The sequence below is a fragment of the Nelumbo lutea genome, chromosome 1 (assembly GCF_056320005.1).
Source record: "Nelumbo lutea isolate HS-2025 chromosome 1, American lotus-T2T, whole genome shotgun sequence".
NCBI lineage: Eukaryota > Viridiplantae > Streptophyta > Magnoliopsida > Proteales > Nelumbonaceae > Nelumbo > Nelumbo lutea.
Window position 1 is genome coordinate 61,920,783 of NC_142684.1, and position 72,089 is coordinate 61,992,871.

The window sequence follows — 72,089 nt, forward strand, 5'->3', positions numbered from 1 at the left end:
GTAACTCACTACAGAGGTTCAAGATAAGTAGAAGACCGAGTGATGGAGAAGTGACACTCTACTTGGGAACTTCTACAACTGTTGCAGCTACAGCCATAGTAACTGTAGAATTAGTTTTCAGAGAACGAATCATTGTACTAAAAGATTGTCTTTTCATACCAAATTTAAGAAGAAATTTGATTTCTGCCTCAAAATTGTGCATGAATGGTTATTCTATCTTATTCAGTAATGTCATTACTATTAAACGTAATAACAAATTCCTCTCATATAGAGAACTTAAGAATGGTCTCTATGTTCTCCATCCTTCTCTAGAAATGAACCTTACCGAAACTACATCAGAAATAATCCCCAAGAAGAGGACCCATGATACAGTGATTCCCACATACCTATGGCATTATCGACTTGGCCACATTAATATAGATCGTATTACAAGGTTGGTAAATGATGGTCCTTTGGGTTTTCTAACTGTAGAAGATCTTCCAACTTGTGAACCTTGCCTTCAGGGTAAGATGACAAAACGGTCATTTAACGGTAAGCCTGAAAGATATACAAACACACTTGACCTTATACATACTGATGTATGTGGTCCCCCAAATGTTAGGACACGTAACTAGCATGTTTATTTCATAAACTTTACCAATGATTACTCACGGTATGGTTATGTGTACCTAATGAGACATAAGCCTGAATCTTTCGAAAAGTTCAAAGAATCCAGATAAGAGGTCGAGAAATAGTTAGGGAATGAAATTAAGACCCTTCGATCAAATCAATGTGGCAAGTATCTCTCTAACGAATTCAGGGACTACTTAAAGGACAATGGGATAGTATCACAACTAGCTCTTCCTGCTACACCACAACTAAACGGTGTGTCAGAGAGGAGGAACCGAACTTTATTGGATATGGTCTGATACTTCTCGTACACTCAGAATTACCCACATCCTTTTCGGGTTACACATTAGAGATTGCGATATATGTGCTAAACCGGGTTCCAACCAAATCCATTCCGAAGACTCCCTATGAGATTTGGACCGATAAGAAACCAAGTGTGAGACACTTAAAGATTTGGGGTTATCCGACACATGTTAAAAGAACCGGTGCTGACAAATTGGAATCCAAGACCAGTCGTTGCCTATTCATATACTACCCCAAAGGCTTTGTGGGTTACTTATCCTATGATCAAAAAGAATAGAATGTGTTTTGTAGTCGAAATGCCCACTTCTTAGAAGAGTAAATCCTGGATAATCATCATTAGAAAGTTGTTCTTGGTGAGGAGAGCCCAGGAGTATTGGGAGATGTCCCGCCATCTCTAGAAAATAACCAACTTAGGAGATCTACCCGGGTTTCCAAGCCTCCAGTCCGTTTTGGTTATGACCAAGAAAGTTACTTGGTGGAAGCCACGACCAGTGAGGAGAATCCCATGACTTATACGGAAGCTATGTTGGACATAGATTCATTGAAGTCTAGACCAATGGGTAGATGCCATGAGAGATGAGATGGACTCAACGAAGACCAATAGAGTCTAGACTCTGGTAGATCCGCCCCTTGGAGTAAAAGCAATTGGTTGCAATTGGATCTATCAGAGGAAGAAGAACTCTGATCGTAAGGTTGAGACCTACAAGTCTCGTCTTATGGCGAAATGGTACACTTTGAAAAAAGGAATCGATTATGAGGAAACCTTTTCACCTGTGATCATGCTTAAATCCATTATAATCCTGCTAGCTGTAGCAGCGTACCATGATTATGAGATTTGGCAAATGGATGTCAAAACCATGTTCCTGAATGGAGATCTTACTGAAGATATCTATATGCAACAACCGCAAGGTTTCATAGATGCGGATCAGGAACACATGGTATATAAACTAAACCGATCCATATATGGACTTAAGCAAGCTTCTACCGTCAAATAGTTTGACTTTGAGCAAAATCCGGATGAGTCTTGTGTCTACAAGAAAACTAGTGGTGATAAGGTTACGTTCTTGGTTCTATATGTAGATGACATTCTACTCATTGAGAATGATATAAGAATGTTAATTTTGGTGAAAGTATGACTTTCACAGTAGTTGTCCATGAAAGATCTTGCAGAAGCCTTCTATATACTGGGTCTACGACTCTTTAGAGATAGATCGAATAGGATAATAGGATTATCCTAATCTACTTACATTGACAAAATAGTCAAGAGATATAGAATGGAGAACTCCAAGAAAGGAAATGTTCTTTTCAAGCACGGGATCACTCTCTCAAGGGGCATGTCTCCCAAGACTCCCGAAGAGATTGAAGGCATGAAAGATGTTCCCTATGCCTTAGTCGTAGGGAGCATCATGTATGCCATGTTGTGCATTCGTCCTAACATCTCTCAAGCAATGAGTGTGGTAAGTAGATACCAATCTACTCAGGGCAGGAGCATTTGACCACTGTGAAAAACATACTAAAGTACCTTCAAAGGATAAAAGAGTTTTGTCTGGTATTTGATGGTAGTTCATTATAGATCCAAGGGTATACTGATGCCGATTTGCAGTCAGATCCAGATGATAGAAAGACTACATCCGGTTATATCTTCCCGATAGGATCATGTGCTTTTTGCTAGAAAAACAATAAACAGGGGTCCACGGCGGATTCCACAACCAAAGCCGAATAATTTACTGCAAGTGAAGTTGCCAAAGAAGTCGTGTGGATGAAGAAGTTCATTTTGGAATTGGGAGTATTTCCATCCAGCACATCACCCATTACATTGTTGTGTGATGACACTAAAGGCATTGCTCAAGCTAAGGAGCCACGAACCCACTCGAAGTTGAAGCACATCGAGAGGAAGTACCATGTACTGCGGGAGATAGTTAGAATAGGGGACGTCCTAATTCAGAAAGTAGCATAAGTGGAAAATGTAGCAAACCCATTAACTAAACCAATGACATAGAAAGTGTTTGAGAAACACGTAGAAAGAATGGGACTCCGGCTTATACCAGATTGGACCTAAGTGCAAGTGAGAGCTGTTAGGCAGTGTATGCCCTTAGCTTCAATCAGAATGATGTGCATTATGGCATTTAATATAAATGAATAAAGTACATATTTGATTCATGTTATTATGGTGTGTTTCTGTGTAATACCCTTAAACTGGACACATATGAGACTCGTGCTAGTTTAGAATTTTCACAACTATTGGATAGATTTGGGGAGATTTATCTTGCCAAGGTTGACACTGATGTGCCGCCAAGTTGGTTGGGTGGCTTGTCTCAGCTGCCAGGGTGAGACCTGAGGTACATGCAGTGTGGGTTTTCTTGAAACCCTGAACTAGACCAGAATTCCAGTATTGCCTTGGACCTTGGAGATAGATGGGCAAAACTGAAATGTTACACCTGACCCATAGACTCGATTATGATACTACACTAGGTGTCGGATTAGGCTATCTTTGATATGCCAATCAGTGAAATCCTTAGAGGGGGTCAAAACCTATGTATGTTGGGACAGTCCAAGAATTCATCTGAGTGGGTGATCACAGTGACAGGATCAGCCCCTTTGTCGGACAAAGTGAATGATTGAGGATGCACTCTCTCTAATGGAAACCTAAACTAGCGGCAGTTGATTTCAACCATTGAAATTTGTTTTACAAAATATATTTATATAGAGATATACATATATTTATTATGATTTGAAATGTTTGCAAAATGTTTTAATTCCAGGGATCCATGTGAGTAGAGAATACAACACTGTACCTTGCAACCGAGGGAGAGGTCATCTCTTGTTGGGCAGGGTTTGATAATTATGGGCTGAAAGGTTAAGTGTGAGACCATTAAGGGTAATACCTGATGGGCTAATATTGCATTTGCCCATAGTCCTTGGGTTTTTATAATGGCTTGACCTAAGGACCATTTAGTGCAAATGTTGGGCCCATTAAGAGCCCATGGTGATGGACTTAGGGGTTCACTGTTTCCTACAGTGAATTCAGCCATGCCTTGTAACAGAGGCTGGGTTGAACCCATGTGACTGATTTGTAGATCAATGTTTGGGTCCCACGCCATACAAGGATAGCCAATTGGGCAACAATTTGGAGGTTAAGTGAACACATAGACTTAATGGGCCTAAAGCCCAATTCAAACTGACTTAATGAGATTAATTAAAAGGGGGCAGTTCTAGGATTTACATCAGTAGATAGGATAAGGGATTATCCCTATCCACTCAGAGAGTTTAGATCTAAATAAAGAGTTGGGTCAGGAAACTCCTAATTTGATTAGGAAGGTTGATCTTTATCTGCAGATAAGATAAGAGATTATCTTTATCTCTTAAAGAGAGTCTAGATCCAAATACAAGATTTGGATTAGGAAACTCTTAATGGGATTAGAAGATGCTCTCTTTAAATGTTATAAATAGAGGAACAGGGAGAACCTCCAATACACAATTCTCAGTTCACAAATTACAAAGAGAGAAGAATTTACAGTTCGATTGCTCCTGTCTTCTGCTTTTTCCTGCTCTTGCCCCCCTGTCAGTTCGATCTCCACCTGTGGGAGTGATCAAGAAAGGTTATTGATATTACCTTTTGTTAGAAAAGATAATCTGAAGTCGTGCTCACTAGCCCTCCATCACATTCTTGCTGAAGAATTTGGTTCTTGCTGAAGAGCCATCCTACTGATTCTGCTCCACCTCACAATGTGTCATTTTCAGTGGGAACAGTCTTTGGTTTTTCTCCTTGGGCGTGAACACCTTCGTTGGGAGTTATTGTTACTCCCTATTTGGTATATTTCTCTCCTATCTATTGGTTTTAGATCAGATCCGGTTTGGTTTCAAGATTGATCATTGAAAATGCAGTTTTCTAAAATAGGGAATGTGATACCCACATGGGAGAGAGAGAAATTTTTGAATTTTCACCCATCCTTCCTATAGGGTTCGGCCATGCATATGATGGAATTCTCATCCCTTCAATAGTTAATCTACCATAAAGTCTTATCACAGAGAGAATAAGAAAATAACTCTGTGGCCATACGGTAGAATAGGAGTGAGGATCAAAACAGCCTTGCTGGCATGAGATAGAAAGCTATCCTTCCAACCCTAAAGTCTTGAATTTATTTTGTAAATAATTCTTGAACCATCTTCCTTAGTACTTTCAATAGCATGGTAGCTGCAACCAAATATTTTTCATGGCTATTCATACCTTTCACCCCTAGAAAAGAAGTCATCATTGCTAAAAAGAATAGAAGGCTTGTCATAGCTCACTTCCTACCCTAACTAACTACAAAAAAACTGGTCGAGCATGGCCGCAGTTCAATGACAAAAATGTTTGCATTTAAAATAACTAGAAGAGACATGTGTGATGCATGGACTGGTGTTAAAAGGATGTCCATGTTATATTCAGTTTCTTAGCTGAAGTGGTTTTGGGTGAGCTTAAATAATTTCATATTTAATTTTTTATTTTAAAAAATTCAGAAAAAACCACAAAATTCTAAAGGGTGGGAGTCAATACAAGGAATCTCATGACGTGGACAACTGCATTTTAGAATATGGAAATATATAGATTGGGTCAGAATCAACTTTGGTTGTTGTGAATTATTCATATATATGTTTTTTTATTGGTACATGAAACAAGAGCAACACACGCACAAAAAAAAAAAAACCATCATTACAAGTTAAAAGTATAATTGTGAATTATAATCGAGTCTTATCAAGTTAGACCCAATAGTCCCGATTGATAATTGTGTTGGTTCTAGATCTATCATTATAGACGCTATGGGGTCTGGCTCAAAACTGGTTCTACACATTTAGGCTGTATTTGTTTTGAAAAAAAAGTTAGGAAAAGGAAGGTCAAACCAAGTGCGGCTTTATTCATTGGATTTATCCTTATTCAAATTAGACCTCCATGCATCATTCCGAATCCGAGCTAAGTTTGATGAGTTTTTGAAAGATCGGGTCCTAAACCCCTGATACATCTAAATAATTAGTAATCAATAAACCACTCAACTATGACCCCAACCCTGACCCCCAAATCATCCCCCATCCTCGTCCCCGATCCCCATCGGAGAAAGAAATTCCTCTCCATCCCCGACACCGATGGGGAATTCATCCCCGTCAGAAACCCGAATCCCCGACTTGAGACTTGCGACTTGGGAATAGATTCAAATCTGTACTGAAGTAGATTCAGATCTGTAATCTATTTGAGATTTTAAAAATAAAAAATCAAAAGCATTGAGAGAGAGAGGACCATTACGGGCTTTGATTTGCGGCATTGCCTCACCTAAGAGAGAGGCCTTTACACCTTTTCAAGTAGGCTAAAATCCTTTCAACAGAAAGGAGGTGAGTAGTTTTGGGAGAGTGCATGTATTGGATAACAACATTGACAGCATAAGACTGTCAAGGTGAATTAGACATAGGTAGAGAAGTCTTCCTACAAGCCATTGATATAAACCTTTATCATTAAGAGGCTTATCATCTTCTGCATTTATCTTATGATTTTGCTCAATGGGTGTACTTGTAAGTCTAACCCCCAATTTTTCTTGTTTCTTCCAAGAGATCAAGAACATGCTTCATTTGAGAAATAAAAAATGTCATGCTTGAACCTTGCCACTTCAATCCCAATGAAATACCTCAATTCATCCAGGTCCTTTACTTCAAACTCTTGATTAAGCAATCACTTAAGAGAATTAATTTCATCAATATCACTTTCTATCACAACAATGCCATCAATATAGACAACTAGGAGAGTCAAAGCAAATTCTTCTTTCTTAATGAAAAGAGTGTGATCAAATTCTTCTTTCTAAAGAAAGTCTAAATCTATCAAACCATGATCTTGGAGATTGTTTTAGACCATAAAAAGCTTTCTTTAACTTACCAACTTTCTTACAACTCTTTGCATCATAAAAACTAGGAGGCAACTCCATATACACCTCCTCCTGCAAGTCACTATTTAGAAATGCATTCTTAACATCCATTTGAAACAATAGCCATGAGAAGTTAGTAGCAAGAGACAACAAAACCCTGATGGTGTTCATTTGGAAACTGGGTAAGGGGAGGCAATACCTGAATTTGGTGCCCTAAAAGAGACTGGAACTGGCCTAGATTGATCATTACTGGAACCAACTTGCCTCCACCATCATCTGCAAAAGCACCCTCAATTCTTTAAACTTTTGACAACTCCCCTCCATTCATAGGAATAGGCAAAGGGGCATCTTGAGCAAAAGAGTCCTACTCACGACTCTCCCCCTGATATAGAACTCTAGGATAATAGGGGATATCTTCAAAGAAGGTGGCATCCATGAATATAAATTGGGTTTTTGAGACATTGGGTCCTAGAAAACACAATGGTTAGGGAAAAAGTCATGAACAATTATGATGTTTAGTGATACTACTGACTGAAAGTAGACTAGTACTTAGTTTATGAACATATAGAATTGAAGATAAGGAAATAGCATTAGAGACCTTGATGTCTCCCTTTCCTGAAATAGGGACAAGAGATCCATAAGCAATAGACACTTTGTCTCTATTGGAGGACAAGCTATAAGTGTGAAATAGGGAAGGGAAACTGGTTATATGATCAAATGCTCCTAAATCTCAATCCAAAAATGGATAGTGTTACCTAGGTTGAGGTATGATAGACAATGGCCCGTATACCTGATTGAGCAAAAGCTAAAGTGGGAGGAGTAGAGTGAGACTATCCAGAGATGCCTACTTCACTCTCTTGCCAAGATAAAGTAGCTCTAACCATAACCTATGCATTAAGAGAACTGGATCTAGTGTTGGGTGTGGATGAAGCTCTTGTGGTTATAGTTGCACTGGAATTCCCTTTCTTATTCCCGAGTCTTTCTAGAGTCAGTTGAGGATGGAGCTTCCAACAAGTGTCCTTCGTATGTTTTGGCTTCTAATAATAGTCATAAAACACATCCCTCTTTCTTTACTTCTTTACTTCTCCTTATCACTTCCAATCTTTAGCTTTATGACTACTAAAGCTTATTCAACATATGAACTTTGTAGCATAACTTTCCTCACTATGTACCATGGAGTAGGCTTGAGATAAGGAGACACTATCTCTATGGAGTAGTTGTCATCTTACAATGTCAAAATCAAAGTTTAACCTAACTAGGAATTCAAACACTCTATTTTTCTCAACTAATTTCTTCTATGCGGCAGCATCATCTCGGCTCTCCCACTCAATAGTTTCAAGATGATCAATCTCATGCCACAATGATTTCAAGGTGGAGAAATAAACTAACACAGGTTTCTCCCCCTATTTAAGATTTTTCACCTTATTTTTTAGTCCATAGGCTCTAGCAACATTAAGGGGGTGAAAATAAGTTTTTTTTTTCATATTGTCCCAAATCTCCTTAGCCTTCTTTGCCCATAGATAGTTTATATTGATACGAGGTTGCATGGAATTGCATAATCAAGTCATAACCAAATAATTTTTTTGGACCCATTTAGCAAGAGAAGGATCAACCTCCTGAGTTGGTTTCTTTGTGTCTCCCATCAAATACCTCAGCTCTCCCCTTCCTCCAATGGCCATCATGGCTAATTGGGCCCATTCTAAATAGTTTGTTCCATCAAACTTGACTGTAGTAATTTGAAATGAATGGCTTCTAGTAGCATTTCCAGCTCCTAAAAGTCCTCCATAAGATTTAGATGCATTTCTAGTAATTTCCATGTTAGAATGATCAATGGATAGTCATAGAATGGAAGGCACAACACAGTTTAACCTCCTTTTCAAAAAAAAAAGTTATTTCAAGTGTTGTCCAACAACACTCAAAATAAAAAAAAAAGGTGTTCTGAGACCTCTCTACTAACCCAAGATGAGAGGCTGAAGTGAAAAACTATCAACAACTCAGCCCATAAAACACAGTCCGTAGAAAAACCCTAAACTTAGTCCAAGAGAAGTGAGAAATATGATAGTCAATCCTCCTAGAGGATTCCAAAAGACTTTAAACATCTGTTAATCCGAAAATAAGTATGAAACTACCCAGAAAGAACTGGGCACCACTCCTAATGTCTGATTTAAGCCCTAAATCGTAATCTGACATGTTTTCTCTGATTCTTCCTGGTCATTGGGCAGCTCTCCAAAATTTCTGAACTTGGGGCACCTCCTACAATCTACAATGGCCTCCAAGTACTAGGCGATTTAAGCTTAAACTTCTAGCCCTAGAAAGCTCTCATGTAGTCGGGTAGACTACACCTACATGAGAGCCCTAATGAGTCTTAGACTTGCTCTGATACCAAATTGTATAAAACTAATGAGGTTCAAACCTATTTAGCAAGAATAAATCAGAAAAGAAAGAAATAACAAAGATGAAGAGAAGAGAAGAGAATAAGAGAGGAGAAAAGTAAGAATAAAGAGAAAAGGGGTGTAGAAAAAATTATCTAGTCTGCTGCCCCAGGTGCTATTTATATTAGTCTTATAACAAAATAGGTACAATGATAGGAATACCTCTGTCACTAGAAACAATAGTAAAATATATTCTAATTGCAATATAATCATTAAGAAAACATCAAGAAATAATGAAGAAGTGGGACTACAAGCTGGTCCACCATTTTCTCTACACATTTTAATACAGGATATGAGGAATTGCATCTTCCAAATTTTTTTTCAAGTGAGGTTAGAGCAAACAAATGAAGCTTAAGAGGATTTAAATCGCATAAGAGCTTGTAATCAGACTTACAAGTGTACTTGCCATGTGGCATAAATAGCCATATTAACTTGTCATTGGAAGTTTGCACCATCAATGGAAGCTTGGTCAACATAATAGCCTTAATATGTTCTTTGATAGTGATAGAGCCAAGAATTTTCTCTGGGGGTGGGGGAGGGAGAATGCATTATTCTCCATCTAAAATCCAACCAAAAAGTTCAATATGAAGTTTTTCTTAAAGTTAAGATTAAAAAATATGAGTCTTATTTAACTTTGGATTAGGCTAAGATTGAGGCATTGTCTAACCCAATCCTGTAACATAACATAAATAAGTCATTCCAAATCAAACCCAACTTATAAATGCAACTCAAACAAATTGAATTGACATAGGAAAATACAATAGATTATGTTAAAGTCAAGATTAGGGTTTCAAGAAATAAAAAATTGGGCAAGGATGAAGATAAATAAGTATTAATGTGACTTGTCTCACCAATAATATTTTATTGAAAAATTTAGGGGGGACCAAGTTATCTATACTACTAATAAAAGAGCGAATAGCCTCATTTATGGACTTTTCATTAGACATTTTTACCCCTTATCTAAGCAACATACAACGGGTATAAAAAGGGCATCTATCACTCCAAAAACTGTCCACTTATAATAGTTAAGAAAATGCCCACTTATAACTGTTCAAAAACTATCCATTTATAACAATTAAGAAACTGCCCATTTATAACTGCTCAAAAACTATCCATAAATTATAAATAATTTTATCTTGAAGATGCTATCACATGCAATTGTACATACATGTTTACTAGTTAATCCAATTGTAAGTATAGAGAATGGGTTACTAACCGCAATAGGCTCGACCAAAGTGGAAAATATGAAGATTTATGTGGCTGTTTTCAAAATGAGGCATCTATTGAGTATTTATGCTCATTAAAAGTTGACTCTTTTGTCTTTAAAACCGAAAAATTAGGAATCTAAAAACAATGGTGTGAGTAGACAACCGCAAATTGTCTACAGTTCTACTCGTATTACTAATCGTCGGAAGGCGGAACACCGCACCGCCTACTTGTCAGCTTCATTCCACGTGGGTCCCCGAAGCTTAACGCGGTACTTCGTTTGAATTAATATTTTTTCAGCACAAGTAAGTATTTTCGTAAATGGCACCTAATAAAGAAGTTAAGTTATTACCCTAATTTCATGGAAAGAGTCGTGATAGGCTGATGGCGTCCGTATCACTCAAGCTGAGGTACTGGAGACACAGTAAACTTTTAATCTGATTCCGTTGTATGGGAGTTATATATCTCTTATTCTAATCCAACGGTAGGGGGGCCATAGAATCAGAAAGTTGAAGCCGAACAAAAAGAAGAAGAATGAGAAAGTCAAACTTTTCTTTTGACCAAAGATGTAAATTCGAGTCATCATTTCTTCCCTTCCGCTCGCCTAATGGTTGGATTAATTAATCGCTACTGGTCCAAACAGTAACTAAACCAATTCAACGAGAGATAGAGAGAGAGAGAGGGAGGCGTTTTCAATTACTTGAATGAACGAACGACAAAGAAAATGGAAGAGGAGAAAGATCTCTTTTGCACTCTTCTTCGTTCCTCTGTGACTCTGTGTCTCTGGTCTTTCCCTTGTCAAATTGGATGTTGCCGTTACTGACCTTTTTTTTTTTTTTTTCTTTAAGTGATCTAAATTTTTTATTTTTCTTTTCTCTACTCATTCGGTTTGGTTTCTCTCGTGACGTGTTCGTCTTTTGATCTTCATTTCCCTCCCCAATTTTTACTCTAATCCCCTTCCCTTTTACTTTCGTCAGCTTCAATCTTCCGTTTGATTTCACTTGGTCTGTAATTCTTCTCCCCTTTTTTTGTTTGAATTGATTCTTTTATTTACGTTTGTTCCATCATCTTCACTTGTTCTGTAGTTCCTCCAGTTTGTGATAAATTTAAGGCTTTCTGCAGCTAACAATGGGCCCTTTTGTTTCTGGTAGTCTTTAAATTGTAATAACGAAGAAATGAGATTGTTGTAACACTCGTTTCTGAAGGTTCTCTGTTCTTCCAAGTATTTTCGGTTTTTTCCAAGTTTGTTCTTTAATTTAAGTCACAGATAGCTATAGCTTTTTAAGTTTTGCAAACAAAAAAGGAAAAGAGAAAAGGATGAAGCTAGTGGTACGTGTGCTCGAAGCGCGGAATCTACGCGCAATGGATCTGAATGGTTCAAGTGATCCTTATGTTAGATTGCAGCTTGGGAGGCAAAAATGTAAGACTAAGGTGGTGAAGAAGAGCTTGAATCCTTGCTGGGGAGAGGAGTTCAATTTTCGGGTTGAAGACCTCGATGAGGAGCTCCTTGTGTCTGTTTTGGATGAAGATAAATACTTCAACGACGACTTTATGGGCCAGCTCAAAGTGCCCGTGTCCAAGGTCTTTGATGCCCAGAGTAAGTCTCTCGGCACGGTCTGGTATACTCTGCAACCCAAGAACAAGAAGTCCAAGAACAGAGACTGTGGTATGTAATTCCAAAATCAGCTTCCAAATTGTTCGGCCACTTCTGTTAATTGGTTTCTAGATTTTTTATTATTATCTTTTCTTTCTGAAATTTGTTGTTTTTTTAGCATTTGGTTTTTCATTTAAGTCGTTATATATGAAGTTCATTTCAATTATTTTGTGTTCTAATTTGAACTGCATTCCTATTCGTATTACTTCATTGCGCTAAAAATGCTTGAAGTACCCTATTGAGTCTATGGCTCATGATCTTTGAAACCAGTCTTTTTCTTTTTTCTTTTTTTTTTGTAGGTGGAATTCTTCTCACCATATCTTTCTCTCAAAGTAATTCTTTCTTAGACGATACATTGTCCAGTAATGGTGATCATGTGTCACAAATGAGGAATTCTTCTGAACTAAGAAGTGAATCATCTTCTAGTTCTTCCAGTGGGCCCTTAGCGTCATCTTCTTCAATGGGAATGGAAGAGGTCAATTCTGAGAAGGAAGAGAAAACGCCACCACAGACATTTGCTGGTTGGCTTTCTCAATTCTTTCTTAAACATGGAGAAACACCATCCACCAGCAGTACTCTATCAGATCTTCCTGAAACCACCAAGGTTGAGTATTACGATAAAAAATATGAACAACTGTCATTTCATGGCAGTTTTGAAGAAGCAATGAGAAGTATGTCAGAAAGAGATCAGGGTGGAGAGGTTCCAAGCAATTTACCAGGGGGAATACTTTTGGATCAATCTTATGTTGTTTCACCATCAGACCTCAATTTCGTACTGTTCTCACCTGATTCAGATTTTCTAAAATCTTTGGCGGAGTTGCAGGGAACTACTGAGCTTCAACAAGGTGCTTGGAGATTTGAGAATGGCACTGACAAGTTGAAAAGAGTAGTCACATATGTAAAGGCTGCAACTAAATTGATCAAGGCTGTGAAAGCAACTGAAGAGCAGGAGTACCTGAAAGCTGATGGGAGGGTCTTTGCAGTTTTATCAAGCGTGAGCACACCAGATGTTATGTATGGGAGCACCTTCAAGACGGAACTGCTCTTCTGTATAACGCCTGGACCTGAGCTTCTGGATGAAGAACAATCATCAAGGTTGGTAATTTCATGGCGCATGAATTTCTTACAGAACACGATGATGAAAGGTATGATAGAAGGTGGAGCCCGACAAGGCCTTAAGGACAACTACGAACAGTTTGTAAATTTGTTATCTCAAAATGTTAAGAAGGTTGATTTGAAGGACCTTGGGTCCAACAAGGAGCAGGTTTTGTCTTCTTTGCAGGTGGAGCCACAGTCTGATCAGAAGTTGGCAATTCAATATTTTGCAAATTTTACAGTAGTTTCCACTATTCTTATGGGAATCTATGTGCTTGCACACATCTTCCTGGCAATGCCCAGCACAATCCAAGGGCTTGAGTTTGATGGGCTTGACTTGCCAGATTCAATTGGTGAAGTGATTGTGTGTGGGATTCTTGTTCTTCAGGGTGAACGGGTTTTGGAGTTGATAGCACGTTTCATGCAGGCCAGAGTTCAGAAAGGTAAAACATGTTTAATAACCCTCTATCCTTGTTTGCTCTTATGCTAATTGATTTTATACTCTTAAACTATAAATGTCCTAAAACTCAGATAGGATTTGAGAAAAAATCATATAGGACACCTTGGCAGCAGAATCATGTTTTGAGAGAAATAAGGAAGTTAGCACAAGACTTACGAGTTCAATTTCTGTGGACAAAAAGGGATGCAAACTGTTTGATGCTTTATTGAAAGAAGGGGTTAACAGGGAAAACTTGTATTGGAGAATGATAATTGGGGAACCATATATCTATGGGATTGATAGTTGATGTTAACTAGAGATGCAGTATGATGTTTACACTAATAGGACTTTTTCAATTAATAAAGGGATGCACTTCCCCATGTAAATTAAGCTTTTTCAATTAATAAATTAACCAGTTATCAATAACAAAATTATATAGGACTTTGATTATTTACTAGGATAGTGCTTGGTGTATTAACTATGTAGTATGATGTTTACACTAATATCAATAAGGTACTAACTTTTGGACTAGTTTGTATCATTTTTCTAGCTGAAGTTGGAAAACGAGCAATAACTATATGTGCAACCTTGACCTTGAGGCTGTCATCAATTGTTTTGGAATGCAATCTGATGCAGCATGAACTTTGAGGCAAATGTGTCTTCAAGTTGTAGGAACTGTGGTGGAGGTTATGCTCCAAAAGGGAGAAACAACTGAAGAAAATAGAAAAAAAATAATGGGATAAGCAACTGAAGAAGATAGAAAAGAAAAAGAATGGGACACATAACTGAATCTCACTATCAAATTCCTAAAGCCAACAAAATTTTTAAAAATCTAAAATTTTGGGCCAACAAGATATGAACAGGATAGGGCTCACATGGTTTACTTGGTACGATTTCTCCTCATCATCTTTGCCCAATAAAAAAAAAAAATACAAAATGATGCTCTAGGTTATCCCCCTTCCAGGCTCTCCAATGATGGGTCTGCTGGAGTGGGCTTCAGATTTGGACCATGGCTTGTCTGGGATTTGGGTTAGCTGGTGGGCCTTGTTCTTGGCCTTAAGATATGTATAGCAGGTTCTGTATCTGCAGCTTAACTTCCAAAATAAAGTGTGTTGGCCATTTCTCCCCAACTTTAGTCTTTCCTTATATTGTATTTTAACTAATTCTTTTTTCCCAAGTCTAGGCAGTGATCATGGAGTCAAAGCACAAGGTGATGGATGGTTACTAACTGTTGCCTTGATTGAGGGAAGTAATATAGCAGCTGTCGATTCAAGTGGGTTTCCTGATCCATATGTGGTCTTTACTTGCAATGGTAAAACCAGAACAAGCTCTATCAAGTTCCAGAGAACTGATCCTCAATGGAATGGTAAGCTATCCTGTTGGTATATCTACTTCCTAGTTTCTTGTGCTGTATAGAGCTTCTACTTTTTGCAGACACGCACATGGTTCAGTCTCGTGTAGTTAGGACTCAAATCTCTGTCAACTGGGACAAGCACTATGAAATTCAAATTCCCATATATTGATTTTATGTTGAATTCCTGTTGGAATTGCAGAAATATTTGAATTTGATGCAATGGATGATCCTCCATCTATGCTGGATGTTGAAGTTTATGATTTTGATGGACCCTTTGATGATGCTATATCTCTTGGGCATGCTGAAATCAATTTTGTAAAATCCAACATATCAGACCTTGCAGATGTCTGGATTCCTCTACAGGGAAAATTAGCTCAGGCATGCCACTCTAAGTTACATCTAAGAATATTTTTGAACAATACAAGAGGTAGCAATATTGTTAAGGAGTATCTAACAAAGATGGAGAAGGAGGTTGGCAAGAAGGTACATTGCTGTTCTGGCATCAGATTTCTTCTTAATGAAGGTTCATGCTGTTGTCTTTCAGTTGCATATTGTTAACAACCAAAATGTTTTCAGATAAATTTGAGGTCACCTCAAACAAATTCAGCATTCCAGAAACTGTTTGGGCTTCCACCCGAGGAATTTCTCATCAATGATTTCACTTGTCACTTGAGGCGGAAAATGCCACTGCAGGTACTGTTACATTCAGCAGCACTTGTCAAGCCATTTTTATAAGTTTTGATTTTAAGTATCTTGATATTTCTCTTTAATTTCCATCTATGCCTTGTGGAGGGAGTAACATAGGTTAAGAACCTTGTATTTCTCTCTGTCATCCATAAGATGCCTATGTTGCTAGGTTAGGTTATTGACCTGTGGTTTCATCTGTGCAGGGCCGCCTCTTTTTGTCAGCAAGAACAATTGGGTTTCATGCAAACTTATTTGGACATAAAACCAAATTCTTTTTTCTTTGGGAGGACATAGAAGACATTCGAATTGTTCCTCCTACACTTTCATCAATGGTCAGCCCAATCATTATCATTACTCTTCGGAAAGGTAGAGGTATTGATGCAAGGCATGGTGCAAGGACACAAGATGAACAAGGGAGGCTGAAGTTCCATTTCCACTCTTTTGTATCTTTCAATGTTGCCCACAGGTACTTAATGAATAACAAATCTTTTATAGTCTTGAAGAAGTGTAATGGAATCGTTTCTTTACATGGTCTTTCTTTAAAAATCAAAATCAAAATCAATTGTTATGTTGAGTCACAAATAAAGTGAACAGAAGTGTACAAGAAAAGGCCACGCCAGCCTTTAAAGAATGTAATTAACAGCCAACCACTAAAACAAACAAACTAACAAACTGGACAAGTGGAAAGGCTGGTATAACAGAATTGTAACAACAATATATAAATAAGGAAAGGAAGCTAGGAGGGTATTATCGATTTGGGAATACAATCTCTCTCTCTCTCTCTCTCTCTCTCTCTCTCTCTCTCTCATTCAGGAGGCAGGCTCCCTCGAAAGAGTCCCTCAATTAGGCAGTCCCTAACAAGTTGGTATCAGAGCCAAGATGCCAAGCACAAGGTCATCCGCAATGGAGAACATAGTCGACAACATGGAAGGAGAAATGCAAAGAATATCGGCTAATGTCAAAGAAATCAAAGAAAGTTTCGCATCCTTGCTTGAACGACTGGCACAGGCACCACCTGCGCCGAATCAGGAAGAATGCAGTGACACCAGTCATCGAAGCAAATCAAGAACAGCAAGAATCGAGTTTTCCATCTTCGCAGGGGGAGATCCCACATCCTGGCTTCTGCGAACAGAAAGCTACTTTGATTACCACAACACATAGGGACCTGATCGTGTCCCATTAGCTTCTGAACACCTGGAAGGAGAGGCGATCGTCTGGTACCAGTGGTATAGGCGATGACACCCAAGAGCCACATGGGCAAACTTCACCGACGCCTTAACCATGCGATTTGGAGTCTCGACTTTTGAGAACCATGATGAAAGCCTCGCTAAGCTACGACAAACCATCTCCGTCCAAGATTATCAGATGGCGTTTGAAAGATTAGCTGTGCGCGTGCAAGGCTGGCCATAAAACGCACTTGTCGGCAGTTTTGTTGGTGGACTCAGGGAAGAATTGCGGCTAGAGGTAAAAGCCATGTAGCCACCACCGTTCTTGAAGCAGCAGCATTAGCTCGACTAACGAAGACAAATTGAATCGGGCAAGAAGGATTAATCGATCTCTGGGAGCTGCGATCAGACTAGGTATACCGAACCCAGAACCAAGTATCCTAGGTAAACCGGATCCCAGATCAGGAGTAGGAATCACAGGCAAGGACGCCAACTCTGGTTCAGGCCCCGGCTCAACCAAGAGGTTAACCTGGGCTGAGATGCAAGCCTGACGGGAAAAGGGCCTTTGTTATGCATGTGGAGACAAATTCGGGCCGGGCCATCGCTGTAAGATCCCTCAAGTTTTCTTCTTTCAAGCTGAAACCGAATATGTCGAGCAATCAACAGACATCAAAGAGCCAATGGACAACCAAGAATTGGGGCAATGGACAAAGGAATACCCGGAAGTATCCCTACAAGCCTTGACCGGTCTTGCTTCTTCTCAAACTATGAGAGTAACCAGACTGGTACAAGGGTGCCATGTGTCGGTTTTGATAGACAGTGGCAGCACCCTCAATTTCATTACCCAAACATTGGTCAGACAACTAGGGATTCCGGTCCAACCATGTACAACCTTCCGGGTGCACGTAGCTAATGGGAGCAACCTGGTATTACGTGCACAGAATTAAAGATGAAGATAAAAGGACATGAGTTCGAGGTAGATCTTCACCCCCTGGAAATCAGTGGAGCAAATGTAATTCTCGGAGTCCAATGGTTAAGGCAACTAGGGCCGGTGATATGTGATTGGGCCCATCTCACCATGGATTTTCAAGTGGGCAGTTCACAGGTGCATATTCAAGGGTAGCTGTCCAAGGGTCCAGAACCCATTAGTCTCGCCTCCCTAAGGAAACAGGCAGCAGACCCAACCCACATCATATTAATGTAGATGGACTCCCACGGGAATGGCCCCATTCTAGCCCAAGGAAGCAGATCCGAAGAAGGCCGCACACCACTACAACAGTTACTTCAGAAGTTCTCAGTGATCTTCCAAGAACCTAAGGAACTACCACCGAAACGTGCCCATGATCATTGCATTCCATTGCTGCCCGGAACTACACCCACAAATGTAAGGCCCTATTGTTACCCCTATTTTCAGAAACTAGAGATTGAGAGGCAAGTGCAAGATATGCTTGACAGAAAAATTACAACCCAACCAAAGCCCATTCTCCTCGCCAGTATTACTTGTGAAAAAGAAGGATGGGACATGGCGGTTTTGTATAGAATATAGGGCTCTGAACAACATTACTGTGAATGATCGATTTCCCATACCGGTAATCGATGAACTACTAGATGAACTTGGCAGGGCCACCATATTCTCTAAACTAGACATGAGATCGGGATATCATCAAATATGGGTCCATGAGGGAGACATCCACAAGACTGCCTTTCGTACACACGAAGGGCATTATGAATTTTTGGTCATGCCGTTTGGGTTGACCAATGCGCCAGTTACATTCCAAACCCTTATGAATGACATATTTCGACCCCATTTGTGCAAATTTATACTCGTTTTTTAATGATATACTTGTTTATAGTGCTACATGGGACGAATACCTAGTACATGAATTGCTAAGGACCCATAAACTCCTTGCAAAGGAGTCAAAGTGCGCATTTGGACAGACACAAGTACACTATTTAGGGCACGTGGTCGAAAACGGCATTATAGCAACAGACCCGGAAAAGATCTCAAGCATGATAAATTGGCCCCGACCTCAAAATGTTAAGGAGCTACGGGGCTTCTTGGGTTTAACAGGGTACTACTAGTGATTCATCAGAGGGTATGGACTGATTGCTGCCCCCTTGACAAGGTTACTTAAGAAGAATGGGTTCTGCCGGACTAGGGAGGCCGAACAGGCCTTCGAGACACTCAAAACAATTGTCTCATCCCCACCAATGCTCGCACTTCCAGACTTCTCAAAGGACTTCATCATTGAATGTGATGCGTCAAGCCAAGGAGTTGGTGCAGTCCTCATGCAAGAAGAAAGGCCAATAGCATTTTTCAACAAAGCAATGATAACACAGAAATGGGCCAAGTCAATATACGAACGCGAACTAATAGCAATTGTTCTCGCAGTTCAGAGGTGGTGGCCCTACCTTCTAGGAAGGAAGTTCATCATACGGACTGACCACCAGAGCCTGAAATTTCTGTTGGAGCAGTCCGTACTATCCCCGGAACAGCAGCGATGGATAGCCAAATTACTCGGCTATGAATATGTCATTAAATACAAGGCAGGGCACACTAACAAGGTGGTGGATGCACTGTCACGCCAGCCACAACTATTTCCATTACTTCTCACGAGCCCAACTTGTTCCATCATGGGTCAGTTAAGGGAAGAAGCTGAAAGGCACCCACAACTGAGCAAGTTGCGTTCACAGGTCCAAGAGGACCCTACTAGCCACCCGGGTACATAGTGGAGAATGACTTGCTGTTGTATAAACGCCGAATGGTGATACCATAGGATTCAACCCATATTCAGCAGCTTCTGAAAGTGTTCCACTCATCACCAACAGGAGGACACTCAGGGATCCTGTGCACATACAAGAGACTAGCCCCCCAATTCCATTGGAAAGGCATGCGAAATTCGGTCCAAAAATTCATAGCCAAATGCATCATTTGCCAGAAAAATAAGGCGGATACCCAGTCTCCAACAGGACTGCTACAACCACTCCCAATTCCTACACAAGTGTGGGCAGATATATTCATGGATTTCATAACGGGGCTTCCCCTTTCCTATGGCAAGTCCGTCATTCTTGTAGTGGTTGATAGACTCACCAAGTACTGCCATTTTCTCCCTCTGTCCCACCCCTTTACAGCCTCAATGGTGGCTGAGATTTTTACTAAGGAGGTGGCACGACTGCATGGTACCCCTAACTCTATTGTCTCAGACCGCGGCCCTATTTTTATGAGTCGTTTCTGGGCAGAACTTTTTCGCCTACAGGGAGTGAAACTCTTCAAATCTACCAGCTACCACCCTCAAACAAATGGGCAGATTGAGGTGGTCAATCGGAGTTTGGAAACCTATCTAAGGTGCTATGCAGGGGATAGGCCACGTCAGTGGCTTCATCGGGCAGAATGGTGGTACAATACCATGTATCATAGTGCAGCAGGAATGACTCCCTTCTGGGCTCTATATGGATGAGACCCACCTCCCCTACTCCCATATGAGAAAGGTTCTACAGCAGTAGCAGCAGTAGAAGACCAACTCCTCCAGCGAGATAGGGTGTTACAAGATCTCAAATCTCACCTCCATCGAGCCCAACAATGGATGGCAGACTCCTACAACAGAAGGCATAGGCCTGTCCAGCACCAGATTGGGGAGCAAGTATTCCTTAAATTACAACCATACAAGCAAGTTTCAGTAGCAGGCCACAGGTGGAACAAACTGAGCCCTAGGTACTTCGGCCCATTTCGGATTGTGGAACTCATTGTATCGGTGGCATACAGGCTTGACCTCCCAGCAACATCAAAATTGCACCCGGTATTCCATGTATCCCTATTGAAGAAATGGCCAAAAATAGGAGCAATAACAATAGCCACCCTCCCATCATTCTCCGAAGATGGCCAAGTTCAAACTGAGCCCACCCAGATAACAGATTTCAGGTGGATACGCAAAGGGAATCACATCGAACCAGAGGCATTGGTGGTATGGTCAGGTTTCCCAATTGAGGATGCAACTTGGGAACCTTACTTGGATTTACAGAATAGATTTACACATCTTGACCTTGAGAGCAAGGTCGCTTTCAAGGGAGGAGGGACTGTTGAGACACAAATAAAGGGAATAAGTGTACAAGAAAAGGCCACGCCAACCTTTAAAGAATATAACTAACAGCCAACCACTAGAACAAACTAACTAACAAACTGGACAAGTGGAAAGGCTGGTATAACAGAATTGTAACAACAGTATATAAATAAGGAAAGGAAGCTAGGAGGGTATTATCGATTTGGGAATACAATCTCTCTTTCTCTCTCTCTCTCATTCAGGAGGCAGGCTCCCTCGAAAGAGTCCCTGAGTTAGGCAGTCCCTAACATGTTCTGCTAAAATTTTGGTTTAACTTATCAAAAGATGAAAAGAATTGACTCTACTTGTCTTGTACAGCAATGAGAAACATGAAATAGAACCAGATAATTGATGGAGAAAGAAGGAGAAAGCAGTAGAGGTGAAGAAAGAACACTTAATTGTGAGAGCCAATGTGAGCCCCCATTTGTTTTATCATTAACAGGTTTAACTGAATAAGAACAATTGCAATAATTCCCACTTAGATGGGAGCAATAAGAAAGCTATAAAACTTATGGCCCATGGCCCAAAACAAAAGAAAGACCAATAATAAGCAAACATAAAAAAAAAATAAAAAGAAAAGCATTTGATTGTCAGCCTATTATCTTGGTGGCAAGTATTTACAAAACATAAAAGACACTGGTTATCCTCAAGAAAGTTTGTTTTGACTTCTCTCGACCTGACAGATGTGTTTGGACCCCCGATCCTAGAGGTTTTTTCTCGTGCACCTCCTTTAGCTCTTTGTGCTCTTCTCCTACTTAGTTGTTCCCTTCCAAAGAAATTTGGTGCAGGCCCATCCGCCAAAATAGGTGCCTTCTGCTAGGAAGTCTTTTATCGGAACTTGGGAAGATTAACACTAATGACAATCTGCAAAAAAGAAGACCTTTTCTTTGTGTCCTTGAATTGGTGAACTCTTTATAATGCTAATGGTGAGAATTGCTACCACTTGCAAATCTCCTGTCCATTTGTTATAGGTGTTTGGGAGTTTTTTTTTTTTTTTTTTTTTGAAACTGTAAGGTAAAGTAATTTTATTAATAATATCTTAAAACCATACTACTATGGAAACCCCTGTACAAAGAGAATCTGTACAAGAGGAAAGAACCAGTATACCCAGTACAACCAGTCCCAAACCAAAACGACTATAAGCTCCTTACAAAGAGGAGATCTTGATAAAAAAAAAGAACATGAATTTCTGTTTTTGAATAATGAATGATTTGCCAGCTTGGAATGCACCATTCCCGAAATCCTTCTAAACAGCCCTTCTTTTGTACTTTGTCTCTCTTCAAAAATTCTACTATTTCTTTCACACCACACTGCCCAGAGGACTGCTGAAAGGAGGATGCTCCAAGCTAAAACCTGAGATGGATTTGGAATCATAGAACTGTTATCATGTATCCTATAGAATAGATGTTGGTCTCAGACATGTCAACTTTCAGAAAAATGGAGTATCCTTGATATATGGCTAAATAAGGATCTTAGAGTTTGTTGGCTATGTAGATCTGGTTTATGGCCTGTTGATTGATTGGGAAGGAGTGTCCTTATGTTCAATATATTACTTTGCACAACTTTGGTTATCAAATTAAATGGCCATCTTATGTTACAGATAGAGTTCAGTATATTTGTAATCTTTCTTTCTTTGTTGGGAATAGAGCATCTAATGTCAATTAAGCAGGACAATCATGGCTCTATGGAAGGAAAAATCTTTGAGTCCAGAGCAGAAGGTGCAAATCGTTGAAGAAGAATCGGGATCAAAAAGCCTCCAAACTGAAGAGAGTGGCTCGTTCTTGGGTCTGGAGGATGCTAAAATGTCAGAGGTTCATTCCTCTGTTCTCCCTGTTCCTGTGAGTTCTCTCTCTCTCTCTCTCTCTCTCTCTCTTTGTGTGTGTTCATGGAGTCTGGATTTGGTATGAACACAAACATGTGAACCTGTCTAAGTAACCAATCATGAATGAGCATCCAGTGTTCTATACACATTGGGCTCAAACCACACATTTGTACGCCAGTTTCCTATGTGTACAGAACTCTGGTGTGTTCACTCATGATTGGTCACTTAGCCAGGTTCTCACATTTGTGTTTATAGAAGATACCGTGCAGGGTGGGTGGGTGCGTGCGTGCATGCATGTGTGTATGTATGTGTGTGTGTGTGTGTGTGTGTGTGTGTGTGTGTGTGTGTGTGTGTGTGTGTGTGTGTGTGTGTGCACGCGTGCGCGCGTGCGCATGACTGTGATAAAGTCAGTATGTCTTGCATATCTGTCTGCCCTTCTATGAACCTGTATTGGAATCACTCAACACACTGCACTTTGTGGAGATTTTAGGCAGGGCAGGGTTTCAATTGGGACTGGAATTAAAGTCAATTCCTAGTAGAACAGAATTGGAAGGCTAGCAGACCATAACGTAAAAATGTCAGAGCAACTAGCTGATTGACCATCTGAGTCTACATTTTGGTAGATTATATGATTACAAATTTCCTTAGTGGTAGGACAATTGGGTTTCCATGTATACCAGATATTTCTTGGGAGGTGGAGGTCATAGATATTCAGAGTGTGTTTGTACATTCATTGTTATGTTTTGTGCAATGTTTATTTCAGTCTGGATTTTAGGATTGTTTCCTGTCCTATATCTGATGTTAAAGTTGTTTTCTGTGGGGTGATCTGCAGACCAATTACTTCATGGAACTATTTGGTGGAGGATACTTGGACCGTAAAATAATGGAAAAAGTTGGATGTCTTAATTATTCTTACACACCATGGGAAAGGGAGAAGGTTGATATATACCAAAGGCAAATTTGTTACAAATTTGACAGGCATGTTTCCCATTACAGTGGAGAAGTGACAAGCACTCAGCAAAAGTCTCCTCTTTCTGAAAGAAATGGATGGACTGTCGAAGAAGTTATGACGCTCCACGGAGTCCCACTTGGTGACTATTTCACTGTATGAACACTTCAGCATTCTTCTGATAAAATATCTCCTTGTTACACTAGGATGCTGGATATGAATCATTCCTTAGCTTTAGAGCCTTGGTTGATAACTAACAGAGTACATTTCCCCTGATTTGCAGCTTCATTTAAGATACCAAATCGAGGATCTACCATCCAGATCTAATGAATGTAATGTTCAAGTATTCTTTGGTATTGCATGGCTGAAAAGCACCAGGAATCAGAAAAGGATCACAGAGAATATCCTCTCAAATCTGCAATATCGCCTAAAGATGATGTTCAATCTAGTTGAGAAAGAATTCGTACCAGGAATGTAGATAGAATCTGTTCATCATTGCTGAATGTTTATTTGTGAAACTTTTCCTGAAAGAGCTTTATTTTCATGACGTGCTGTTTTCTGTTGAACTACACTTTGTTCGAAGAATTTGATTCAAATGCAGTACCTGGTCAAAGTGGATTTTGTGATCAAGGTGGTGGCGTTAGCTACCTTCCTATCAGATAAAACCACCTGAGATGCAAATCTTAAGAGAAATTTTGAGCTTCAGCTTTTCCAGTATGATTTCTAGGAACTAATCTGACTGATGTTACTGCTGGCATGTTTTCAGATTTGGGACATGGGAGTTACTATTGACGAGGACAGTTTGACTCTTTTCCATGATGGTACAGTACAGAGATGGTCACTTGTTATGTAACAATACGTGTATAGGATGGTAGAAGCTTAATTTTGTCTAACAAGATCAACATGGAAAGTTGTTTCCTATCCATGTTGCCATGTGTTTGAGCACAATAAAGTCGGGATATTACAGATACATTCATGTCTTGATCAAGAAGTTGGAGCGTCTTACCTGCTTCAAGAAGATCAAGATGCGAATTATGGTCATATGTCTCTGCTTCATGCAATCGTATCCATTGTTGTCTCAAATGTATATCTGCATATTCTCTGACTTTGCTAAACATTTAATTTGAATAATTTCCTTTTGATTTATTTAGACTTCAGGCTTCCAGGAATGAGCTTATTTTGCCACAAAAAAAAGAGGCATGTCTTGAAAGAAAGGCATTGTTTTTTTTTTTCAAAAGCAAAAAAAAAAAAAAGGTTTATTTGAAACAAGAAACTTATGAATAATTTTTTATTTTCTCCAGTGAAGTATACTTATAGTTAACTTTCTTTTTTATATTTTGTTCTCACATGTTTGGTTTTACAGAAACAAAGGAAATATAACGTTGAGGGAAAGTTCTTTAAGCCTCAGTTTGGTATCAGTACAATACGGTACAAAGCTTGTATTTTTATTTCTAAACCTTGTATTTACACTCTACATATTTGTATTTGTATTCTTTCCAAACTGATTGGAAGAGTGCAAATACAAATATGCAGAGTGCAATACAAGGTTTACAAGTATCAAAAAAAGGTTTTGCATAGTACATATTTGTATTTACACTCCTCCCAAAGGAGCATAAGAATGATAAATGGAAATTCCCCAAATGGAAATCCTTCTGAATTAGAATGGTCTATTCCCCCTGCTTGTTTGGTTCAGGTTAGAATTGAAATTGGAATCTGAGTTGGTTGGAGTGGATTCTTTCAAGGGAGGTAAGGATGCAAATAGATCAGATCGGATCGGGATTGAATCTGATCGAATTTGAATCATGGTATATCCGAATACGATCGGATTCAAACCATGGTATATTAGAATCTGATTCGATACTTTGGAGAGCAGATCCGATCCAATCTGAAGATCCAATTAGAAGTCGGATTTTTGGATCTAATCCAATTCGATTTAATTTTTAAAAGAAATAATAAATTATTAAAATAAAAAATATAACAATTTAAATAAAGAAAAACAAAAAATACAAGTATATTTTCAACTATTTTCATGGTATATATATATTTATAAAAAATAAATAATATAACAAATTTATAAAAATACAATATAAATAAATAAATAACATATAAACGTGTTATATATATTTATATATATATCAATAAACAAATAACATTTATATCGAATTGAATCTTCTCGGATCGGATAGGGGGTGATTCGAATTGGATTCAATTTCTGATCGAATCTTATTATCTGATCCGAAGATCCGAAGTGGGAATATCTAAATCCGACAAAATGGGATCGGACTCCAAATCGGATCAAATCATGATCTGATCCATTTGCACCCCTAAAGGGAGGGAGAATGAATGGCCATTCCCTCTATTAAAGGAATGCCATTCCACTTGAAATGGGAATGGGCTAGGGTTCTATTTCAGACCCTTGTTGACACTTAGGCTACACCTTATATTTTGATTTCGGGTATTTTATATACATTGTGAGGTTATCTACATCATTAATCAAGAGTAATGTATTTTTCGGGCATTTTTAAGTAAATTGCAAATCAATAATATTAATTAATTTAACATGTGATAAAAATTAATAGTAATATAATTAAAAATATAAAAAAGTTAAAAAATTCATACAGATAAAAAAAATAAAAAAAAAATAATAATAATAAAATTAATAAAATAATAATTAAAAATTTAATAATACTAATAATAAATTAAAAAACTAGTATTGATCAAAAAATTAAAAGTAAACACAAGCTTGCAAAAAGACGAGCCTGCAAAGTAACATAACCAATGTTGAGGCTATAGTATCCCGTGGTATAATTACAACTTACAACCACGATAAAATGTTGTGATTGATATTTAGGGCGTGGTGTAAACTACACCACGATATATTGGGTTTTGGGCCACATCACACCACAATAGATTGCCTGAATTCGGTATGGCGTGGTTTGAAACCTAACATATCATGGTTCCATAACTCTCCCAAACACCGCCTAAATGTAGGAGTATGAAATACTCTGTATATTTGTATACACATGGTTATATCGCTAAGCACATGTAAACAAGATAAAAACATGAAATATTTATATGTAGACTTTGATTTTATTTTTACTTTACTACCCGAGCATTTGGTGATCTCAGATGTGTCCATATCAATGGAACGGGTGACTCATTATTTCGATGAATCATTTCTTCGGACAGAAGAAGATTATGTAAACACATACTCGAAATCTCACTTATCAGATTCCATTGTGGAAGACACCATTTTTTCTGAGGAATTGGCCATGATATATCTGATCCATGCATAATATCATGAAAAATGGATACAAATTTGTGACTGCTACTTAGTATCGGCAATAGGTCTGAAAAAGTATCTAAAAGGGTGAAATTTAGATATTTGCACCCTGTCGAAGTAAGGAACCATGGCATATATGTTTGGAACAGATTCCATTTTGAGAGATTTGAAAAAGCACTATCTCGTTCAATTAATGTCATAACTTAGTAATTAAATTAAAAAATTAAAGCATTTGGACAACCACCATTTTCAAGTATTGACATTTACATGATAAGATTAAAATATTCTGATATTTACCTTACAATATGGACAGCTAAGCCTGAAGCCAAGGCAAGTGGCCTTATATAGTAAAAATATAATATTATAAGCTCATTATATAAAATTTAATTGAACTCAAGTCTTAAATGGAACAGGTAAGGCGGGATCAAATCCAAAATAATTATGTAAATAAATTGAAACAGATATCGGATCAGCGCCCCCTTGCTTAATAACTTATTCACTAAACACAAAGTGTAAGCACATGTTGTTCATCACAATTGTGATTGATGTGAAGGTACTAAACCAGAGCCACAAAAACACTTATGGCAACTCATAGGCTGACACGGATCTGTGACGAAACTCATAACTCGCCACAGAATTTGTGAACCCAAAACCCATCAAACACCCACAACGAGTTGCGGTGAACGAAAACTGAAAGGATGGGAGATCCATCATATGGATGGCCGAACCTTGCAGGAAGGATGGGCGGAATTTCAAAAATTTCTTTACTCCCATCCGGGAATCCTATTCCCAATTTAAAATACTGCATTTTCAAGGTTCGTTCTTGTAACCAAACCGGACCAAATCTGAAACCAAATTAAGGGAGGGATATACCTGATACGGAATCCACGCAAGAATGCTCTTCCCAATGTAGGTATTCACGCCCAAAGAGTGTACAAAATCCTCCCTTCATTGAAGATGACACAACTTAGGATGATGAGGCAGGACTAGCAGGTAGTTTTTCACCAAGAACTTGTGATTATTCAGCAAGAATCGAATGAGACAGTAAGCATAATTTCTAAATTGTTTCTTTTGGCAAAAAAAATATCAATATTAAATCTTGATCAAATCCAAGAACTGGAAATCGAACAGGGTAGGGCAGCAAGAGCAGGAAGAAAAAGAGTAGAAGTCAAGAATAGTCTAACTGAGTTGTCTTCTCTTTGTATTGCATGAGTGTGTTTTGAAGGTTCACCCTACTCTCTTATTTATATCCTTAAAAAGACAACTTCCTAATCTCATTACGAGTTTCCTGATCCAAATTTTTTATTTGGATCTAGACTCTTTAAGTGATAAGGATAATCCCTTATCTTATTTGCAGATAAAGATCAACCTTCCTAATCAAATTATGAGTTCCTTTGATCCAAATCTTTATTTGAATCTGGACTCTTTAAGTGGATAAGGATAATCCCTTATCTTATTTGTTGATCCAAATCCTAAATTTGCCCCTATTTAATTAATCTAATCAACCCAGTTCGAAATGGGCTTTTAGGCCGATTAAGCTTTCAAACTCACTTCCACTTTAATACTGACTAACTTGGCTCTCTTTGTATGGCATGGGATCCTATCATTGATCTACACATCAGCCACACGGGTTTATCCTAGCCTCTGTTACAAGGTTTGGACGAATTCACTGTTGGATACAGTGAACATGGGCCCAACATTTACACTAATAGTCATTGGGTCCAGCCATCTTATCAAGGCCCAAGGACTGTGGGCAAATGCTAGATTGGCCCATCACGTATAATCCTCAATGGTCTTACACTTAACCTCTCAGCTCATAATGATCAAACATTGCTCGACAAGAGAGGACCTCTCCCTCGACTGCAAGGTGCAGTGCTGCACTCTCTACTCACATGGATCCCGGGAATTAAAACCTTTTGCAAATATTTTGAAACCATAATATATATGTATATCTCTATATAAATATATTTTGCAAAAACAAATTTCAATGGATGAAATCAACTACCGGCAGTTTAGGTTTCCATCAGAGAGAGTGCATCCCCGATCATTCACTTTGTCCAAAAAAGGGGCTGATCCTGTCACTATGATCACCCACTCAGATGAATTCTTGGGCTGTCCCAATATACCCATGTTTTGACCCGCTCTAAGGATCTCACTGATTGGTATATCAAAGACAACCCAGCATGGTTGAGTGCACAACATGGCATACATGATGCTCCCTACGGCAGAGGCATAGGGAACTTCCTTCATGCCCTCAATTTCCTCAAGTGTGTTGGGAGATATACCCTTGGAGAGAGTGACTCCATGCCTGAAAGGAACATTTCCTTTCTTGGAGTTCTCCATAATGTATCTCTTGACCATTTTGTCAGTATAAGTAGATTGGGATAATCCTATTATCCTCTTCGATCCATCTCTATAGAGTTGAAGTCCCAAGATATAAGAGGCTTCTCCAAGATCTTTCATGGATAATTGCTGTGAAAGCCATACTTTCACCATAGTCAATATTCCTACATCATTCCCAATGAATAGAATGTCGTTTACATACAGGACCAAGAATGTAACCTCATCTCCACTAGTTTTCCTGTAAACACAGGGCTGACCCGGATTTTGCTCAAAGTCAAATTGCTTGACAGTAGAGTCAAACCAGATGTTCCAACTCCTAAAAACATGCTTAAGTCCATATATGGATCGGTTGAGTTTACATACCATGTGTTCCTGACTGTAGCTATGAAACCTTGCGGTTGCTACATATAGATATCGTCAATAAGATCTCCATTAAGGAACGCGAATTTGGCATCCATTTGCCAAATCTCGTAGTCATGGTATGTTGTTATAGCTAGTAGGATCCTAATGGATTTAAGCATGGCCACGGGTGAAAAGGTTTCCTCATAATCGATTCCTTCTTTCTGAGTATACCCTTTTGCCACAAGATGAGCCTTGTAGGTTTCAACCTTACCATCGGGGCCCTTCTTCCTCTTATAGACCGATTTGCAACTAATTGCTTTTACCCCAGGGGCGAATCTACTAGAGTCCAGACTCCATTGGTTTCCATTGAGTCCATCTTAACTCTCATGGCATCTATCCACTTCAAGGAATCTATGTCCAATATAGCTTCCGTATAATTCACGGGATCCTCCTCATTGGTCGTGGCTTCCACCAAGTAACTTTCTTGGTCATAGCCATAATGAACTGGATGCCCGGGTAGATCTCCTAAATTGGTTATTAATTGGAGCTTGTGGGACATCTCCCACTACCCCTAAGCTCTCGTCATCAAGAACAACTTCCTGACGATGGCTGTTCAGGATGTAATATTCCTCCAAGAAATGGGCATTTCGACTACAGAATACCTTCTGCTATCTTGGGTCATAGAATAAATACCCTATAGAGCCTTTTGGGTAACCTACAAAAAGGCAATGACTGGTCTTAGATTCTAATTTGTCAACACTTGTTCTTTTAACATGTGCCGAACAACCCCAAATCTTCAAGTGTCCTACACTTGGTTTCTTACTGGTCCATTGCTCATAGGGAATCTTCAGAACGGGTTTGGTTGGAACCCAGTTCAGCATGTATATCGCAGTCTCTAATGCGTAACCCCAAATGGATGTGGGTAATTCTGAATGTACGAGAAGTGATCGGACCATATCTAATATAGTTCAGTTCCTCCTTTTTGACACAACGTTTAATTGTGGTGTAGCAGGAGGAGCTAGTTGTGATACTATCCCATTTTCCTTTAAGTAGTCCCTGAATTCGTCAAAGAGATATTCACCTCCTCAATCTGATCAAAGGGCCTTAATGTGTCTCCCCAATTGTTTCTCGACTTCTTGCCTGAACTCTTTGAACTTTTGAAAGGATTCAGACTTGTGTCTCATTAGGTACACGTAACCATAGCAAGATTGATCATTGGTGAATGTTATAAAATAAACGTGCCGGTTACGTGTCCTAACATTCAGGGGACCACGTACATCAATCTGTATAAGGTCAAGTGTGCTTGTTGACCTTTCAAGCTTACCGTTAAATGGCCACCATCTTACCCTGAAGGCAAGATTCACAGGTTGGGAGGTCTTCTACAGTTAGAAAATCCAAAGGACCATCATTTACCAACCTTGTGATACGGTCTATGTTAATGTGGCCAAGTTGGTAATGCCACAGGCACGTGAGATTAACTGTATCACAAGTTCTTTTATTGGGGTTATTATCCGACGTAGTTTCAGTTATATTTGTTTCTAGAGAAGGATGAAGAACATAGAGACCATTTTCAAGTTCTCCACATGCGAGGAATTTTTTATTCCTTTTGATAGTAATCACATTACTAAAGAGAACAGAATAACCATCCATACACAGTTTTGAAACAGAAATTAAATATCTTCTCAAATTGGGTACATAAAGACAATCTTTTAATGTAATTATTTCTTCTCTGAAATACAATTCTATAGTTCCAATAGTTGTAGCTGCAACGCTTGTAGAAGTCCCCAAGTAAAGAATCACTTCACCATCACTTAGTCTTTTGCTTGTCCTGAACCTCTACAATGTGTTCCAAGCATGAGTAGATGCCTCGGAGTCAAAACACCAGGAAATAGAAGTATCCAACATATTGGTTTCTATGAAAAAGGATTCAAAATTACCTTGTTTCTTGGTCTCCAGGTACTGAGGACATTTCCTCTTCTAGTGGTCGGTCTGTTTGCAGAAGTGACAAGCATCTGATGCCTTATCCTTCCTCTGCTTTTTAGGCTTGCTAGTTTTCTTTTGAGGTTTCTTCTTTGCCTTCCTCTTCTTCTTGCCCGGTTTGCCACCTTCAACAAGCATGGCAATGGGTCATTCTTCTTTATCAGTTCTTCAGTCCTCTACAACATATTGTTGAGTTCCTAAAGGCTAGCATTTAACTTGTTCATATTGTAATTCATTATGAACTGATTGAAGGAAGGAGGCAAAGAGTTCAGGATGACATTAACTTTGGTGACATGATCTAGCCCAGATCCAAGAGCCTCTATTTCATTGATGTACCCCATCATCTTAAGACAATGGTCATGAACTAGTTGATTCTTGGACATTTGTGCGGTCATAAACTATTTTAGGACCTTCTAACGAGTAGAATGATTATGCTTTTCATACATTGCCCTTAGACTATCGAAGATATTTTTGTACACTTCGATCTGATCAAATTATCGTTGTATCTGATAGTTTAAGGAGGCTATGATATAGCACCAGGCAAGAGAGTTTTTCTCTTCCCATTCTTGATATTCCCTCCTACGGGCCTCAGAAGCCCTATCACCCGGACGATCTGGAGCAGGGTTCTTTGCAACCTTGTCCAATTTCTCGGACGTTAAAATCAGCATAAGGCTATGATACCGGTCAACGTAATTTGGACCCTTAAGCTTATTATTGTCCAATAGTTTGGCGAATTGTCCGTTTTCCATTTCTGATAAAAGGCAAAGAAAATATTAGAATACAACCTGATTTGATTCATGTTATCTACATAGATATGGCTTTTAATCTATGTTCCATTTCCATTTGTTCGTCTCTGAGGTTTACCTCCTATCTTAGCGATGGAGGCTGCAAACTATGTACTTGGAAATGTGGGAAACCACATAGGGTGCATGGAGCCAACTGTTTCAGCTGCATAACCCCACCACCTTCTGGGAAGAATCACATCCACTAATCTCATGAGCTATCACTTTGGCTTCTATTAAACAATGTTCATTACCACTTTAGGTTAAACCTTTCTGTCCATTGAGTGCTTACCCATCATATTCGTGAACGCTAAGGTACCATGAGAGAGTCTTCCATTTTAGGATAGGCCCCTCTCACATCAGTCTATGATGCCCCTATCATCTTATGAAACAATCCAACAGATCCAACAGCAAATGGATAGCCCAATTTTATGGTGCATTTCCACATTACTGAAGGACCCATATTCATATTAATGATGGAAGACCTTTAGAGAGTTCATCATATGAATCTCCCTATCACATGCACTCATATTTTAGCCGAGGGAACGAAATATTACGCCCTAGTTTTATTTAGTTCAAACCAAAGTGACTCCCATTTGCTTTCTCAAAGCCAGATTTAAATGGGCCCTAAACAGCTAGGGTTCCGCACGGTTTCTCTTGGGGAGGAAGCCGATGTGGGGCCCACCAAAATGAGGAGATCATCCAATGATTTTATGGACACCATAGCAATGATGTGCATTCAACCATGGTGTGCGAAAGAACCATTATCAAAATAATCATGGGCCAAGTACTTATGGTCCATGTACGTAGCACATCACACATTCATACATCACATGCATGAAATAAATTGATCCAATCAATTAAAATATCTGTAAAATCCTTAATTAATTAGATTAAGTTAGTATCATCCCAACAGAGCCCATAATATTATCATATAACATTATCTAGGTACATGGGTTGTACTTCAAAAAGCAGTTCGACACATGTAGCTAAATTAGGGCTGATTCAGTTTTATCTTATTAAAATTAGGTTTTTATAGAGGTGGGCTGAATTAAAGCTTGAAGTGGGCCATCAACCCTCTGGCCTAAATCGAATTAGGGTTTGAAAAACTAACCCCATCGAATCAACAATTTGGTCCAACCAGTTTGGATCAAATCTGGTGTAATTCGACCCAAGTTTTGGTGTTCGGTTCAAGATTTAATTCAAGAATAATGATCTGAAAATAAATTAATTCAAGATAATCAAATTATCAAGAAACTAAAATAGAGGGCTGCACTATAATTTTTCTTGGATATCCTGCAAAGAACAGTTAATCGCAGATTGCAGAGTCGATATTTGCAAAATTACAGATCGCAAAACTTATTTCTGCGAAATTTTCTTCTCCTCTATTGCGTGCTCCAACAATCTCCAGATGGAAATAATGTAGAAAAACCTAATTTTTCTATTATTACATCACATCGAATTCCTATACAATTCATCTAAAATTAAATAAAAAATTATTTACAAACCAGAATTTAATAGAAAAGAAATCGTAGGGTGTGCCACTCTTGGCACCATAAAGATTCGATCTCCACTATATGTGCAGCCAAAAAATTCAAGAAATATTCATAGAACAATTCTATAAATATAAGAGGAATAATAAAGATTTATTTTCAGATCATTTGCCCATAATTTGGGAACCAATTCCCAGAAAAAACACTAATTGCACAAATTGGGTAGAATGTCTTCTGCCCATTTGTGCAAATTCAGATATGTTATAATTTGGTTCAAGACTTGAACCTGGCTCTGATACCACTGAAGGGATGGGAGATCCATCATAGGGATGGCCGGACCTTGTAGGAAGGTTGGGCAAAATTTCAAAAATTTCTTTACTCCCATCCAGGAAACATATTCTCAATTTAGAAAACTGCATTTTCAAGGTTTGTTCTTGTAACCAAACCAGACCAAATCTGAAACCAAATTAAGGGAGGGATATACCTGATACAGAATCCATGCAAGAATGCTCCTCCCAACGTAGGTGTTCACACCCAAAGAGTGTACTAAATCCTCCCTCCACTGAAGATGACATAGCTTATGATGAGGTAGGATCAACAGGTAGTTCTTCACCAAGAACTAGTGATTCTTCAGCAAGAATCGAATGGGACAGTGAGCACAACTTCTAAATTGTTTCTTCTGGCAAGAAACAATATCAATATCAAATCTTGAACCAATCTAAGAACTAGAGATCGACAGGGTAGGGCGGCAAGAGCAAGAAAAAAAAGAGCAGAAGGCAAGATCAGTCTAACTGTGATGTCTTCTCTCTGTATTCAGTGAGTGTGTCTTCAAGGTTCACCCTACTCTCTTATTTATAGCCTTAAAGAGACAATTTCCTAATCCCATTAGGAGTTTCTTTATCCAAATCTTTTGTTTGGATATGAACACTTTAAGTGATAAGGATAATTCCTTATCTTATTTGCAGATAAAGATCAGCCTTCCTAATAAAATTAGGAGTTCCTTTAATCCAAACCTTTATTTGGATTTGGACTCTTTAAGTGGATAAGGATAATCCCTTATCTTATCTACTGATCCAAATCCCGGATCCGCCCCTATTTAACAAATCTAATTAACTTAGTTCGAAATGGGCTTTTAGGTCCATTAAGCTTTCAGGCTCACTTCCACTTTAATGTTATCTAGGTTGGCTCTCTTTGTATGGCATGGGACCCTATCATTGATCTATACATCAGCCAAACCCGTTATAGGCTCTTAATGGGCCCAACATTATAGGTACATTTAGAATTACCCACATCCATTTGGGGTTATGCATCCATTAAGAGCCTATAATAATGGATGTGGGTAATTCTGAATGTACCTAAATTACCCCAAATGGATGTGGGTAATTTGATCTATACATCAAATTCATTGTTGAATACAGTGAACCTCTAAGTCCATCATTATAGACTCTTAATGGGCCCAACATTTACACTAAATGGTCCTTGGGTCCAGCCATCTTATGAAGGCCCAAGGACTGTGGGTAGATGCTAGATTAGCCCATCAGGTATATTCCTCAATGGTCTTACAATTAATGCAGAGAGAAAAAATGACTTAAGTGCTTGCGATGTTAGACAGTTTTGTATGCCCTTACCTTCAATCAAAATGATGTACTTTATGAATTTATTGTAAATGAATAAAAGTGCATATTTGATTCATGTTCCCTTGGTATGTTTCTGTGTGATACCCTTAAACTGGACGCTTAATGAGACTCGTGTTAGTTTAGAATGTTCACAGCCAGTGGGTCGGTCTGGGGAGAATTGACCTGGGTGAATTGACCAACCCCTTCTCAATGGCCCCTTGGGTCCTTTTATAGAGAAGGGTGGACATAACTGGGATTAGAGAGGAAGAAATGGCCAGTTCTTGGGTTTATGCAAAAACATGGGCACCCTAGGGTTTGAGAATGAAGGGTTAGGATTGTTCTAAGGAGATCCTAAGGCTGAAAAGAGGAGGAGAGGGTGCCCAATATTATGTAGGGCTGAGATTTGAGCTTCTAGAATGGAGGGAGCAGATTTGGGCGCCTAGAGCTGAAGAAATGTGATTGGTTGGTGTGATGTGGCACCCTAAGGTGATTGGTTAAGGTTTAAGGAGTGAGGTGTAAGGCTAGGATGCTGTCTAGGGAGAGATCTAAGGGTATGAGGGGCTGCTAAGGCTAGGATGGTTGAGATTAGAGGTTAGGAAAGAGTGGAGGGTGAAGATTTAATAGCCTAGGGTAGCTAGGGTTCGTTAGAGGTTAAAAGAATGAGTTGGGAGGCGCCCTAGGGTTTTCTAAGGAGAGGGGAGTATTCTAATATAGTAGGAGGGGTGCCTATCTAGGTTTCACAGATAGGAGGCATCATCCTGTGCTTATTTTTTCATAGAAACATCCCCTCTCTCAGGTGGAAATCACACCAACTTCCCAAAAATTGCATTTCAGCTCTGAAACTTCCCTAGGATTTGCATAGGGACCCTCAGAGGTCACAATATTGAATTTAATTGGGAAAATGGCACATTTTGACTATTCTAAGGCCTAAAATACCACTGAAATGATGCCCTTAAGACATCAAAATACAGAGTTATCACACCCCCCAACTTGATCATTGCTAGTCCTTTAGCAATGCAGGCTTAAAATCCTACTGAGTATAAAAAGAAGTCATTCCCATAGCAAGATCATCCTTGAAAAAATCAACCAAGTATCCTGATTCCAGAATTCTCAAACTTTGTATAGACCAGTATTGGACTTAAGGGGTAAAACTGTCATGCTTTGAATATTTCATAAACTTAGCTTAAAAATTTTGTATACTCTTCAATTTGCAATTTGTTAAGAAAATCTGAGATTGATTTCAAAATCGTATAGGTATTCTTCGTACCAGTTCTAACAATGGATTTCTACCCTTGAACTTTGAGACATACACTTATTTTTATTCCTACCTTCCACCATTTGACGCGAATCTCGACACTTGCCTTTGATGAAGAGACTTGGTTACTAAGTGTTAGGTAAGTGTCTTTGGTATTCCCTTTCCTGTTTGACACGAATCTCGACACTTAATTTAGGTGAAGAGACCCAGTTACTAAGTCTAGGGTGTCCATTGACCTTTTATTCTCTCTCTCTCTTTTTTTTTTTGGAAACATTGTTCAAGGTAGTCCACTGTCTCTAATGACTTGAAGAATTTTTGTCTAATTTCTCAATCTTTCTCTTCTTATCCTTTTAGGGGCAAACTTGGGAGTATTTTTCAATTTCTAAACGATTTCGACAACACTCAAATAAGACCACTATTGAGATAAGCTACTCCAACTTTTTTGGCAGCACATCAATGTCAGCCTTGGTAGGATAAATTCCCAAAGTCTATCCAATGGCTAAGAACATTCTAAACTAACATAAGTCTAATCAGGGCAGACACTATCTAACAACTCCCACTTGCACTTAGATCCAATCGGGTACAAGCCTCAGTCTCATATTGTCCATGTGTTTCTCAAGCACTTTCTGTGTCAATGGCTTAGTCAATGAGTTTTCCACATTCTTCGCTGATACTACCTTCTAAATCTAGATGTCCCCTCTACCGAAAATCTCCCATAGTTCCAATCTTGTCACACAACAGTGGAATGGGTGATATCGATAGGATTCCAAATTCCAAGATAAATTTCTTTAATTAGGAAGCCTCACTTAGGGCAATATGCTAGGCCTCGGTCGTGGAATCTATTATGGACCCTTGTTTGCTACTTTTCCACCTAACTGCACAGGATCCCATCGTGAAGGCGCATCCAAATGTAGACTTTCTACCATCTGGGTCAGATTAGAAGTCCGCATTAGTATACCCAATCATCTATAGTGAACTATCATCAAAGACAAGACAATAGTTTTTAGTCCTCCGTAGGTATTTTAGTATGTTTTCCACAGTAATCCAATGCTCTTGTCCTGGGTTAGATTGGTATTTACTTACCACACTAATGGCCTGAGCAATGTTTGGCAGAGTGCACAACATGATATACATGATGCTCCCTACGGTTGAGGCATAGGGAACCTCTCTCATGTCTTCTTGGAGTTCTTCATGTTCTATCTGTTGACTAGTAACTTTGTAGTTTGATGCCTTAAGGGCATCATTTCAGGGGTCTTTTAGGCCATAGAATAGTCAAAAGGTCCTCTTTTCCTAGTTAAATTCAATATTGTGACCTCTAAGGGTCTTTGCATAAATCTTTGGGAAAACTAGGGAAGTTTCAAGGTTGAAATGTAATTTTTGGGAAGCTAGTGTGAATTCTAGCTAAGAGAGGGGGTGTTTTTGTGAAAAAACTGAGCACAAGAGGGCGCCACCTATCTGCTAAACCTAGAATGGCGCCCCTCCTACTGTATTAGCATACTCCCCTCTCCCTAGCAAACCCTTGGGCGCCTCTCCACTCATTCTTTTCATCTCTAACAAACCCTAGCCGCCCCTAACTACTAAGTCCTCACCTTCCATCCCTTCCTAACATCTAATCTCCACCCTCCATTCTAGGGCACCCTCTTTTGAGTTCACTCTAACACTAGGGCGCCACCTAACTTCTAGTCCTCACCATTCACCCTTTAGCCACTAGATCTCAACCCTCTATTTCACTCTATATCTCAGCCATTCACCCTAGGGTGCTACCCACTCTAGGCGCCCAAATATCAACCCTACATAATATTGGGTTCCCTCTCCTTATCTTTTAAGCTTTAGGATCACCTTAGAACAATCCTTACCCTCCATTCTAAACCCTAGGGCACCTATATTTCTGATAAAACCCTGCTACCACCCCCCTCTTTCTCTCTAATCCCAAATTTATCCACCATTCTCTATAAAAAGAACCCCAAGGGTCCTGAGAAGGGGTTGGATTCTGCCCCCAGGTAAGATGGAAGGCTGATCTTGAGAAGTTCAAGGGTAGAGAAAGAGGAGAACGCCCAAGCAAGAGGAGGGGCTCCTGCTTGTAGTTTGCCTAGCCACTACTACCACCTCTAGATTCTGATCCCAACCAGTTTACTTTTGTTTTAGATTTAATTTCCAGTTCTTATTTTTCCTTTCTGCAATTTACTTTTATCTAGTTCAATTTTTGTTTTCTTTTCTATAGAGTTGCAGACTTTTTATTTAGTTTCTTTTATTTATTTATTTTTTTGCACTTTTCACTTTCATCATTGTTAGAATCTTATTTTAATGGATTCTAGTTTAATTAATTAAAGTTTTGTGTTTCTGCAACTTCCCATAGTGTTATTTTGTTAGGATTAAAGTACGTACTGATTTTTCCGTCACTTCCCTGTGGATACGACCCCTTTCTCACCACTAATTGCCTTTGTAGTTATTTTGAGAATCAAAGAACTTACAAATATTAAAACTGGTGTTTCAAAGTGGTTAACGATATGCTTCCGGATACACCATTAACGATCTTGTCAATGTAAGTAGATTGGGATAATCCAATTATCCTCCTTGATCTATCTCTATAGAGTCAAAGTCCCAAGACATAAAAGGCTTCTCCAAGATCCTTTATTGAGAATTGGTATGAAAGCCATACCTTCACTATAGTCAACAATCCTACATAATTCCTATGACGAAACGACCATTTAACGGTATGCCTGAAAGATGTATAGGCACACTTGACCTAATACATACTGATGTATGTGGTCCCCTGAGTGTTTGGACACGGAATCAACACGTGTATTTCATCACCTTCACATATGATTATTCACGATATGGTTACGTGTACCTAATGAGACACAAGTCTGAATCCTTTGAAAAGTTCAAAGAGTTTAGACAAGAGGTCGAGAAACAGTTGGGGAGAGAAATTAAAACCCTTCGATCTGATCGAGGTGGCGAGTATCTCTCTGATGAGTTCAGGGACTACTTAAAGGACAATGGGATTGTATCACAATTAGCTCCTCCTGCTAGACCACAACTTAACGGTGTTTCAGAGAGGAGGAATATGACCTTATTGGATATGGTTCGGTCACTTCTCATATACTCAGAGTTACCCACATCCTTTTGGGGTTATGCATTGGAGACTGTAATTTACGTGCTGAATCGGGTTCCAACCAAATCGGTTCTGAACACTCCATATGAACTTTGGACCGGAAAGAAACCAAGTGTCAAACACTTGAAGGGTTGGGGTTGTCTAGCACACGTTAAAAGAACGAGTGCAGACAAGTTGGAATCCAAGACCAGCCGTTGCCTATTTGTAGGCTACCCAAAAGGCTCTGTAGGTTACCTTTTCTATGACCCAAGTGAGTAGAAAGTGTTCTGCAGTCGAAATGCCCAGTTCTTGGAGACCAATTATATCTTGGACACCCATCGTCAGGAAATTGTTCTTGATGAGGAGAGCTCAGGAGCAGTGGGAGATGTCCCACAAGTTCCAGGTAGTGACCAACCTAGAAGATCCACTCGGGTATCCAAGCCACCAGTTCATTATGGTTATGACCAGGATAGTTACCTGGTGGAAACCTTGACTAGTGAGGAGGATCCCGTGATTTACGCAGAAGCTATGTTGGACATAGATTCCCAGAAGTGGGTGGAGGCCATGAGAGTAGAGATGGACTCAATGGAGACCAATGGAGTCTGGACTCTAGTAGATCCGCCCTCTAGGGTAAAAGCAATCGGTTGCAAATGGATTTACAAGAGGAAAAAGGGCCTCGATGGTAAGGTTGAGACCTTCAAAGCTCATCTGGTGGTGAAAGGGTACACTCAGAAAGAGGGCATCGATTATGAGGAAACCTTTTCGCCTGTGGCCATGCTTATATCCATTAGGATCCTGCTAGCTGTAGCAGCATACCATGATTATGAGGTTTGGCAAATGGATGTCAAAATTGCATTCCTGAATGGAGATCTTATTGGAGATATCTATATGCAGCAGCCGCAAGGCTTCATAGCTGCGGGTCAGGAAAACATGGTATGTAAACTTAATAGATCCATTTATGGACTTAAGCAAGATTCTAGAAGTTGGAACATCCGTTTTGACTCTGTCGTCAAATTGTTTGACTTCAAGCAGAATCCAGATGAACCCTGTGTTTATAGGAAGTACAGTGGAGATAAGGTTACCTTCTTGGTTCTGTATGTAGATGACATTCTACTCTTTGGGAATGATGTAGGAATGTTGACTACCATGAAAGTATGACTTTCACAGCAATTCTCCATGAAAAATCTTAGAGAGGCCTCCTATATACTGGGTCTTCGACTCTATAGAGATAGATCGAAGTGGATAATAGGATTATCCCAATCTTCCTACATTGACTAAATAGTCAAAAGATACAGCATGGAAAACTTCAAGAAAGGAAATGTTCCTTTCAGGCATGGAGTCACTCTCTCCAAGAAGATGTCTCCCAAGACTTCTGAGGAGATTGATGGCATGAAGGACATTCCCTATGCCTCTACCGCAAGGAGCATCATGTATGCCATGCTGTGCACTCGCCCTGACATTGCTCAGGCAGTGAGTGTAGTAAGCAGATTTTAGGCCAACCCAGGGCAGGAGCATTGGACTGCTGTGAAAAACATACTTAAGTACCTTCGAAGGACAAAAGAGTTTTGTCTAGTTTCGATGGTAGCTCACTACAGATCCAAGGGTATATAGATGTCGATTTCCAGTCAGATCCAGATGATAGAAAGTATACATCTAGATATGTTTTCACGATAGGATCGTGTGCTATTTGCTGGAAAAGCAGCAAATAGGGGTCCACTGCAGAATCCATGACCGAGGCCGAGTACATTGCTGCAAGTGAGGCTACCAAGGAAGCCGTGTGGATGAAGAAGTTCGTTCACGAGTTGGGAGTAGTTCCATCTAGCACATCACCCATCCCATTGTTGTGTGACAACAATGGAGATATTGCTCAGGCTAAGGAGCCACGAGCCCACTCGAAGTCGAAGCACATCGAGAGGAAGTACCATGTACTGAGGGAGATTGTTGGTAGAGGGGATGTCCTGATTCAGAAGGTAACGTCAGCGGAAAATGCAGCAGACCCATTGACAAAGCCACTATCATAGAAAGTGTTTGAGAAACACGTGGAAAGCATGGGACTCCGGCTAGTACCTGATTGGACCTAAGTGCAAGTGGGAGCTGTTAGACAGTTTTTGTATGCCCTTAGCTTCAATCAAAATGATGTACTTTATGAGTTTATTGTAAATGAATAAAAGTGCACATTTGATTCATGTTCCCTTGGTATGTTTCTGTGTAATACCCTTAAACTGGACACTTAATGAGACTCGTGTTAGTTTAGAATGTTCACAGCCAGTGGGTCGGTCTGGGGAGACCTATCCTGACAAGGCTGACACTGTGGTGCCACCAAGTCAGTTGGGGTGGCTTGTCTCACCTACCAGGGTGAGACCCTAGGCACACACAGTGTGGGATTAATTGAATCTTTGAACTGGACCTGATTTCCAGTATTGCCCTGGACCTTGGAGATTGATGGGAAAAACTAGAAAGTTACACCCGACCCTAGACTCGATTATGATATTGCACTAGGTGTCGGATTGGGCTGTCTTTGATGTACCAATCAGTGAGATCCTTAGCGGGGGTCAAAACCTGGGTATGTTGGGACAGTCTGAGAATTCATCTGAGTGGGTGATCATAGTGAAAGGATCAGCCCCTTTGTCGGACAAAGGTAATGATCGGGGATGCACTCTCGCTGATGGAAACCAAGACTGCCGGCAGCCGATTTCAATCGTTAAGATTTGTTTTGCAAAATATATTTTATATGAGATATAAAAGTATATATATGGTTTTGAAGTGTTTGCAAAAAGGTTTTAATTCCCGGGATCCATATTTGAGAGAGTGCAACACTGTTCCTTGCAGTCGAGGGAGAGGTCCTCTCTTGTCAGGCAGTGTATGATCATTATGGGCTGAGAGGTTAAGTGTAAGGCCATTGAGGATAATACCTGATGGGCTAATCTTTCATCTACCCACAGTCCCTGGGTGTTACAAGGTGGCTTGGCCCAGGGACCACTTAGGGTAAGTGTTGGGCCCATAGAGCCCATCTGATGGGTTTCAGGGGGTGCACTATCCATAACAGTGTATTCGGCCAGGCCTTGTAATAGAGGCTGGGCTGAACCCATGTGGCTGATGTGTAGATCAATGTTTGGGTCCAACGCCATACAAGGAAGCCCAACTGGGCAGCAATTTGGAAGGCTTGATGTATACATAACCCTAAATGGGCCTTAAGCCCATTTCGAACTGGGCTAATTTGATTAGTCTTTAAGGGGCGAATTCTGAGATAAGATCAGCTGATAGGATTGAGCCCATGATGAGACCAAAATGAACCCTAATTTTATCCCCTAATATTCACTCTTTTACATTTGTTTAGCACTTAAATGGACTCATTACTCTTGTATTTTGATTCAGGGCAATAAAGAAGGCAATTGGAAGAAAACAGGGCAAATCGGGTGATTTTGCACAGTTTCGGCGACAGTCAGTAATCTGGGCCTAACTCTCAATTCCGGACACCGAATTGGACAATTCAAGAAGCATTGGAAAGATGAAAAGAAGGCCCACAACTTTTATGTTTTGGGTTTTGACAGATTCGGCTCGCATCAAGTACGAAAATGAGCCCGAAGTCGGAGCAAGTTCGCAGCCAGGCCCATTTCACAACTTAAGCCCAACTCGCAGAAGTACCTTGAAGCAGCCCAAGTTTTAAAACAGCCCAACTCGAACTCAAGAGTTAAGAGTCCGAATTTCGAATGTAATCTCCAAGGAGAGAGTTTTATCAGATCTAAATTCTTGAATGTAATCCTATAGAGATAAGAAGATTGAGATTAGAGCATTAGATAAGAGATAGGATAGGATTAGTTCAAAGAAGATAAGATCAAGACTCCCTAAGGATAAGATGATCTCCTAGAAGGAGTTGGAAAACAGCCCTCTCCTTTGGCTATATAAAGAGGGGGGTGAACCAGCTCTAGCAATCACTCAATCATTTAGCAATCAAGCATCAAGCAACTCAAGAAGATCAATTCGGCCATGGAGAAGCAAAGTATGGAGATTGCGCAGATCATGAGCAGCTAAGCTTCTTTTTCTGGTTCAAGTGGGGATGTTCGATTGTGTCATTGTGAGGTTCTGTAGTTAATTTATTTTTTTGCTTTTTAATTCAAGTATTCATTGATTCTTGTGCATATTTTTATTGGATGTTAATGTTAATTAGTCTGACAAACTGAATTAATGTTGATTTTCCTACTGCTATCCATGATTTCGGTGATCCGTAATTGTCACGAATAATGGTACAAGTAGCAATTAGGTTGATATATTTTTTGGTCAATTGTTCATGACAGCCTTTGACCAATGTTTTAACATGGTTCAACCTAAAAGAATCGATGGAACAAAATTCAGTAATTGCAGCTATCTCAATTATTGTCATTTTGGTTTAACTGTTTTCACAAATCTTAATGCTATCATTGTTTAACATGAAATGCTATCGTACCCAGTTGAGTGGTGATAAGTGTTGATTGAATGCTGGGTTTGATCAACTAAATTAGGAAAACACAAGGTTTATTATGGCTATCCTAGTAAATCTAAGGTTAAATGCTTGAATTGCAAGAATGCTGAATTGTACGTAGGATCGATGGTCAATCGATTCAACCCGAACCCTTGAACCAGAATTCGGTAAGACTGATTTTCTCTTGTTTGTTTAGTTTGTTATTCTTTTAATTTTAGTTATTTAATTTTCCCACATAATTACTTTACCCATTCGGCTAAGATATTATTGATTTTCTCCCTGTGGGATTCGACCTAGAACCACTTTTACTACAAATATTTTATTGTGGGATTAGTAATAATTTTGAGGGCTTCGACAAACCTGTCAGTCCACACCCTATCCACTCAGAGAGTCCAAGATCTAAATGAGATTTAGATTTGGAAACTTCCTAATTAGATTAGGAGCTGGTTGATCTAATCTACAGATAAGATAAGGATTATCCCTTATCTTAAAGGGACTTCTAATCCATATATGATTTGGGTTAGCAACTCATAATGGGATTAGGAGTTGATCCCTTTAAGTCTATAAAAGGAAGAGGGGGCAGCAGCCTTTAGACACAACATCCAACAGACTCAAGTCTTATCTTCAAAGCTGAGATCATAGAGGAGAGAATTCTGCACCCTGCAAATTCTTTCTAGCCGCCTCCTTCCTACAGCCGCCACCTATAGCAGTTCGATCTCCATTGCTTGGGAGAAATTTAGATTGGATCTTGATTCCAATCTTTTGGAGAAAAGATTGGTAGGAGTTGTATTCACAAGCCGTCCAGGTGATTCTTGGGAAGAATCAAGTTCATAGGAAGGACACTGTTGATTCTGCTCCACCTTGCACTGCGCCATTTTCAGTGGGAGCAGATTTTGGTTTCTACCTTGGGCGTGAACACCTCCATTGGGAGATACTATTTCTCTGTATCAGGTATTATCTCTCTCTCCTCCTTTTGGTTCAGATCTGGTTCAGTTTGTGGTTCAAGAATGATCCTTGAAAATATGATTTTCTAAATAGGGAATTCGATTCCCAGTTGAAGGGAAAGAAAAATTTTTGAAATTTGCCCCCTTTATTCCGCAATTTTGTGCGTCCATATGATGGATTTGCCATCCCTTCAGTCTTCTGAAGGTATTTTAGTATGTTTTTTATAGCGGTCCAATGCTCTTGTCCTGGGTTAGAATGGTATCTATTTACCACACTCACGACCTGAGCAATGTCTGGCTAAGTGCACAGCATGGCATACATGATGCTCCCTATGACAGAGGCATAGGGAACTCCCTTCATGCCATCAATCTCCTCAAGTGTCTTGGGAGACATACCCTTGGAGAGAGTGACTTCATGCCTGAAAGGAATATTTCCTTTCTTGGAGTTCTGCATATTGTACCTCTTCACTGTTTTATCAATATAAGTAGATTGGGATAATCCTATTATCCTCTTCAATTTATCTCTATAGAGTCAAAGTACCAAGATATAAGAGGTTTCTGCAAGATCTTTTATGGAGAATTGTTGTGAAAGCAAAGAACATAACCTTATCCCCACTGGTTTTCCTGTAAACACAGGGCTCATCCGAATTCTACTCAAAGTCAAAGTGTTTGACAGTAGAGTCAAACCGAATGTTCTAGCTCCTAAAAACATGCTTAAGTCCATATATGGATTGGTTGAGTTTAGTAAGCTCTCCATTCAGGAACGCAGTTTTGACATTCATTTGCTAAATCTCGTAGTCATGGTATGCTGCTACAAATCTCGTAGTCATGGTAGCGGTTTTGACATCCATTTGCCTTTCTAAGTGTACCCTTTTGCCACAAGACGAGCTTTGTAGGTCTCAACCTTACCATCGGGGCCATTCTTCCTCTTATAGATCCATTTGTAACCAAATGCTTTTACCTTAGGGGGTGGATCTACCCGAGTCCAGACTCCATTGGTCTCAATTGAGTCTATCTCAGCTCTCATGGCATCTACCAACTTTAAGGAATCTATGTCCAACATACCTTCCGTATAAGTCATGGGATCCTCATCACTGGTCGTGGCTTCCTCCAAGTAACTTTCTTGGTCATAGTCATAACGAATTAGAGGCTTGGATGCCCGGGTAGATCTCCTAGGTTATATATAAACTGGAGTTTGTGGGACATCTCCCACTACTCTTGAGCTTTTCACATCAAGAACAACTTCCCGATGATGATTGTTCAGGATGTAATCTTCCTCCAAGAAATGGGCATTTCGACAACATAACACCTTATGCACTCCTAGGTCATAGAATAAATACTTACATAGCTTTTTGGGTATTCTATAAATAGGCAACAACTGGCTTTAGATTTCAATTTGTCAGCACTTGTTCTTTTAACATGTGCCAGACAACCCCAAATCTTCAAGTGTCTCACACTTGGTTTCTTACTGGTCCAAAGCTCATAGGGAGTCTGTGGAACTGATTTGGTTAGAACCCGATTCAACACATATATTGCAGTGTCCAATGTGTGACCCCAAAAGGATGTGGGTAATTCCGAGTGTATGTGAAGTGATCAGACCATATCCAATAAAGTTCGGCTCCTCCTTTCTGACACACCTTTTAATTGTGGTATAGCAGGAGGAGCTAGTTGTGATACTATCCCATTTTCCTTTAAGTAGTTCTGAATTCGTTAGAGAGATATTCGCCTCATCAATCTAATCGAAGGGCCTTAATGTGTCTCCCTAACTATTTCTCGACCACTTGCTTGAACTCTTTGAACTCTTCAAGGATTCAGATTTGTGTCTCATTAGGTACACGTAACCATACTGAGAGTGATCATCAGTAAATGTTATGAAATAAACATGTTGGTTATGTGTCCTAACATTCAAGGGACCACATACATCAGTATGTATAAGGTCAAGCGTGACTATTGATCTTTCAGGCTTACCGTTAAATGGTTGTTTCGTCATCTTACCCTAAAGGCAAGGTTCACATGTTGGGTGATCTTCTACAATTAAAAAATCTAAAGGACTATCCTTTACCAACCTTGTGATACGATCTATGTTAATGTAGCCATGTCGGTAATGCCATAGGCATGTGGGATTAACTGTATCATGGGTTCTTTTCTTGGGGTTATTATTTGACATAGTTTCGATTATATTTGTTTCCAGGGAAGGATGGAGAACATAGAGACCATTCTCAAGTTCTCCATATGCAAGGAATTTGTTATTCCTTTCGATAGTAAATACATTACTAAAGAGAACAGAATAACCATCTGCAAATAGTTTTGAAACATAAATCAAATTTCCTCTCAAATTGGGTATATAAAGATAATCTTTTAATGTAATTATTCCTTCTCTGAAATACAATTCTACAGTTCTCATGGCTGTAGTTGCAATGATTGCAGAAGTCCCCAAGTAAAGAATCACTTCACCGTTATTGAGTCTTCTACTTGTCCTGAACCCCTACAAGAGAAGACCTCTCCCTCGGCTGCAAGGTACGGTGCTACAATCTCTACTCACATGGATCCCGAGAATTAAAACCTTTCGCAAACATTTTGGAACTATAATATATATATATATATTTTGCAAAAACAAATTTCAATGGTTGTAATCAACTACTGGTAGTTTAGGTTTCCATTAGAGAGAGTGCATCCCCGATCATTCACTTTGTCCGATAAAGGGGCTGATCCTGTTGCTATGATCACCCACTAATATGAATTCCCGGACTATCCCAACATACCCAAGTTTTGACCCCCTCTAAGGATCTTACTGATTGGCATATCAAAGACAGCCCAATCCGACACCTAGTACAGTATCATAGTTGAGTCTAGGGGTCAGGTGTAACATTCCAGTTTTTCCTATCTATCTCCAAGGTCTAGGGTAGTATGGAGTTTTTGTCTGGATCAGGGTTTCATAAAAACTCACACTACATGTACCTCATGTCTCACCCTGACAGTTGAGACAAGCCACACTAACCAACTTGATGGTACATTAATGTCAGACTTGGTAGGATAAATCTCTCTAGATTTATCCAACGGTTGTGAAGATTCTAAACTAACACAAGTCTCCTATGTGTCAAGTTTAAGGGTATTACATAAAAGCACACCATAATAACATGAATCAAATATGTACTTTATTCATTTAAATAAATGTCATAATGTACATCATGTTGATTGGAGCTAAGGGCATAACTATCTAACAGAACCTTGAAAATGTAGCTTTTTAAATTGGGAATAGGATTCCCGGATGGGAGTGAAAAAAGTTTTGAAAATTTGCCCAACCTTCCTGTAGGGTTTGGCTTGTGTTCGGCTTGGGTTGTGGACTGTTATTCTTACTACTCAGGTCCCCATCGTGAAGAGGTAATCGGATGTAGACATTCTACCATCTGGATCTAACTAAAAATCGGTATCAATATACCCAATGATCTATAGTGAACTACCATGGAATACCAAACAAAACTTTTTTGTCCTTCGAAGGTATTTCAGTATGTTTTCATAGCGGTCCAATGCTCTTGTCCTGGTTTAGACTGGTACCTACTTACCACACTTACGGCCTAAGCAATGTCTAGCCGAGTGTACAACATGACATACATGATACTCCCTAACGTGTGTTGGACAACCCCAAATCTTAACGTGTGTTGGACAACCCCAAATCTTCAAGTGTCTTACACTTGGTTTCTTACTGCTCCATATCTCATATGGAGTCTTAGGAACGGATTTGGTTGGAACTCGGTTCAATACGTAGATCGCAGTCTCTAATGCGAAACCCCAAAAGGATGTAGGTAATTCTGAGTGGACGAGAAGTGATTGGACCATATCTAATAGAGTCTGATTTCTCCTCTCTGACACACCGCTTAATTATGGTGTAGCAGGAAGAGTTAGTTGTGATACAATTCCATTTTCCTTTAAGTAGTCCTTGAATTTGTTAGAGAGATACTCGCCGCCTTGACCTGATCAAAGGGTCTTAATTTCTCTCCCTAACTGTTTCTCGACTTCTTGTTTGAATTATTTGAACTTTTCAAAAGATTCAGACTTATGTCTCATTAGGTACACATAACCATACCATGAGTAATCATCGGTAAAATGTTATAAAATAAACGTGTTAGTTACGTGTCCTAACATTTGATGAGAGTAGAATTTATCACATTTTTATCCCCAAATATTCTGTCTTGCATACTTAATTAGTACATAATTGGACTCATATTTCTTGTATTTCGGTTCAGGGCATGAAATAAGGCATCAGGAGCAAAGGCAAATCGGATGATTTTTCACAATTTTGGCACCGTTCACTAATCTAGGCCTAACTCGCGTATCCGAATTCTGATTGGGCTAATTCAAGACCTACTGGATAGAAAGAGAAAAAGCCACAACTTTCATGTTTTGGGCTTTCACAGATTCGGCCTGAATCAAAGTCAAATCTGGGCCCAAAATTGGGACAAATTCGTAGGAAAGCCCAATCCGCAGCTGAAGCCCAGCTTACAGAAAAGCCTGACAGCAGCCCAATTCGCAGAGGAGGTCTAATACGAATCCAAGAATAAGAAACTAAGAAGAGTCTTATCAGGTCTAGATTTGTGATGTAATCCCATAAAGATAAAGAGATTGAGTTCATTAGATAAAGAGATAAGAGTAGGATTAGACTATGACTTTCTATTTTTGAGAGATTAACTTCAAGAAAGAGTAGGAGACCACCCCCTCCCCTTAAGCTATATAAAAGAGTAGGGGGCGGACTAGAGAAGCATCAAGAAGCAGAGGAGCAATCAGTCAAGAAAGCAAGAAGTTTGCAAGAAGGAGGCGGTGGCAAGGAGAAGAGGAGATCTCAACTCCAAGGGTGAAACCATGAGTTTTTTCTTTCCTCTTGTTTGTTTTATTTATGCTAGTATGAACTAATTTATCTGTAGTTAGGGTTGTGGAAAGCCTAATCATATCAATGAATATATTTTTATTTTGATTTATTGAAGATCTTGATTTCCATATAGTCTATGAATTATCTTGCTTAATGCTATTAGGAGTGACCATCTCTTAACTGATCAGGCGTATGTGAATGAATCGAGAGAGGAATTCACATAGTTGACCACATAATTCATGGTGTGAATTGAATGGTATATAGGAGTATATACGCATGATTCATCTGAATATAATAGTTTTTCCTTGGACTTAGTGCGCTTCTATCTTGAGAACTCTAGTCGAGAGATCGAAGGGTTAACTGATAGAAGTAGTTTTAGTATATCTCGAGAGAGAATATTAAATAAAATTGGAAAGACTTCGGCTTATGGGAATGACAAATTATCTTGGGTAATCTCATACATTAATATTCATTGGAATGGTTAGGTGGACCAAAAGTCCGAGTGAATTAAATCAATCATTACATACTTCAGCATTGGTTACTTCTACTCTTGTTTTCTTTTTCTACTTTTCATTAGTTTTTATCTTCAAATCTGAAATTCAATTGTCCAAATAATTAAGGAAAGATGTAGTTCTAATACTTATTTTATTAAATCCTCATGAGAACGATATTTTTATACTACTTGATAACTAGTGCACTTGCTAGGGTTATAAACATAGCTATCAACATTCAAGGGACCATATACATCAGTATATATAAGGTCAAGTGTGCCTGTAGATCTTTCAGGCTTATCGGTAAATGGCCGCTTCGTCATCTTATCCTGAAGGCAAGGTTCGTAAGTTGGAAGATCTTCTGCAGTTAAAAAATCCAAAGGACCATCATTTACCAACCTTGTGATACGATCTATATTAATGTGGAAAAGTCGGTAATGCCATAGGCATGTGGGATTAAATGTATCATGAGTCCTCTTCTTGGGGATTATTTCCGATGTAGTTTCAGTAATGTTTATTTCCAGAGAATGATGTAGAACATAGAGACCATTCTCAAGTTCTCTATATGTAAGGAATTTGTTATTCTCTTTAATAGTAATCACATTACTAAATAAGATAGAATAGCCATCCATGCACAATTTTGAGACAGAAATCAAACTTCTTCTTAAATTAGGTACGAAAAGACAATCTTTAAGTACAATTGTTCATTGTCTAAAAACTAGTTCTACAGTTCCTATGGCTATAACTGCAACTATTGCAGAAGTCACCAAGTTGAGTGTCACTTCTCCGTCACCCTGTCTTCTGCTTATCTTGAACCCCTGCAGTAAGCTACACGCATGAGTTGAAGCCCCGAAGTCAATACACCAAAAAGTAGAAATGACCAACAAATTGGTATCTATGATAAAAGATTTGAAATTACCTAGCTTCTTAGTCTCCAGATATTGAGGACAATTCCTCTTCTAGTGGTCGGTATATTTGTAGAAGTGACAGGCATCTGATGCCTTATTTTTCTTCTGCTTTTTAGTTTTTCTATCCGTCTTCTGAGCCTTCCTTTTAGCCTTCCACTTTTTCTTGCATGATTTTCCACCTTCAACAAGAATGGCTATTGGCTTATCCTTCTTAATTAGTTCTTCAGCCCTCTGCAACATATTGCTGAGTTCCTGAAGGCTAACATTTAGTTTATTCATGCTGTAATTCATGATAAACTGATTGAAGGATGGAGGTAAGGAATTGGGGACAACATCAATTTTGGTGTCATGATCTAGCCCTGACCTGAGAGCCTCTAGTTCATTGATATAACCCATCACCTTTAGACAATGGTTATGAACTTGTTGGTTCTCGGTCATCTGTGCAGTCATAAACAATTTTGTCTAATTTCTTGGATGTCAGAACTAGCATAAGGTTTCAAAACCAATCAACATGATTAGGGCTTTTGAGTTTGTTATCATCCAACAGTTTGGTGAATTTTCCATTTGCCATTTCTATAAAGCCAAGGCAGATTTGTAAGTCCAAAACCTAATTGATTCATGTCATCACTTAGAAAGGGCTTTTAATCTATGTTCCAATTCCATTTTGGGCATCTCTGAGATTCCCTTCAATCTCAATGACGGAGGTAGTTGTGTCTCTAGAAATGTGGGAAACCACATGGGGTGCATGGAGCCAATTGTTTCAGGTGCAAAACCCCACCACCTTCTATGAAGGATCTCATCCACTCATCTTATAACATTTCCCTTTGGCCTCTGTCAGATAAGGTTCATAGCCATTTTAGGTTAAAATTTTCTATCCAGTAAGTGTTCACCCATCATGTCCATGAACGCCAAGTTACCATGAGAGAGTCTTCCATTTTAGGATAGGCCCCTCTGACATCGATCTATGATGCCCCTATCATCTTATGAAGTAATCCAATCGGTTGCATTAGCAGATGGATAGCCCAATTTTATGGTGCATCTCCACCCACCAATACATCCAACCTTCATACTAATGATGGAAGGCCTTTAGAGAGTTTCATCATATGAATCTCCCTATCACATACACTTATATTTTCAAGAGGGAATGAATAATTACGCCCTAGTTTAATTTAGGTCAAACTAAAGTGTCTCCCATTGACTTTCATAAAGCCAGATTTAGATGGGCCCTAAACGGCTAGGGTTCCGTACGGTTTTTCTTGGGGAGGAAGCTGATGTAGGGCCCACCATGTAGGGAGATCATCCAATGATCTTAAGGACACCATGGCAATGATGTGCATTCAACCATGGTGCGCGAAAGAGCCACTATCAAATTAGCATGGGCCAAGTGCTTATGGCCCATGAACGTAGCACATCATGCATCCATACATCACATGCAGGAAATCCATAATTGATCCAATCAATTAAATAACTATAAAACCCATAAATAAAGCCCATTTAATTCCATGATATTACCAATTAATATCATCTAGGTATATGGGCTGAACTACAAAGAGCAGTAAGGCCCATATAGCATTTATGCTGAATTAGGCTAAAGCAGTTTTAACATATTAAAATTGGGTTTTACAGATGTGGGAAGAATTGCATCTTGCAATTAACCATCATTCCCTCAGCCCATGAAGGAAATTTTTAGAGCTGAGAACAGCTCCCATCGAACCACAGATTCGGTCCAATCTGGTTCAAATGGGTCTAGGGTTTGATGTTTAATTCAATATTCAATTCAAGAAGATGATCTGAAATTAAACAACTAATACATGACAATCAAGAATAAGTAAGAGGGTTGTTTGTAAGACTGCTACCCTACAAAACAAAGATCAATTCGCAGTATGCAGTTTCCAAAACTGCAAATCACAGATCCCTGAACCTCAATTTGCAAAATTCTCTCCTTTGCACTTTCTACTTTGTCTTCAAATGAAATAAAAATAGAAAACCTAATTTTTCTATTAATATTACATCAGATTCGAATTCCTATACATTCCATCTAAAACTAAAAAAAATAAAATTAATTACAGACCAAGAATGAATAGAATAAACCAGTAGGTGCGTAGATTTCTTGCGCCAATAAAAGAATTCGATCTCCACCATACGAACAACTCAAAATCCAAGAAAAATATATAGAACAATTCTAAATATAAATCAGATTAATAAAGGTTTAATTTTAGATCATTCGCCCAAAAATTGGGAACCGATTTCCCAAAAAAACACTAACTGCACAAATTGGGTAGAACGCCTTATGCCCATTTGTGCAGATCCAGATTTGGTTTAATTCGGTTCAAGATTTGAACTTGACTCTGATTCCACTAAAGGGATTAGAGATCCATCATATGGATGGCCGAACCCTACAGGAAGGTTGGGCAAATTTTCAAAATTTTCTCTCTCTCCCATCTAGGAATCGCATTCTCTACTTTAGAAAACTGTATTTTCAAGGATCAATCTTGAACCAAACCGGATCATATCTAAAACCAAAGGAGAGGAGAGGGATATACCTGATACAAAGTAGTAGTAACTCCCAATGAAAGTGTTCATGCCCAAGGAGAAAACCAAAACCTACTTCCATTGAAGATGACACATTGTGAGGTGAAGCAGGATCAGTAGGACGACTCTTCAGCAAGAACCGAGTTCTTCAGCAAGAATGGAGTAGAAGGCTGGTGAGAATGACTTCAGATTGCTTATTCTACCAAAAAGCAATATCAAGAACAATTCTTGATCACTCCCACAAGTGGAATAGCCTTAAAGAGACAACCTCCTAATTTGATTAGGAGTTTTTTTCTCTAAATCTTTATTTGGATCTAGACTCTTTAAGTTATAAGGATAATCCCTTATCTTATCTGTAGTTCAAGATCAGCTTAGTCTTAATCAAATTAGGAGTTTTTGATCGAAATCTTTATTTGGATTTGGATTCTTTAAGTGGATAAGACTTATCCTCTTATCCTTATTTGCTGATCCAAACCCAGACCCGCCCCTTTTTAATTAATCTAATTAACCTAGTTCGAAATTGGTCTTTAAGCCCATTAAGTTTATGTGCTCACTTAACCTCTTAATCTGCTACCCAGTTGGCTCTCTTGTATGGCATGGGACCCAAACATTGATCAACACATAATCCACATGGGTTCAGCCCAGCCTTTGTTACAAGGCCTAGCCGAATTAACTATAGGAGACAGTGAACCCCTGAGTCCATCACTACGGACTCTTAATGGGCCCAGCATTTACACTAAATGGTCATTGGGTCTAGCCACCTTATGAAAACCCAAGGACTATGGGCAGATGCAAGATTAGCCCATCAGGTATTGCCCTCAATGGTCTTACGCATAACCTCTTAGCCCATAATGATCAAACACTACCCGACAAGAGAGGACCTCTCCCTCGGCTGCAAGGAACAGTGTTGCACTCTCTACTCACATGGATCCCAGGAATTAAAACCTTTTGTGAACATTTTGAAACCATAATATATATATGTATGTATTTATATCTCTATATAAATATATTTTGCAAAAACAAATTTCAATGATTGAAATCAACTGCTGGTAGTTTAGGTTTTCATCAGAGAGAGTGCATTCCCGATTATTCCCTTTGTCCGACAAAGGAGATGATCCTATCACTATGATCACTCACTCAGATGAATTCTTGGATTGTCCAAACATACCCGGGTTTTGACCCCCTCTAAGGATCTCACTGATTGGCACATCATACACAACCTAATCTGACACCTAGTACAATATCATAATCGAGTCTAGGGGTCAAGTGTAACATTCCAGTTTTGCCCATCTATCTCCAAGGTATAGGGCAATATTGAAATTTTGGTCTGGTTCACGGTTTCAAGAAAACCCACACTACATGTACCTCAGGTCTCACCCTAGCGGCTAAGACAAGCCACCCCAACCAACTTAGCAGCACATCAGTGTCATCCATGGCAGGATAAATCTCCCTAAATCTATCCAACAGCTGTGAAGATTCTAAACTAACACAAATATCATATGTGCCTATTTTAAGAGTATTACACAGGAACACACCACAAAGGGAAAAATAGTAAAAAATCCTTTACCCTATTATTTCCTTCTCAAATCTGAAGTGTTATAATCCTTCCTAGAGAAAATGGAGAGAAAAATAAAAGAAGAAAAGTCCATTAGAGAACCAATCTATTGTCAAACACACTCTAATACCATCCAGAATAGAAGAAGAAGAAGAAGAAGAAGAAGAAGAAGAAAAGAAGAGAGAAATAGAGTAGAGAAGAGAGGAGAGTTTGCCATAAAAAGTTAGTGAGGCGGATCCCCACTTGACTTATATATTAGGGTGACAACCCAATAATAGGTCTAATATCATTCCTAACAACAAATTTCTACCACTCAAATAGCTTTGAAAAGGAAATATACAAGATACAACTACATAAAATGAAGTGCCAAAAAAATCACCTATAAACCAGGTCATCAAAATAGCACCCTAAGATAAACCAACCACAACTAATAGGCTGTCATTGCCTTCCATAGCCTGGAAGCCTACTCATAAGAACCAAACATCCATGTAAATCAACAAGGCAACTTATGAAATAACAAACTGTACCAAAAAATCACATATTGAAAGCAACCACTCTATTATTTCCTAGTAACCAACCCCAAATGACCTACTATAGATCCCCTTGTTTAGATTCTTAAAATCCTTACCCAATATTCGTGTAATCAAGACAACATTCATGTCATCAAAACAACAAAGCACATATCTGCAGCATTCGTGTCATCAAAAGAACCAAGAAAATATTTGAAACAATCATGCCATGTAATATGCAAATCCAATCTCTCTTTGGTGTTATACCTACTCATAATAATAACCCATTATTCATGTAATAAAACCAATAGAAATTAGTATATGTGGGATCATTTGAACTAAACCAAGCAAAGCACATATTAGCAAACACTATTATTTAATGCAAAAAAAAAGATAATGAAGCAAACTTTCTATAAGTATCTCAAAGTCATCTTGCTTGAATGGAACCCAAGTTTTCTCTTTGCCATTATCCCAAGGAAGAACCCTACTATGCCTCCAAATAGATAATGTTGGATTGCTACATATGATGGTACTGTCACCCCCACTCTTGGTGTTGTGTCATAAACCATGTCTACCCTTTAAAAATTATGATACACAAAAAAGATAATGAAGCAAACTTTCTATAAGTATCTCAAAGTCATCTTGTTTGAATGGAACCCAAGTTTTCTCTTTGCCATTATCCCAAGGAAGAACCCTACTATGCCTCCAAATAGATAATGTTGGATTGCTACATATGATGGTACTGTCACCCCCACTCTTGGTGTTGTGTCATAAACCATGTCTACCCTTTAAAAATTATGATACACATGTTCTGACTCTTCTCGAGAGAAATATGAGTAATATTAATTGCCCTTGAACCTAGATACTTGTTTTTGGTAGTTAGGCCATGAATCAACATACCTAGCTTCCTCCCCTTAAAACAATATAATTTTTTTTTTTATTTTATAGCTCATGACAGATGATTAGGATTGATCATTCTTGGCCCGGCTCAGCCCAGCCCACAAATTCCTAGGCCTAGGCCCAAGTTTTTGTGAGCAAGCCTGGGCTCGCATCAAGCTCAAAAATTTTAGGCTAGGCTTGGGCACAACACTTCAAGATCGGCCCAGCTTGCAATATTAATATTTTTATTATTATTTTATATAAGATATCAAAATTTTAAGTTTTAACATACAAATAAATATTAATTAGTTTACACATGTCAATACTTTTAGACAGTGCATGCCCTTAGCTCCAGTCAGAATGATATAAGTATCTATTTGTAAATGAATGAAGTACATTGTTGTTTCATGTTAATATTAGTATGTTTCTATTTATTACCCCTTAAACTAGACACTTAAGAGACTTGTGTTAGATTAGAATGTTCTCAACCATTGGATAGACTTGGGGAATTTATCCTGACAAAGCTGACACTAGTATGCTACCAAGGAGTTGGAGCATTTTGTCTCAACTACTAGGGTTAGACCCCAAGCACAGCCAGTGGGTGTTTATGAGAAGAAACATTGAACCCAGACCAATTTCCAATTATGCCCTGGACCTTAGAGATGGATGGGCAAAACTAAAAAATTACACATGACCCTATACTTGATTATGATACTACACTAGGTGTTGGACTGGGCTGTCTTTGATATGCCAATTAGTGAGATCCATCAAGGATCAAATACCTAGGTATGTTGGGGCACTCTCTTTGATGGAAACCTAAACTATCAGCAATGGATTTCACCTATGTTTAAAATTTGGTTTTACAAAATGTATTTATATGTTATATACAACTATTTTATGAAAAATGTTTGCAAAAGGTTTTGATTAAGGGATCCATCCGAGTAGAGAGTGTGACACTACACCTTGTAGCTAGGGGAGAGGTCCTTCCCTATCGAGCAATGTTTTGATCATTTTGGGCCAAGAGGTTAAGTGTAAGAGGGCATTACAGGGCTAATTACCTGATGAGCTTTGTCTTACATGGGTCCATTATCCTTGGGTCTTCATAGGGTGGTTGAATCCAATGATCATTTAAGTGTAAATGCTGGGCCCAAACTGAACCAATGCTAATTAAGTCAGGGGTTCACTACCCTGAGTAGTGAATTCGGCCTAACCCCTTTCAGGGGTAGGGCCAAACCCATATGGACTTGTGTAAGATCATTATGGGTCCCATGACATACAATATCAAGTCTTAAGTAGCCATGCAACACCTTGGGCCATGAGCCTTTGAAGAAAATGGGCCAAAGGCCCATATGGACTTAGTCCACAAGTTCCAAATGAGGAGGGCTCAGGGGTAGTGGGAGTTAATCCACAAGTTCCAGATGGCAATATCCAACTTAGAAAATCTACTCGAGTATCTAAACCTCCTATACATTTTATCTATGATTAAGAAAGTTACTTGATGGAAGCAATGGAGAGTAAGGAAGATCTCGTTAATTATATGGAAGCAATGTTAGACATACACTCCCTAAAGAGGGTAGATGCCATGAAAGTCGAGATGGACTTGATGAAACCAACAGAGTCTAGACTCTCATAGACCCACCCCCTAGGGTAAAAGCAATTGGTTGCAAATGAATCTATAAGAGGAAAAAGGGCCCTTACGGAAAGGTTGAGACCTATAAAGCTTGGCTTGTAGCGAAAGGTTAACTTAGAAAGAATGAGTCCACTATGAGAAAACCTTCTCACCAGTGGCCATGCTTTAAGCAAGCTTCCAAAAACTATAACATTTGGTTTGACTCAACAATTAAACAGTTTGATTTTGAGAAAAATCCAGATGAAACCTGTGTTTACAGAAAGATAATAGAAGATAAGGTTACTTTCTTAGTTTTATATATAGATGACATTTTACTCATTAGGAATGATGTAGGAATGTTAACCACAGTGAAGGTATGGTTTTTATAGCAATTATCCATGAAAGATCTTGGAGAAGCTTATTACATCTTGGATACATTTGGGATCTTGTGTAGTGAGTTAGAAAACTAGTCCACAACCGAGGCAAAGCACATTGCCGCAATTATGGCTACCAAATAAGTAGTATCGATGAAGAAATCCGTCTGGAATCTAGAGTCATACCACATCACCCATCCCATTATTGTATGACAACACTGGTTCTATGGGAGATTGTTGTAAAGGAGATATCCAGATTCAGAAGGTAGAATCAATAGAGAATGTGACAAACCCACTAACTAAGTCACTGACACAAAAAGTGTTTAAGGAGCACATAGATAGAATGGGATTAAGGCTTATAGCCGATTGGACCTAAGTGCAAATGAGAGCTGTTAGACAGTGTATGCCCTTAGCTTTAGCCAGATTGATGTACATAAGCATTTATTTGTAAATGAATAAAGTACATTGTTGTTTCATGTTAATATTGGTATGTTTCTATGTATTACCCCTTAAACTAGATGCTTAAGAAACTCATGTTAGTTTAGAATGTTCTCGGCCATTGGATAGACTTTGGGAGTTTATCCTGACAAGGCTAATACTGGTATGTTGCCAAGAAGTTGGAGCAACTTGTCTCATCTTCTAGGATTAGACCCTAAGCACAGCTAGTGGGTGTTTATGAGAAGCAATGAACCTGGACCAATTTTCAGTTATGCCCTAAACCATAAAGATAGATGGGTAAAACTGAAAAATTACACATTATCCCAAACTTGATCATGGTATTGTACTAGGTGTTAGATTGGGTTGTATTTGATATGCAAAAGTGAGATCCATCAAGGGTCAAATACCTAGGTATGTTGGGGTAGTTGAAGAATTCACCTGAGTGGGTGATCATAGTGATAGGATTAGCCCCTTTGTCAGACAAAGTGAATATCAGGGTTTACACTCTCTAATAGAAACCTAAACTGCTGGCAATGGATTTCACCTATGTTTGAAATCTGGTTTTGCAAAATGTATTTATATGTTATGTACTACTATTTTATGAAAAATGTTTGCAAAAGGTTTTGATCCTAGAACCCATCTGAGCAGAGAGTGTGACACTGCACCTTGCAGACAGGGAAGAGGTCCTTCCTTGTCGAGTAGTGTTTTGTTCATTATGGGTTGAGAAGGTAAATGTAAAAGACAATTACAGGGCCGATTACCTTATGGGCTTTGTTTTACATGAGTCCATTGTCCTTGGGTCTTCATAAGGTGGCTGAATACAATGATCATTTAGGTGTAAATGTTGGGTCAAACTGAACCAATGCTAATTAGATCAGGGGTTCACTACCCTAAGCAGTGAATTTGGCCTATTTCCTTTTAGGGGTAAGGCCAAATGCACATAGACTTGTGTGAGATCATTGTGGGGTCCCATGCCATACAATATCAGGCCCAAAGTGGCCATGCAACACCTTAGGTCATGAGCCTTTGAAGAAAATGGGCCAAAAACCCATGATTAAATAGATTAATTAAGTAGTCACATGACAATGCTTTGGGTCAAATTTGGGTTGGGTTTTGGGTATGGAACACCTCTCATCTTAAGAGGATAAGGATCATCTCTTAATAGAGTCCAGATCCAAATTAGATTTGGATAATCTCCTAATTAGATTAGGAGAGTGCTCCATAAGGAGATAAAAGAGAAAAGAGCGAACTAGGCTATGACTCTTCATTGTCTTGCTCTCTCTTCTTCTCCCTTGTCTTCCAAGAAACCCTAAATCGACCTAGTCTTTCAAGAATTGATTTTTGGTCAGTTTTTCTTCTAGTTTTTTGAAATAAAAGCATTGAATAACATTAGGCTACTCACTCCATTTGATCCAAGCAAGTTGGATAGCAGTTTTGGAGAAAATAGTGTTGCTAAACCAGCTTTACCCATACACTGCCATCTTCAGTGGAAGCTGGTTTTAGGATTGATTTGGGTGTGAATTTCCACTATGGGATCTACTCTTGTGGTATCCGTATCAAGTACAATCTCCCCTTTTGATTTGGTTTCAAATCAGGTCTAGTTCAGTGCAAGATTGATCCAAAAAAATGCAGTTTTTTCAAAAGACCAAGAAACCAGTTCTTAGAAGGGTTAGAAATTTTATTAAATTTCACTCAGCCATATAGCATGTTTCGGTCATCCATAAGATAGATTCTAACCCTTCCAACAAATACATGTGTGAACACTTGACCCAACTCAAATATGTAAATTGTCCTTATAGGCAAGGCCTTCATTCTCATTACCTAAGCAATGTGGAACTTGGAAAACACTCAATGGTAGCACTCATTATTTAGTGTTATTCAAAGTTCCACAGTGCTCAACGATGGGAATAGAGGCCTTGCCTTCATGTATTAAAGGATAGGTAGGCTTAGTCAAACCAACTCTAAAAATTAAATGAGATCTATGCCTTTTTTGTGCATAGGCACAAAGCTTAGCCAAGCCCTATTCACCTTGGGCGTGTGTCATATTTTTTTGTATATATTATATTTTACTTTATTTTATCTAAAATAAAAAAAAAATTAAATAATTAAATTTTTATTATTAGATGTCATAGGCCCAGAAAGCCCGTAAGCCTAACCTAGGCCCATGTAGAGTCGAGCTCGGGCTTGCAAACTAGGCTTGGGGTGCGAGCCAGACCTAGTTTAAGGAACTTTTCATTAGTGCTAAACCCAACCCAGGCTCGGCCCATGATCACCCCTACAGATGATATACAAGGTATGATGTATGTAATGTAGTCAATCTTGTATACAACAAAGAGCACACAACAAAATAGAAAAAAGGATAATTACTATAATCCAAGCTGAAATAACACTATTTTCAAGATTCATGGCACAAAGTTTAGTGGTTCTTTAAAATGTCCATATAGAAGCATGGTCTAAAAGTATTTTAAGTTGTTAGAGTTGTCACCAGCTAATTAATAATAGTTTCACCCCCAAATAATTTTAACAAAAAGGAATAGGATGATCAACCCCCCAAAAAAGGTGGCTTCACCCTCAATTGGTTTTAACAAAAGGAAGAAGATTAGCAAAACCAAACAAAGAAAAAGTATTAAGTTTCACTCTTTAAAGTTTAAACTTTCATTGAGGTCAGATCTCTTACTGCATTCCACCAAAACCAGTCATCTTAGAGATGATGGTTATAACCATCTGATCCCTAAGTGGCTTCTCTCTAGAAAGGAAAATTTTTGCTTCCTTCTCATGTTCACCTAGGTACCCAAATACAATATTTAGGACTTGGATGGCAAAGCCTTCCAAATTCATATTTTCTTGCCATAAATGATTAAGTCTATATTAGTCTCAATCATGAGGGCAAATGCAATCTTTGACATTGTATCATTCATTCTATCAATTGCATTAATAAAATCCTAGTTCGGCTTTGGTTTTGCTCCATGCAGCCTTTTCTTGGAGCTGAGGAAGTTGCCCTACGATTGTTGTCGGATATTGGTTGAGTACCATCCTTAAAGATGAACTCATTAACTATCACTGGTGTTGTTGCATCATTATTGACCTCTGTGTCAAACTTGTCAACATCATCAATATCATTCTCAAAATCATTTATGAACTCCATCCCTGCTCTAGCCCTATCACTTGTAGCCTAATCATTCCCCAAAATTGTTTGTATATCTTCGAACATCTCCATGACTTGACCTTTTACATAATGCAAGTGGATTGGCATGCATTGTAAACATTATCATAACCACTTATTTTAATTTTAAATATTGATTTAACATAATTTTCTACCAACTATACTAGGTTTTACCTTGATGTAATCATCCCAAATAGTTGGATATGATATGATTAGATTTTTGGCTTCATTCCAACCGAAGCCACTAGTGTTGAGCAACTTCATGGCTTCCATGTAAATGGGCTTTAAATGTGGGGTGTTCTCATCTCAATATTGAACCGGACAGTCATATCCTTGCATACTAATGTGTATGCATATTTCCGAAACCCACTTATCAATTTTGTTGCACAATGCAACCTGATCACCGAGTAAATCAATCAATGCTTTGTCCATAGCGTCATTCCACTTACTTGTTAACATCAATTACTCTTATGGGCATCTTTTCTATTACCGATAGATGATCCTTCTATACCTCTACTAGAAACCATCCCTACCAAACATTCCATTTCATACCCTTAAATAAACAGCATAAAGGAATCTAATGTTTGGATAGAAAATATGTAAAACACTTCCGGTATTAAAGCAAAGTACAATAAACATAAAGTACAGAAATAATAACATTAATTAGTCCAACTGTCACTAATAAAGCTGCCAAAATAGTAGTAATGTAATCCAAATGCATTACAAGGCATCAATATCTAGACCACAATTAATTTGGAGGTTTTAAATTTAAATGGTGCACTTAATACAAATTTGTAAATCAAGATAAATAGTTCTCACAATGTAATTATGTCCATACAACAACCACCCCTGATTATCTTCGTAGACTCTTCTAGTCCCGAAATATATCTAGCCCAATTTGATTAAGGAATTTGTAATGGTGCTATCATTTATGACTTTAACCCCGACAGATGTATTTTGTTTATCTAGCTATTTGCCTCACGAATCCCTTCTCAAGTCAAACGATCATATGGATCAATCCCCATAACTTGGTTTTGGAGCACACAATATTTTACAACAATTTTGATTTGCGTGTCAAAGTTAAAGTATTTTGTGGCATTAAGGATTGTCTAACACTTCTTTAGAACACTAAAAGCATGTTCTACTACATTTCTAAGTGATGAATGTCTATGATTAAAAATCTCCCTAGGTGATTCTAACAACCGCCCTTGTATCTCATTAAGGTGGTATTTGGTGCCGTAGTAAGTTGCTAGAAAGCTTGACATGTATCTGTATCAGACATCTACTAAATAATATTTTCCTATATGCAAAGTGATCATTGATGAAAAACAATTAGTTATAATAATGAAATCGACTATTGGAGTATCAAAAAGGATGAGAAAGCCATATAAGTTATTCGTAGGGAATCGTAGAGGACTATGGCATCTATGGCGGAACCCTCCCACCCAACTAGTAAATTAATGGATTTTAAATCAAATGTAATTTAGCCATTACATTTTGAGTTATTTTCCCTTTCTACCATGAAACTTTCCTTTCTCTTCAACAAACACTTTGCATGGGGTATGAGTCTTATCAATTGTACCTATACAGTCCTATGGGGTATTTGGAGAAATGTAATAACTACATCTAAATTATTGGAACATATCTTAAAATATGGCATAAATCGAGGGTCATTTATAGTTTAAGGGGGTACTTGTTTTTCAAATGGTTGTACAACCAACAAAGGGTACAATCTAAGTATACCACATAAGACTTTATGAAAATATCAGTTTATAGTCTCTTATGAATGCCCAAGGTAACATGTATAACAGTATTTCTTTTATTAATCTCTATAGTGTGATAGAGCATTACAACTTTTTCTTTGATAAACAAATTAATGGTTGACTCGAAGTTCACATTGCATCACACACAAGTAACATAATGAATCAAAGCATGCATGGCTTTCTCATCCTAATTCGTGAGAGACAAGATGCTTCATTATTAAGTATGTTATTAAGAAACACCCTCTTCCCTAGGCCCCTAACCTCTTGCACCCTTTGACTCATAGATAATGTATAATATTTTACCATAACAACCATTGCAACAAAGGTCAGTCATAATGGTACTAATGGGCCCATTGTCTACACTTGGCTACAATGTTATGTGGTACCCTTATGTCTAGTGGACAAAACAAAATTAAGTCATGAAACAATATTCCATTATAAGATAATACTAAAAAATGAGTGGAAAAATTTATTGGTTCCTTATATCTATTTTTGACTAGGAACATTAGGTTATGGAAACAATGTTCCAATTTAATTGAAGTTGAAATTAATAGTGGGACTAGGGATATTATTGTTTCATTCCCTTATTTATTCCCAAAAATATATATGGTAATTTAGAACAACAAACTTATATGTGTTTGATTATTTAAAACCAATGAAGACTAAAGATCCAAACACACCTTACCTAGTTAAGGGACCATAAATTAATATGATGAGAGTGGGTCCATCTAAGTCAATTGGTCTGATCTACTAAAAGCAATGAGAACTTCTCTGAGTTGATAAGGCATGGAAGAAGCTAACCAACTTATTGAAGAAGGGGATATACTTGGTTTTGACACATTAAACCTACTTATAATATGTATAATTTTGAAGATTGTAAGAAGGACTAGTTGTTAAAGTAATGCACTGCCCAACAATGGTGTTCTCTACTAAAAGAGAACACCAACAATGGTGTTGGTGGGTCATTTAACAATAATCTTTTTTGGGGTTCACTATTGATGGGAAGAACTTAACTCTAGAGGTCATAGTGGGGAATAGACTTTCTTTATTTATCATCCACAAGATGTTTCGGGGGTAGTAAGGGCCAACATTGAGTAATGGCCCTTCTAGCCTCCCAACACTAAGTAAGAAGGGCAGTAGCCTTTTTTAGCCTCCTAAAATTAATATGGAATTTGGCTTGAATCTCTTTATTTTTTGTTGGAACTCCCTTCGTACCGTATATCCCAACTTCGTAAAACCTATATACCTATGGTTTCATCAAGTGCTTCTGAGAGACAACTAGCTTTTATACTTTTTTTATGCTTTAAAAACATGTATTCCCTTCGGTTTAGGTTAGATTTCTTCAATAGCTCTTAGTTTTTTTGATGTCTCTTGTTTACTTTGTATTGAAACATATTTTAAATGTTAGACAGTTTGTATGCCCTTAGCTCCAATCAGTTTTGATGTACTTTAGACATTTAGTGTAAATGAATAAAGTGCATATTTGATTCATGTTGTGTGGTATGTTTCTGTGTAAGATTCTTAAACTGGACACTTAATGAGACTCGTGTTAGTTTAAAATATTCACAGCTAGTGGGTTGGTCTGGGAGACTTATCCGGATAAGACTGACACTGACATGCCACCAAGTTGGTTGGGGAGGCTTGTCTCAGCCGCCAGGGTGAGACCCGAGGTAGATGCAGTGAGGGTTCAACTTGAAACCTTGAACCGGACCAGATTTCCAGTATTACCCTGGACCTTGGTGATGAATGGGCAAAACTGGAAAGTTACACCTGACCCCTAAACTCAATTATGATACTGCACTAGGTGGCGGATTGGGTTGTCTTTGATATGCCAATCAGTGAGATCCTTAGAGGGGGTCAAAACTTGGGTATGTTGGGATGGTTCATGAACCCATCTAAGTGGGTGATCATAGTGATAGGATCAGCCCCTTTGTCGGACAAAGGTAATGATCAGGGATGCACTCTCTTTGATGGAAGCCAAAAATTGCCAACAGTCGATTTCAACCGTTGGAATTTTGTTTTGCAAAATATATTTATAATGATATAATATATATGTACAGTTTCAACTCCTTTGCAAAAAGGTTTTAATCCCCAGGGTCCATCCTAGAGGAGAGTGCACTGTGCCTTGCAGTCGAGGAAGAGGTCCTCTCTTGTCGGGCAGTGTTTTGGATTATTATGGGCTGAGAGGTTAAGTGTAAGGCCATTTAGGGTTATACCTGATGGGCTAATCTTGCATCTGCCCACAGTCCCTGGGTTTTTATAAGATGGCTTGGCCCAGGGACCACTTAGTGTAAGTGTTGGGCCCATGGAGTCTATGTGATGGGCTCAAGGGGTTCACTGGGCTTTCCAGTGAATTCGGCTAGGCCTTGTAACAAAGGTTGGGCTGAACCCATGTGGCTGATGTGTAGATTAATGCTTGGGTCACATGCCATACAAAGAAGCCCAACTGGGCAGCAGTTTGGAAGCCTATTGAGCACTTGATGCATATTGAGCCTAAAGCCCATTTCGAACTAGGTTAATTTGATCAGTCACTTGAAGGGGCGGATCTGAGGTTAGGTCAAGCCAAAAAGGATTGGGTCTTAACCCTATCCACTCATGCAGACCAATTTCAAATTAGGATTTGAATCTGGTAACCTCCTGATAAGATCAAGAGTGAGCTGATTTAATCTACAGATAGGATTAAGAAAACTCCTTATCCAAATACAGATTTCGATTAGGATAACTACTAATGAGATTAGGAGGTTTCTTAATCACTAAGAAAAAGGAGAAACCCTAATTTCGAATTACAAGAATTCGAACCTTAAGGGTATTCACAGAACACACTGCAACTTGAGAAGGATCTCAGAGAAAACCCTAGAGAGAAGAAAGCTATTTGCCACCTTCTGCTCTAGCTCTCTCCTCCAGCAGCCGCCACCATCTATTGCTAGTTCGTTTTCTTTGTAAGGGAAAGATCAAGAAAGGTTCTTGATATCAATCTTTACTGAAAGGTTGATCGTGTGTGGTGCTCATTGCTTCCATCAAGTTCTTCAGAAGGACCTGGTTCGTGGGACGAACACTATTGGTTCTGCTTTATTACCATTATGACATCTTCAGTGGGAGCGGTTCTTGGGAGTTTCTTTGGGCATGAACACCGACATTGGGAGATACTGTTTCTCTGGATCAAGTAATCCCTTCCCTTCTCTTTTGGTCCATTTCTGGTTCGGTTTTGGTTCAAGTCAGATCCTTGAATACTGTATTCTAAATTTAGGGAATATGATTCTTAGTTGCAAGAAATGTAAGAAATTTTTGAAATTCGCCCACCCATTCCGCACCCTTTTGGCATCCATATGAAGGATCTTACCATTCTTTCAGTGGTATCAGAGCCATAGGTTTGAATCTTGAATCATATAAAATCAGATCTGAACCTACGCAAATGGGCAGAAGGTGTTCTACTCGGATTTGCGCAGATTGAATTTTATTTCTAGAAATTCTTTTCTGGATGTGGGGCGATTGATCTAAAATTAATTTTATAAATCTGAAATTGATTTAGAACTGTTCCTTATTTATTTCTTGATTTATTGGGTTGTTCGTACATGGAGATCGAAGTGCAGTTTTAGCGCATAATGTCTACGCATTCTATTAGCAGTATTCAATTAGGATTTCTGTTTTTTTATTTCTTGATTGAAGTTGGTGGCGGTGTTGGAGATTCACAAATATCACTACCGCAATCTGCGTTTCTGTAGTTTATGAAACTGCAACCTTGTGTTCTAATCTCTATTTTGTAGGTGGATTTAGTATGAACAGCCCCATATCTGATTTATGATTGTCTGTAATCAGAATTGTTAATTTCATAACTTTCTTGAATTGAAAATTAGTTTCAGACCATTTTAGAACAGATTGGACCAAAACTGTTTGGACCGAATCTAGGGTTCGAAGGAGATTGTTTTCAGCCATATTTTCTCCCACTTTTAGGTCTGAAACTAATGTTTAATTGAAAGAATCAATTCGGCCCAACCTGTAAAGCTCAGTTTTAAAGAGTTAAAACTGCACAAGCCTACTTTTGTGTGAAAGCTATATGGGCCAAACTGCTAACCGCTATTCAGCCCATATATCTAGATAATGTTAATTGCTAATATTATGGACTTTCAAATGGGCTTATTAATGAGCTTTATAGCAAGTGATTGATTGGATTAATTCTTCCATTGCATGTGATGTATGGATGTATGATGTGCTGCAACCATGGGCTATAAGCACTTGGCCCATGATGATGTGAAAGTGGCTCTTGTGCACACCATGGCTGAATGCACATCATTGACATGGTGTCCCTTACGGTCATTGGATGACCCCTCCCTTCGTGGTGGGCCCCACAACCCTGAAAATGAATGCGTGCGGAAACCCTAGTCGATTTGGGCCACCAAAAATCTGACTTTATGAAAGTCAGTAGGAGCCACTTTGGTTTGACCTAAATTAACTAGGGCGTAATTTTTGTTCCCTCCCGCAATATAAGTGCATCTGATAGGGAGATTCATGTGATGAACTCTCTAAAGGCCTTCCATCATTAGCACGATGATGGGTCCTTCAATAATGAGGAAATGCACCATAAAATTTGGCTATCCATTTGCTGTTGGATCTGTTAGAGTGTTTCATAAGATGATAAGGGCATCATAGACCGATGTGAGAGGGGCTTCACCAGAAAATGGGAACTCTCTCACGGTACCTTGGCATAACTCAAAAATGATGGGTGAGCACTCATTGGATAGAAAGGTTTACCCTAAAATGGCTATGAACCCTATCTGACAGAGGCCAAAGGGAAAACACATACGATGAGTGGATGTGATCCTTCATAGAAAGGTGGTGGAGTTATGTAGCTGAAATAGTTGGCTCCATGCACCCTATGTGATTTCCCACATTTCCAGAGACATTTTGCTGTCTCTGTCACTGAGATGGGAGGGAAATCTCAGAGATGAATAAATGGAAATGGAACATAGATTAAAAGTCATATCTATGTAGGTTACTTGAAACAAACTACGGTTTTGGACTAACGTTTTGCTATTTTACCAGAAAATGGCAAACGGTCAATTTGCAAAGCTTCTCGATGATAATAATCTTAAGGGCCCAAACTATGCTGACTGATACCGAAACCTTATGTTGGTCCTGACTTCAGAAAAATTAGATAAGGTGGCAAAGAATCCTGCACCGGAATGTCTGGGAGACAGGGCTTCAGAAGCCCGCAGGAGGGACTACCAAGAGTGGGAGGAGAAAAACTCCCTAGCCCGCTGCTATATCATAGCCTCTCTAGATAATCCAATACAGAGGCAGTTCGGTCAGATCGAACTTGCCAAAGACATATTGGATAGTCTAAAGACTATGTACGAAGAGCAGAATCATTCTACTCACCAAAAGGTCCTGAAGCAGTTCATGACCGCACAGATGACCAAGGGGTAGCAAGTTCATGACCATTGTCTCTGGATGATGGGTTACATAAATGAGCTGGAGGCCCTTGGCTCTGGGCTAGATCTGGTCACACAGATAGACGCCATTCTTAACTCCTTGCCTCCGTCCTTCAATCCGTTCATCATGAATTTTAACATGAACAAGCTGAACATTAGCTTGCAAGAGCTTAGCAATATGTTGCAACGAGCCGAAGAACTAGTTAGGAAGGATGAGCTGATAGCCACGCTTGTTGAAGCTAGCACATCTAGCAAGAAGAGGAGGGCAAAGAGAAAGCCCCAGAAAAAGGCCACCAAATCTAAGAAGCAAAAGAAAGACAGGGCATCTGATGTTTGTCACTTCTGCAAGCAGGCCAGCCACCGGAAGAGGAACTGTCTTGCCTACCTGGAATCTAAGAGAGGTAATCTCAAAACTTGTGTCATAGAGACTAATCTGTTAGTTACTTCTGTGTCCTGGTGTGTTGACTCCGAGGCTTCAACTCATGCGTGTAATTCACTACAAGGGTTCAAAGTAAGCAGAAGGCTAAGTGAAGGGAAAGTGATACTTTACTCGGGGACTTCTGCAAGTGTTGCAGCTACGACGATAGGAACTATAGAATTAGTTTTTAGAGAAGGAATTCTTGTACTTAAGGATTGTCTTTATGTACAAAACTTAAGAAGAAATTTGATTTCTATTTCCAAACTGTGTGCTAATGGATATACTGTCTATTTTAGTAATATGATTACTATTAAAAGGAACAATAAATTCATCGCATGCGGGGAACTAGAGAATCCTTTACTAGTGAGGAGGATCCCGTGACTTACGCGGAAGCTATGTGGGACATAGATTCCCAGAAGTGGATGGAGGCCATGAGAGCCGAGATGGACTCGATGGAGGCCAATGGAGTCTGGACTCCAGTAGATCCGCCCTCCGGGGTAAAAGCAATTGGTTGCAAATGGACATATAAGAGGAAAAAGGGCCCCGATGGCAAGATTGAGACCTACAAAGCTCATTTGGTGGCGAAAGGGTATACTCAAAAAGAGGGCATTGACTATGAGGAAACCTTTTCGCCCGTGGCCATGCTTAAATCCATTAGGATCCTGCTAGCTGTAGCAACATACCATGACTACGAGATTTGGCAGATGGATGTCAAAACTGCGTTCTTGAATGGAGATGTTAGTGAAGATATCTACATGCAGCAGCCGCAAGGCTTCATTGCTACTAGTCACGAACACATGGTATGTAAACTTAATAGATCCATATATGGACTTAAGCGAGCTTCTAGGAGTTGGAACATTCATTTTGACTTTGTCGTCAAATCGTTTGACTTTGAGTAGAATCCGGATGAGCCCTGTGTTTACAAAAAGTCCAATGGGGATAAGGTTACCTTCTTGGTGTTGTATGTGGATGATATCCTACTCATTGGCAATGATGTAGGAATGTTGACTTCAGCCAAGGTGTGGCTTTTGTAGAAATTCTCCATGAAAGATCTTAGAGAAGCCTCCTATATACTAGGTCTTCGACTCTATAGAGATAGATCAAAGCGGATAATAGGATCAGCATGGAGAACTCTAAGAAGGGAAACGTTCCTTTCAGGCATGGAGTCACTCTCTCCAAGAAGATGTCTCTCAAGACTTCTGAGGAGGTTGAGGGCATGAAAGACGTTCCCTATGCCTCAGCCGTGGGGAGCATCATGTATGCCATGCTGTGCACTCGCCTTGACATTGCTCAGGCGGTGAGTGTGGTAAGCAGGTTCCAGGCCAACCCAGGGCAGGAGCATTAGACTGCTGTGAAAAACATACTCAAATACCTTCGAAGGACAAAAGAGTTTTGTTTGGTATTTGATGGTAATTCGTTACAAACCCAAGGGTATACTGATGCCGATTTCCAGTCAGACCCAAATGATAGAAAGTCTACATCTGGGTATGTTTTCACGATAGGATCGTGTGCTATTTGTTGGAAAAGAAGTAAACAGGGGTCCACGACAGACTCCATGACCGAAGCCGAGTACATTGCCGCAAGTGAAGTTGCCAAAGAAGTCGTGTGGATGAAAAATTTCATTCATGAATTAGGAGTGGTTCTATCCACCACATCACCTATCCCGTTGTTGTGTGACAACAATGGAGTGATCGCCCAGGCTAAGGAGCCTCAAGCCCACTCGAAGTCAAAGCACATCGAGAGAAAGTACCATGTACGACGGGAGATTGTTGGTAGAGGGAACATCCCGATTCAGAGGGTAGCATCAACGGATAATGTGACAGACCCATTGACTAAGCCACTCACACAGAAAGTGTTTGGGAAAT

The 72,089-nt window shown here is 39.0% G+C and overlaps 1 protein-coding gene across 1 annotated transcript; it reads left to right on the plus strand.

Moving 5' to 3' along the window:
* The first annotated feature begins 11,058 nt into the window (after window positions 1–11,058).
* On the plus strand, window positions 11,059–24,851 carry LOC148874854 (C2 calcium/lipid-binding and GRAM domain containing protein). Its single transcript, XM_088966370.1, has 9 exons — window positions 11,059–12,104; window positions 12,392–13,630; window positions 14,810–14,992; window positions 15,180–15,463; window positions 15,557–15,673; window positions 15,871–16,133; window positions 22,600–22,768; window positions 23,585–23,857; window positions 23,985–24,851. Exons 1-9 carry the CDS (start codon window positions 11,756–11,758, stop codon window positions 24,177–24,179), a joined length of 3,072 nt encoding a protein of 1,023 aa, XP_088822496.1. The 5' UTR covers window positions 11,059–11,755; the 3' UTR covers window positions 24,180–24,851.
* Window positions 24,852–72,089: the final 47,238 nt, after the last annotated feature.

What these genes read in the sequence shown, in the direction of transcription:
- LOC148874854 (XM_088966370.1), top strand. Translation starts at nt 11,756, where the DNA reads ATGAAGCTAGTGGTACGTGTGCTCGAAGCGCGGAATCTACGCGCAATG. An exon ending in AACTGATCCTCAATGGAATG is followed by an intron (nt 14,993 to 15,179) that starts GTAAGCTATCCT and finishes TTGGAATTGCAG; the next exon opens with AAATATTTGAATTTGATGCA. An exon ending in GGCGGAAAATGCCACTGCAG is followed by an intron (nt 15,674 to 15,870) that starts GTACTGTTACAT and finishes TCATCTGTGCAG; the next exon opens with GGCCGCCTCTTTTTGTCAGC.